The sequence below is a fragment of the Fundulus heteroclitus genome, chromosome 14, assembly GCF_011125445.2.
Source record: "Fundulus heteroclitus isolate FHET01 chromosome 14, MU-UCD_Fhet_4.1, whole genome shotgun sequence".
In the NCBI taxonomy this organism is placed as follows: Eukaryota; Metazoa; Chordata; class Actinopteri; order Cyprinodontiformes; family Fundulidae; genus Fundulus; species Fundulus heteroclitus.
This window is the reverse complement of record NC_046374.1, coordinates 17,984,880-18,056,968: the sequence shown is the minus strand read 5'-3', so window position 1 is coordinate 18,056,968 and position 72,089 is coordinate 17,984,880. Positions and strand designations below refer to the sequence as shown.

Here is a 72,089-nt window from a genome sequence, read left to right as displayed (position 1 = left end):
TCTGTTCCTGATGGCTCCCAAATTGCACAAGTTTTGATCAACGCAGCTTCAGACATCAATGCCTTCACCATTGACACCACGAATATTTCAGTGGATGGAACACGTAAGCTAAAATAAATTCAGACATGAAATAACTATATATTAAATAAAATCCTTCAAAAATATATTTAAAAAGTGTTTCCTTGTTTACCAGTCTGCTGATGACCTGTTTTTTCTTCCTCAACATTTACAGAAGCGTCAAATGGAGTGAGCCACAAGATCAGTCTCATCACAGCATTCTGCACGGTTCTGTTGTCCTGGTTGTTGTCCAGCCAGCACTAACATCTCTGTTGATTTCTAGTGGATATTGTGTATAAAAAGGTTGTTTTAGCTGGAAACCAAAAGGTCCTTTAAAAAGGCATTTTTTTCTAATGAGAAATAATTATCCAAACAACATTTTATAAGAATGTTTCAGTAAGTATTCAATTAAAAACTTTAATATTTGTAAAAGCACAATTTTTACTAATCATTGGTACTAAATTGTTAGTATGTTTTTTATCTGATTGTTGAAAACCTGGATCCAGTCCATGCAGAAAACATCTTTTGTACTTATCACTTCCTTGGAAGGCTATGACATTAAGTAACGTGAAATTTAAAGATTATTATCTCAAAGCCATGGTAATTCAGGCTTATATAAGTTTGATCGTCGTGTTTGTTATCATGTATAATTAATTTAAGTATTAAAGAAGGAATGATCTTAATGGCAGTTTAGCTGGTGGAAATGTCCAGGTAAACACTGAGGATATCTCTACAAATTATTTCCGTGGGATAAATGAAATTTAGAATGTCTGAACAGTGACCCAAGTGATTTATCTAGTGTTTCTTTTTTAAACACATTTATTGTATCGGCTGTTTCTGTGTTTATGATTCTTTTAAGTGTTATTTAAGCTTTTTCAGTGTAACTATGTTAGAAATGTAAATTGAGAAGGACATAAAAATCAAATATTTAATCTAAATTTTGAGATTAAATTAATATTAAATTAAATATGAGAATATTTTAATATTTATTTTCAGGGAATAAGGTGTGTAAAAGTGTATGAAATACAACATACCTGTTTCGAATAAAGAAATTTATCACCCTCCTGTCTGAATATTATTTAGATCATATCTAAATTTTATTTGTGAAACGAGTTTGTTAAAATTGCCAGAGTTGATGTTGCCCTACAATGTATTGTCAATCCTCTTAAAATTGCTAAAATGAAACAGTTTTCATTGCAGTAGCATATTTTCAATGAATGAATGGTTTGATTTTTAAAGAATATCATTAGACTTTTTTTTCCTCTTTAAAAATAAATTCTGCTTTAGGAACCTTTTAGCATGACTTCCTGCTTCCTTGGCATACAAATATGATGCAGCACGTAAGTCAATTTTCCTTTAGCCAATCTTCAAAATGTGAAAAATAGCATGTTATTAACATAGTGTGTAAAAGTAACGCTCTTTATTATTCATGAAACAGACATTTATTTGACTAAACTTGTCTATTATTATAGTCAGAGCAATAATTCTCACAGTCTGTGATTATTTTTTATTGAAAGCAGAATTAGTTCCTGAAGACAGTCAAGACAAGTCAGATAAGAAGGAACACATTGTTTTAAACCATCCAAGCCCAGTTTTCAAACTACTTTTCCACCATGAAGCTTTCTAAATTAAATGTATTAGTTTCACCAAAAGTTTCAGTGTCTTGGTGAATGGTACATTCTACATGGTACATGGGTTCAGGGGGTTCCTATGAACACAGCAATATCTATGTCAACGACCTGCGGCAAAATTCTCCTTGCAAAAAAGAACTCAACATGGCATCTGACGGTTATGCATTTTGGAGTCATTTCCAGCAAGAATTAGGCTATGCATAATATTTTCATAATCTTCATTCAAGGAATGCAGAAACTCATTTATTAGTTTCCTCAGAAAAGAACCTCATAATGTTACCATAACAGGGCTGTGTTCTATTTAGTCTGTGATCATTCCCTGTATTTGCAGTGGGAAACGCGTCATTTTAAGATACGATCCGCAATGATGTTTGAATGACATTACTAGAAAAGCATGCACAATTTTCATAATCTTGATTTAGGCAATGTTCTTTTTTATCCTGTCCTGTCTGTCAGTGTAGCACTAATAATGTAAGTAAATTTTCGTTTAAGATACGAAAACAATATTTTGTTTAGTAGTAAGTGTTGCCTTTTCCTAATTCAGTTTTTTAACAAACAAAACAACATGGATAAGCATAGTTATCTTCAGACCTTTCTGACTGAGATCAAATACTGGATGTTGTTAAAATTCCTTAATTCTAATGAAGATACAACTAAAACACTTACTACTGGACTGATAAATACTTGCAGAATTACAATTTTGGATTTGAGAGACCTTTGGCTTTTGGCGAAATCCCACATGAAGAACTGAAGTGTGATATTTGATCATTAGTTTACTGTCAGAAACCAGTTAGCTCTGTGTTCAGAAAGGTTCAATAAATCTGAGTCTTTTGTTAATAAGGATAATAAGGATGGATAAGCGGCAAAAATATACCTTCTTGGTTGGACAATAGCTCAGTTCTTGTTTTTATATCCAAGTTTCCATGCAAATGTGATTGAGCCTTTGCACCCTTTACAAACTACGGTATATTTGGAAACTAACTGCACCTATATTGTAATGAATAGGGATAACTGAACCCGATATTCAACCAGACACAGGGGAGTGCGTTTAGGAGGTTTAATAAGGAACAAATGAGGGTCAGGTAGAAACAAAACAGAGACAGTCTTCAGGTGGGTCCAAAGGGGAGACCGGCAGAATAAACTGCAAGGAACAGCAGCAGACCGGGGGAAATAATCCAGGGGAGAGACCAAGCTCATGAGACCGTCCAGACTGGGGACTCCAAGACACAGGTCCACACCAGGTCCGAGATACTGGCAACTCAAAAAAAAGCAAAAAGGGATTAAACAGGCTTGGTAACTCACAGATAGGAAAAGGTCGGGTCAACAGGCAAACAGAACCCAAGGTCCAGCAGGCAGCTAAGGTCCAGAATCCAGTTGGGCAAAAAACAGAAGCAGACAAGGGTCAGGCATGAGGATTGAGACATTCTGGCAAAGAAATGACAGGGGAAGCAAGCTTAAATAGACAGGTGAAACCAAGTGACTAATTAACTAGGACAGGTGGAGGTAATCATGGGAAGTGAAATGACTGACAGAGAGAACTGGCTGACAGGATAAGTGGAGGAGAAACCAAAACTAAGTCAATCCAGAACCTAATACCACAAAGACCAAACCTAAGATAGAAACACAAGCTAAGACAGATCTAAAACTATTACATATATCTGAGAATGCCTCTGTGTTTTAGTCTTTTTAATGTCACCGTAACAGACATTTGAATTCACTGGATGATTGGGCTTAAGGTGTGCTCTTTGCCCTTCCGTGTACAGTGCTGTGATCAGTGATTATTTTCTAAGTGCACTTTATGAATATGTTTATTTTAGTTTGCTCTAATACACTCCTCCACCCTTGGAAGACCCAACCACTGTGACTTTGAGACTTACTGCTCGTAGTTGTAATAAATGCTTTGAGACGTTATTGCATCTAATGGCATTATGAGAAGGAACATAAAGAGACCATTAATAGGGCAGGTGCTCCAAGTTTTGAAAAGTCAGGTTTCCTTGCCTATTTTTTGACCAAGCATTGTTGTTTAGACCATATGGGATTTCTTCCCTGGCTACTGATTTCTGTACATCGACCTTCTCGGCCATTTTTGGTCTTAACTAACTGCCTTGCCCTCTGGATCTTTCTGCACTCATCTGCAGCTTGGCCTGGATCACGGATTACCCTCAACCCTCAGCCCTCACTCCTTTCTCTGAGATTAAAGCAGTCAGTGCTGTATGTTGTGACGTCACCACCCACTCAACTCTCACACTCTGGATCCAAACAAAGTCTGTGGAACAATTGATCAGACCCCTTGCACCCACCCATATTCTGAGAAGGTTAGTGGCTTCATTTTTGAGTTCTCTAGCTCTCATTGAGTCCCCCACAGCCGCCAACCTGTCTCTTTCCCTTTCAGTTGTTCCTGGGAATGCTCCTGGCAAGTTTCTCCTTACCAACTGAGAATGTCTTTTAAGAAACCTTTTAAATCAAGCATTGTGTTCTACTGAATTTTTAGGTTCTCTGTCTATGGCAAGTACCCGTCTTCTATAAGACCTCTGAGAGTGTAGCCATCTTCACATTGCCATCTTGTTTTGTTATTCTGTTCAGCATTTTCCCAGTTCATTGCAATTATACATTTCAACAAAATTTGTGTTCAGCATTTAACCCATCCCTTAGGGGGCAGTGCGCAGCTATTGCAGCACCTGGGGAGCAATCTGGGGCTAAAGGTCTTGCTCACGGACCCACAGTGGCCCTGCGGGGATCGAACTGGGTATTTGCAACCTTCTCAGACCACAAGCACACTGCTCTAACTACGAGGCCATAACTCCCCAGCAATCATATAATATATAGCATTTCTATCCTAAAACAGACCTAGATATCATGATTTGGCTCTATATAAATAAAATTGAATTGAATTGAATATTTAAAATAATTAATTTTCCATACAGACCTTGAGGGAGAACTGGAAGCCATTTGTGCCTTTTAACCAGCAGTTATTACTTCACTCTTCCCCCAGTTCACCCTTGCAGCTGATAAAACCAAACATTTTTGTGATCTCTGCCACTAAAATCATGCTGATTTTTGGTAAAAACAACATCATCTACATAAACAGATAAAATGACTTTGCTATTAAAACCAAACCATGAGCATATCTTCTGAAGCAGGGGTTCCAGGGAAAATGCATAGAGCATCTCAGCCAGCACAAACTTTGCCAAACCCATCTATGTAACCTAAAAGCAGCACACAGACCACCTTATCACTCTCTCAATGCCACTGTACATCCCCTGGATCCAGGCTACAGGACCAGCGCTGAACCTAAACCCCTCCATTGTTTTCCAGAGGAAGCTGTGTTCAACAGAGTCATATGTCTTCTTTTGATCTAATGCACCCAAGCCTGTTTTTAGCCCCAATGAACCAGAGACCCCCAAAACATCCCAATTTAAGTATGTTCTCTACCACAAACCTGCTGAGGATGCAGTAGGTCTGGTAGATGATCTGCTCTATAGCTTATTTCAGCCAAGTTGCTAGGACTTTGGTGGGAATCTGTCATGATTTGGGGTTTTGTTTTTGTTTTTGGACTGTTTAATTGATCATCTCCGCTCCATGCTCCACTTCTCCCAGCCACCAACACCTTAATTAGCTCCACCTGCTGCAGCAGTTAATCAGTCCCAACTCTGCTCACCTGTTACCCTTCCTATTTATACCTGCCTCATGCTATCACTCTCTGCCAGAATGTCTCATCTTGTCTCGCTCTGCCTCACTGGGAAGTCATCTGCAGCTTCTGGTCAAATCTGCCTCTACATGCTCTGTCTGGTCAGGTCTGTCCCTGCAAGAATCTTCTGATCAAGTCTACCTCTGCGTACGCCATCCGGTCCAGTCAGTCTCCGCCTGCATCATCAGGTCACCTGCTCATTTCTGCTGTAATCTCCTGGTCAGCCATCTCATTCGTCTCCTGTTCCTGCCTGTTTGTCTCTCCCAACTAACACTATCATGCATTTTACAATAAACCTTTATACTTTACACTGTGTCGGCTTGAATACCGGGTTCTCAGCTGTAAGATTATTACAGGACCCCATAATCAGAGAGACAGGGCACCAGTTCTTTATATCGCACAGGTTTCCGTTTTTGGTAGGAGGGTGATTACTGTCCTGTGGAAGTGAACCAGTGGCCATACTTTCATTGTAGACATCCAGCAAAGCTTCTCCTTGGATGTGCCAGTAAGCTTTATAAAACTCTATAAAGCAAATACAATCTGGACATATAATTACATATAAACACACACTATTTATTTGTAATACTTCAAAATCTATATATGCACAACTATATCTAAAAGTATTGATCAATAGCTCTCTGCTCTGCCATCAAATAATGTTTAAATATATTTCTTTACAAGTGTGTATATAAAAGCTCCATCTTTATCTTTCTATCTAAATACTTAAAACATATATACAGGGAACATAGACGTTCACTACTTTTTGCCACATACAATATGGTGGTGACGTCGATCTGCAAACCTGCACCCACTGAGGTGTCTACGTATATATCCACTGAGCTATATAATACACTGGAGTACTGATTTTGCCGAAAACTGAAGTCGCTGGCCGCCATCTTGCTACTCCCTACTCTCACAGAATCCCATAGGATTTGGTTGCAACAACAAGCAGTTTTCTGGCTGTGTGAAAACGTTTTACAGGTAATTCTACAGTCACTGGATGTACTAACACTATCAACTACTAGGAAATTAGGTGCTGAAATATTTTACATGTTATTCATATATGTGTATATATATATATATATATATATATATATATATATATATATATATATATATAATATATATATATATATATATATATATATATATATATATATATATATTTAAATGAATAAAATGCAACATATGTCAGCACATGACTTTCTCAGTACTTGATAGTTTTAGAACATAACATAAAAGTATATGGCATTTGACATTTTAAAGTGCCTTCGGGCACAAACGGTTGAAGTCGGAGTGAGACTAGATGGATTCTTATGTTTGTGAATGCACAAATACAGTGAGAATTAAAGGTTAGGTTGAATTAAAAATAATAATTTCCCATTGTAAGTTCCAATACACACCATGTACATATATTTATATACGTGTTTGATTCTGACATTATGTTCAGTGTTCCCATTTCCAATAAAACAACTGGACTTACAGGTCTATAGGTTTTGTTTTGGTACATGTCTTTTTTTCTTTCAGTTTTACTTTACGTTTTCTTTTTATGTACCTACATTCCTTCCATTATAGACCCACATCCTCCATCTTTTGTCATTGTGGGACATTAGTGTGAAACTATGCACCCTAAATCAGCACTTGTGACTTGCATCACAAAGCAAACACTGTCCTGCAATGCTTCTGAATAAGAGCGACTCAAAAAAAAAAAAAAGAAACAAAAACATCAAAGTAAAACACACCTTCAACATTCTTCAGACCACAGAATGCAGGCTCACTACTTATGGTGGTGTAGTCCTGAAGTTTCTCACAGTGGGTTTGATCTGAAGCATGACTTTTGCTTGAGTATATGCAGTGAACTGTTAAGATTATGACTTATGATTATGCATTTCCGTTTGCATACTCCTTGCAGTTAGACCAGTTTTTACGCCTGTTTAGATCCTTGCATGTATGTATCTGCGAAAGGCGATTTTCGTTTTTCTACATATTTGAAGTCATGCATACTGATAACTTTTAAAGAACATTAAAAATAAATGTTTTCCTTATAATTGTTTGTGGTTTCTATCAAAGTTTCATTCATATTTGTTTTATAGGTTTCCAGTTGCCTCCAATTAAAGCCTGTTTGCTTTAAAAAAATATATATCATAGGTCTTACACAGGCACTGAGGGTCTTTCTATTGCTGCAAGTTATTTACAAGTGAAACAAAAAGCTACACAACAATTACATGACGAGTTGTGATGTAAACCTTAAAAGCTAAAAAGTCTGATAAACCACACAAAATTGGCAAACAGCTGTGTGTATCATTAGAGGAGATGACACTGATAAGGAATCAAGCTTGCTAAATGGCTAAAGTAGGTCATATTTTCAGGTGGCACCTTATCAATGTAGGTTATGCAAAAGTAAAACTTAGAATATAGCCACTATTTTTCTATTGTGAAATGTGAAATGTGAATGTGTGACCATACATACATATTCTTGAGGACTCACAACAGAAATCGGCATGAACAATATTTGAGTTGCTTAACTTGTTTATCCAAGAGTGGAGCTTTATTCAAAAAAGACAACTCTGTAATCTACATTGATTGTAACAGGAGCCACCAAAGCACTTAAACCAAAGCATTATGATGCAACGTCTGTCGCTTTACTACTTTAACAATGCATCATTGGTGGACTGCACTCAAAATATAGATATTTTTTTATCAAGACCAAACACATATCTTTTTACTACCCCTTCCATATAGTGGTCTATGATGAGTATCTGATGTGATATTCACCATAAATGTTAAAAACCACAGGTATATTGGTGTCAATTTATTGGTGTCACCTAGGACATGGCATTCCCTTGCACTTAAATACAAACTGACAGGCCTCCTCATGTTTCTTGAAAACGTTTCTTCTCTCATTAAAAATGGTTCTTCAGTTCTGAATGGGGGTTTGAAGTCACAACTTGGAAATTATTACCATAACAGTCACACTAATGTGGCCATAATGGTCACTAATCTGACCATTAAGGTCACATTAACAACTAGCCCAACCCTCCAGTCAGTTCATTGTTTGGGTGTTGCCCCTTAATGATCTGGTCAAACCTAAGAAAGTACTGAAGCAGCTTATTCAGCCGGTACATGTCACCTACAGTCTGGGCAGTCTGTCTGTGACCTGAAATTCTTTCCAAGCTTTTCCGAACATTATGTTGTTTTCTTGCCACTGATCCTCAATTTTCTTCCCGCTGTTATTTTTTCCTCAGTTCTTTCTGTACACATCTTGGTTCTTCATTCTTTCCTGACCTGAAAGCCGTGTTCTTTTACTTTAACAAAGCTTTTATGTCAGGGTTTATCCAGGGCTAGTTGTTGGAAAAACACCTAACTTTCATGAGGGACAGAGTAGGTCCACGCATAAATTTATGATACACATGATGTATTCTTTTATTCCACAGATGTAATCCCCATGAGGATAGCAGAGTTCATCCCAAACAGTGGAGGTAAAGTAGTGTCTCAGGCCTCTTCATTTTCTCTATTTTCTTATAGTTGGTTCTCCGTATTTAAGGGGTTCATACACGGTCTTGCGGGTATAATGCTGGTTAAAGGTGGGGAGTATGGAGAACACGGATGTACGGTTAAAGTCCCCAAGATTAGAAAAAGGGCTTTGGGGTGTTGTCTTTGCAGTTTGCTGGTAATGGTGGGGATGACATCACAGGCTGCTTCCTTGCTTGCAGATTGGCGGGCATACACTGTTATAGCCGGAATATGTGAAAATTACTGAGGGAGCTGATAGGGTCCCAACCAGACAGCTGGCAGCTCCACATCTTCATTACTGACAAGAGTGCCACCATTGCTACAACCAGATTACACAGAGAGGAAGATAGTGACAATTCACACAATGTCCCCCAGGAGCCAATGGGTGACTAACCTATGAAACAGAGAGTTCACCCATTCAATTCAATTCAATTCAATTTTATTTATATAGCGCCAAATCATGAAACATGTACTCTCAAGGCACTTTACAAAGTCAAGTTCAATCATATTATACAGATTGGGTCAGATTATACAGATTGGTCAAAAATGTCCTATATAAGGAAACCAGTTGATTGCATCAAAGTCCCGACAAGCAGCATTCACTCCTGGGGAAGCGTAGAGCCACAGGGAGAGTCGTCTGCATTGTCCATGGCTTTGCAGCAATCCCTCATACTGAGCAAGCATGAAGCGACAGTGGGAAGAAAAACCACCCATTAACGGGAAGGAAAAACCTCCGGCAGAACCGGGCTCAGTATGAACGGTCATCTGCCTCGACCGACTGGGGTTACAGAAGACAGAACAGAGACACAACAAGAGAGACAAAAAGCACAGAAGCACACATTGATCTAGTAATCTGTTCTACATTAGATGGTAGTAGCGGGTGAGCCGTCTTCTCTGGATGATGTCACAGTTAACAGAACGCCAGACCAGGTGTACCTACTATGAAGAAAAAGAGAGAGAGCAAAAGTTAAAAGCTGAAATGACGACAGTCATTTCAATGTAATACAATGCAAAACTGGAGAACAGTAGACTGAAGAACAGTAGAAATCAGTAGAGTGAGAAAATTAGACCCTGATGTCCTCCAGCAGCCTAGGCCTGTCACAGCACAACTATAGAGATAGCTCAGGGTATGAGCCACTCTAACTATAAGCTTTGTCAAAAAGGAAAGTTTTAACATTAGTCTTAAAAATAGATAGGGTGTCTGACTCACGGACCAAAACTGGGAGTTGGTTCCACAGGAGAGGAGCCTGATAGCTAAAGGATCTGCCTCCCATTCTACTTTTAGAGACTCTAGGAACCACCAGCAGACCTGCAGTCTGAGAGTGAAGTGCTCTGTTAGGAACATACGGGGTAATCAGAGCTCTGATATATGATGGAGCTTGATTATTAAGGGCTTTATACGTTAGAAGGAGAATTTTAAATTCTATTCTTGATTTAACAGGAAGCCAATGAAGGGAAGCTAAAACAGGAGAAATATGATCCCTCTTGTTGATTTTCATCAGAACTCTTGCCGCAGCATTTTGAATCAGCTGAAGACTTTGAACTGCATTTTGTGGAATTCCTGATAGTAAAGAATTACAATAGTCCAGCCTTGAAGTAACAAATGCATGGACTAGTTTTTCAGCATCACTCCTGGACAGAATGTTTCTAATTTTGGCGATATTCCGGAGGTGAAAAAAGGAAACTCTGGAAACCTGTTTAATATGAGATTTAAATGACATGTCTTGGTCGAAAACAACACCAAGATTTTTAACTTTATTACCAGAGGCCAAGTTAATGCCATCCAGATTAAGGGATTGATTAAGAACTTTATTTTTTGAAGACTCTGGCCCAAAGATTACAACTTCTGTCTTGTCAGAATTTAAATGCAGGAAATTTAAAGTCATCCAGCTTTTGATGTCATCAAGACATGACTGCAGTCGAAGTAACTGATTGGATTCATCAGGATTTATGGATAAATATAGCTGAGTGTCATCAGCATAACAGTGGAAATTAATCCCATGCTGTCTGATAATTTTGCCAATCGGAAGCATATATATAGTAAATAGAATTGGTCCAAGGACTGAACCCTGTGGTACTCCACAAGTGACCCTAGAGTTTGAGGAAAAATTATTATGAACATGAACAAACTGGAATGCACCCATGCAGAGCACCTTGGTCCAAAGGTCTCAACTTTGCCATCACCCCAAAGCAACTACCGGTATCAGAACTTATCGCTGCCACTGAATCAGCCATCAAAAATAACAACATGGCAGAGGCAAAAGCAGAAGAACATAGGATGAAAGTAACAGCAGCACTTTCTAGTGCGAAAAAATATCCATTTCAAACATCCCGCCACAGTTACATCCATCAGCAAAAAGACAATTTTTACTTACAGAAAATGGATGTGCCATGGGTTCCCTAATGTCACCCATTGTGGCCAATATGCACATGGAGGAGGTGGGGAGCAGAGCCCTCTGATTATAAGGGAGCACAACCAACTCACTGTTATAGATATGTGGATTACACCAGGGTCAAAATCCAAACCAAAGAAGTTGAGGCATTTACCAACCACATCAAGTCAGTAGACAACAATATCAAGTTTACCAGAGAGGATGCCAAGAACATTGTCTCTTTCTGAACTGTGCTGTGCCCACATACCCAGATCAATATCTCCATTTTGTTTCACTGGAACACAAACTCTCTGTTATCAGAACTGTGAGTTATCGGGCGGACAGCATTCCGTCTGGCACAGAGGAGAAACACAAAGAACTCAAGCACTTCAGGAAATCACTTCAAGCTCGTGGTTACCCGAACTGTTTGTTAAGTCTTTCAACAAAATTATCAGTAAAAACAACACTGCGTCTAACAAACAGGAGAAAACAAAAAGATGCAACAATATTGTCAGGGCTTTCTGAGAAATTCAGGAGACTTTTTCTTTTTCAAAATACAACATACCAGGATATTTTAAGCCCAATAGCATTGTCAGACAAAAACTGGTTTATCCCACAGACATAACACCCACAGGAAAGTTGACCAGTTTTGTGAATGTAGTCCAATGCAGTGAGGACTGCTCAGACTCCCACATCTGACAAACCAAACAACAACAACTACATAAACGCATGGCACAACACAGGAGGGCCGGCAGCTTTGGCCGAGATTCAGCAGTCCACTTGCACCTCAAGAGCAAAGGGCACACCCAAAATTTGAACAGAGAGAACAGATGGTTTGAACGATGGGGTGTACCCAGGACAGCAATGGGTGGATCATTGAGTTGTCTCTTACTTATAATGCGCCTAGGAGAATTAGCCTCCATGTGCATAAAAACAGCAGCGCTCCAAACACAGGTTGCTCAAGAGCGAGCCACTAGAATTGACAAAGATTCCTGGATAGGTGTCAAATATTTTCAGAAAAATACTGAGAGAAAGTCCAGTTGCTGGTTGAAAGTTTTGACGACTGGCCTTACTGCACATATTGCATTGTATCATGGTACCACGCCGAATGATTCTTTGCATGCTGATGTTCAGATGTCAAACAACTGTGGTTACTGAAGTATTTGATCAATTAAATTCTGTGATTTGGATGGTTGAGGAAATATTCTTAGTTATATAGTTACATTACATGTGATCCTAATTATAAAACATTTTGAGTAGATAATGCTGGCTGATAAAAAGTTATTTATCTGAGAAACCTCACTCAAATGACTGGCGTTGAAGCAATCCTATGTCCTGAAAAGGATGTGGGGGCAGTGGAAAGAAAACATTGCATTTTAACAGGGTGTGTGTTGTTCTTTACAAGGAACTGCCTGATAAAAAAAATAGCTACTATTCTAACATTGCCCATATTTCAAGTCTGGTGAATGATTAAAAATCTTGCAAATGGAACAACCAAGCCTGGATGTGGACCCAAGTTTATCTTGCCAACAGTCAGTGTGAAGTGAATAGTAAGGAAAGTAAAGCAGCCAGCTTATGTCTCAGAAGATTTCAGTAAATTCACTGCCAACATTGAACTTTTCAAATTAATGCCTTTTTTGCACCATTAATTTTTTGCACTACAAACATCATAGAATATTGTTCTGCACATTTTTTTAAAAGAATGTTTTCTCCTAGATTGTTTCATTCTTATCACTGCTGCACTTTATATTGTAATGCTATCATATTTCAATTGCAATCTCATTACATTGTCGTAAGCTGTATGCAACAAAATTTAATTTTGTGTGCACTCTGTACATACAAAATGCCAATAAAGTTTGTCTAAATCTACGTCTAAATATTTCTTTGTGGTTTCTCTGTTGCAAAAAGAAAATTAATTCCTTTTTTAGGGATTTATTCTACATACTGAAACTGACTAAAGGGATTTATACTCCAAGTTTTTAAAAAAAATACATTTATTTACCCTTATGTGTTATGTTATGTTTTCATAGTGATGTATTTTTGATAACTGCTTTAGGCCCACCAAAGATACAAGAAATGTTAGGAGTTAAATAAGTAAGCCTAAAAGTATACTAACTTTAAGTCTGACCAAAGTCTGAGTGTTATATCGTTGTAGTAAATGAGTTCACAAAAGTTTAAACCAAGCCAAAAAAAAAGGACACATGTCAATGCCCCTGATTCGATATGTGAAAAAAATGTGTGACTCAATTTGCATTTGTCAAAAAAGTCTTAATGAAAGATGTGGCATGACAACCCTGCCTTTTTCATTGCTTTACCAAGAAAAACTGTTTCTAGAAAAAACAAACCCTTGCAGCTCATAAGCTCGCAGTTACCAGACCATCATTGAAATTTTCCTTTTGCATGTTGGTTTAAAAGCTTGTCTGGCTTGTTGAAAAATGAAACAAATGCATCAGTCAGTCTTTTTGTACTTTACAATCCGTGTAATATGTTTTCATTGTCTCCAATGCTAAAAAATTTAAAATAGATCCCCAAACACCAAAACTCCACTGTCCAAATACCTTTGTGGAAGTAATAAAAAATATTTTTAACACAGATGCATTAATGTTTTATTCCTGCTGTAGCAGTCAATACTTAAAGTTTAAAGTGTAACAACGCAGATAAGATCAAAGATAGCATGTGGTCTGGTCACTTTAATGGAATGAATAAACAATACATGCCACTCCAAGCTTGTGACTGTTCAAACTGATTTTTTGCTTTTACATGTCATTCAACAAACTCCAGCATCAGATTAAAAAGAAATTCCTTTCCAGCATCATACTTTCAATTTGCAAGTAATATATAAAGGTCCAACAGTGGCATATCAGGAGTTAAAGGAGCAGCAGGGAACTTTTAAAGAAACACTTCAGACAAGTTCATTTTTTTTGTCTTCAATACAGCTTTGAGTAAGTGGATTGCTGAATCTTTTGTTAACATTAAAAAGATGACTGCTTTTATTGTTTAATTCTAATTTATCAATAGCCAAATTACTTTAAGATTGAGAACTGTATATTGCTTGTGCATGATGGAATATTTTTAGATACTGATTAAGAAGTTTTTTACATAAGTACTGTCATTTGTGTGCGCTTTTTACAATTCTGCAGCATAGTTGTGATCAAGACTTTTTTTAAAAAAACACAATAGTCATCACGCTAAAACCCATTCTAATTAGTTTGGTCTACTTCTCAATTTTATGTAGATTAGTGTAATATAACACAATATGTTGACATAATAATTAGTCATATGGTCACATGAAAAAAATATCCTGTTTAACACTGAAATGATGTGTTAAAATGCTGGAAATAATTGTTAAAAAAACACTACTGAGGTACGTAAAATCTTTATTTCACGTTTCTTTTGACCTTAAGATAAATATTATAATAAAGGAAGGAGGACGATGCTGATAATTCAGATCACTCTCATTCTTGCCATTACTTTATCCCACAAGTTAAGAAGAACTTTGGTACACCTTAACCATACAGGTGCTGGTCTTATATTCAGGATATCATGAAAAAGTTAATTATTTTTGGTAATTTCATTCAAAAAGCGAAACTGGTATAATATATTCATTGCACATAGACTTATATTTTTCAAATGTTTGTTCCTTTTAATTTTAATGATTACAACTGACAACTAATGAAAACCCCAAAATTACTATCTCAGAAAATTTGAATATTACTTAAGACCAATACAAAAAAAAAGGATTTCCAGAAATGTTGGCCAACCGAAAAGTATGAAAATTTAAAGTATGAATATTTACAGCACTCAATACTTAGTTGGGGTTCCTTTTTGCTGGATTACTGCAGCGATGCGGCATGGCATGGAGTCGATCAGTCTGTGGCACTGCTCAGGTATTATGATAGCCCAGGATCTCTTCTGCATTGTTAGGTCTGCCGTATCGCATCCTCCTCTTCACAATACCCCAAAGACTTTCTATTGGGTTATGGTGAGGTGAGTTTCCTGACCATCAAGAACAGGAATACCATGGTCCTTAAACTAGGTACTGGTAGCTTTGGCACTGTGAACAGGTGCCAAGTCCTGTTGGAAAATGAAATCTGGCACTGTGAACAGGTGCCAAGTCCTGTTGGAAAATGAAATCTGCATCTCCATAAAGTTGTTCAGCTGCAGGTAGATGGCTGTGTTGACCTTGGACCACAAAATCACAGTGGACCAACACCAGCAGATGACATGTCATCCACTGACTATGGAAACTTTATAATGGACCTCGAGCAGTGTAGATTCTGTGCCTCTCCTCTCTTCCTCCAAACTCTGCGACCTTGATTTTCAAAGGAAATTCAACGTTTACTTTCATCACAGTACATAACTAGATAACAAGAAAACCTATATCTTACATACATCTGTGCATGGTGGTTCTTGAAACACTGACTCCAACTGTAGTCCACACTTTGTGAATCTCCCCCACATTTTTTCATAGGTTTTGTTTCACAATCATCTCCAGGGTGCAGTCATCCCTGTTGCTTGTTCACCTTTTTTTCTACCACAACTTTTCCTTCTCTTTGCCCCTCTATTAATGTGCTTGGATACAAAGCTCTGCGAACAGCAGGCCTCTTTAGCAATGACTTGTTTTACCCCCCTTGTGTGAGGTGTCAATGGTCATCTTTTGGACAACAGTCAAGTCAGCAGTTTTCCCCATAATTGTGTAGCATACAGAAATAGACAGACATAATTTTTTTCATTTGCGGGGGTTTTGGGTTAATTAGCTGATTTGAATGTGGCACCGGGTGTCCTCAATATTGTACCTTTTCACAATATTCTATTTTGTGTATAAAGCTGCATCTCAACATGGTCCTTTAATGCGTCCATAATCAATACACAGGTTTTTTTTTACAAGTACTAAGGGTGACAAGCGAGATAATATCAAGAAGATAAACAGGTCTAAAAGAGATTGGAGACAACAAGCAACCAACACACTCCATATTGATTTTGATCATACCTTTTTAGTTAGTCATGAGTTCCAAACAATAAGAATTTTACTGATTCATCATTTCAACAATAGCTTTTATGAGCAACTGCACGCAAGACCAGTTAAAATACTTGCCTTCCCACAATCCGTCATGCAGCTTGAACTAAAACCAACAAAGACAAATAAATGTTGCATGTGAATGCTCCTTTATTTTCTCACAATCAACATTTTTCAGTTTCTGCACTGATTTTTGTCTTCAGAAAAAAATTATCTAAAAAATGATCTAAAATAATAAAGATTTTGACAACCTAAAACAACAATATTCTTTGTATCATTCTGGGGTGAAGATCGGAATTAATCTGTTTAAGACTTAAAGAAAATATTGAGCCCTGCATGAAAAACAGAGTAATCCCTGTTTATGACCAGTTGTTTGAGTGATAGATATCTGATCTTACAATTTACAACTAGACAAGAACAGCTTTCTCATAAATATATACTTAACTAATTAATTACTTTGTTCGATGAACTACTTTCACTAAGCCTAAATATCTCATCACTAAATTTGAACAAAAGGTATGTGTTATTACCAAGGTGAGAGTTAAAGTTTAATATTCAAAGTAACCATTTAGCACATGAGAATTTTTTGTCTTTTTGTACTGCTGCATTGTCATCGTTTCTGTTGTATGAGCACAAACCTGATCAGGAAATAAAAACAAGGCTTTAACTACATTTATAATGCACAAAGAAGACACAACAAAAGATCATTGTTCACTGTTTGTGAATTATAATCAAAGTATTACCCATAATAAAGGTTAAGGTTGCTACAGTGATCTATCTTCCATTAAAATGTAAATGAGACAATATTTGTTTAATTTTCCAGAATCAAGATTGGAAAAGCATGGGGGTTGGAAAGATAATAACATTGTTACTATTGCTAAGAGGTAAGTTGGATTACTAGAATTTCTGTCAAAGGTGATAAAAAATTCCTTAGTCCAAAGGTAGCTGTTCTAAATGTGTTAGATGTATTTGAGTTCCAAAGTAGATTCATTTGTTCATGCTAACTGATGACAAAATTATAAATTTAACCATGATAAAAAAACGATTAAATCATAAAATATAACTTCACTCCCTGTAACGAAAAACTTTTTCCATGAAAATCAAAGGTGTTGTGACAATGACTACTGCCTCGACGACTGATGTGTCCACGACAGCTTCTTCAGACACAGCGACAGTTGTCACCATCACAGCCACAGCTGCTCCAGCTATAATCACAGCTGCACCCACAACAACTACAGATGCTCCTACCACAACCACAGCTGCTCTAACCACAACTACAGCTGCTGTAACCACAACTACAGGTGCACCCACAACTACTACAGCTGCTCCCACCATAAATACTGCAGCACCCACAACTACTGCTGCTCCCACCACGACTACAGCTGCACCCACAACAACTACAGCTGCTCCCACCACAACTACCGCAGCACCCACGATGACTACAGCTGCACCCACAACAACTACTGCTGCTCCCACTATGACTGCAGCTGCACCCACAACAACTACAGCTGCACCCACAACAACTACTGCTGCTCCCACCACAACTACTGCTGCTCCCACCACAACTACAGCGGCACCCACAACAACTACTGCTGCTCCCACCACAACTACTGCTGCTCCGACAACAACTACAGCTGCTCCAACAACAACTACAGCTGCTCCCATCACAACTACTACAGCTTCACCCACAACAACTACAGCTGCACCCACAACAACTACTGCTGCTCCCACTTCAACTACTGCTTCTCCCACCACGACTACAGCTGCACCCACAACAACTACAGCTGCTCCCACCACAACTACTGCTGCACCCACAACAACCACAGCTGCACCCACCACAACTACTGCTCCTCCCACAACAACCACAGCTGGACCCACCACGACTACAGCTGCACCCACAACAACTACAGCTGCTCCCACAACAACTACAGCTGCTCCCACCTCAACTACTGCTGCTCCCACAACTACTACAGTTTCACCCACAACAACTACAGCTGCACCCACAACAACTACTGCTGCTCCCACATCAACTACTGCTTCTCCCACCACGACTACAGCTGTACCCACAACAACTACAGCTGTTCCCACCACAACTACTGCTGCACCCACAACAACCACAGCTGCACCCACCACGACTACAACTGCACCCACAACAACTACAGCTGCTCCAACAACAACTACAGCTGCTCCCACAACAGCTACAGCTGCTCCCATCACAACTACTACAGCTTCACCCACAACAACTACAGCTGAACCCACAACAACTACTGCTGCTCCCACATCAACTACTGCTTCTCCCACCACGACTACTGCTGCACCCACAACAACCACAGCTGAACCCACCACGACTACAGCTGCACCCACAACAACTACAGCTGCTCCAACAACAACTACTGCTGTTCCCACAACTACTACATTTTCACCCACAACAACTACAGCTGCACCCACAACAACTACTGCTGCTCCCACATCAACTACTGCTTCTCCCACCACGACTATAGCTGCACCCACAACAACTACAGCTGCTCCCACCACAACTACTGCAGCACCCACAACAACCACAGCTGCACCCACAACAACTACAGCTGCTTCCACCACAACTACTGCTGCACCCACAACAACCACAGCTGCACCCACCACGACTACAGCTGCACCCACAACAACTACAGCTGCTCCAACAACAACTACAGCTACTCCCACCTCAACTACTGCTGCTCCCACAACTACTACAGCTTCACCCACAACAACTACAGTTGCACCGACAACAACTACTGCTGCACCCACAACAACTACATCTGCTCCCACCACAACTACTGCTGCACCCACAACAACCACAGCTGCACCGACCACGACTACAGCTGCACCCACAACAACTACAGCTGCTCCAACGACAACTACAGCTGCTCCAACAACAACTACAGCTGCTCCCATCACAACTACTACAGCTTCACCCACAACAACTACTGCTGCTCCCACTTCAACTACTGCTTCTACCACCACGACTACTGCTGCACCCACAACAACCACAGCTGAACCCACCACGACTACAGCTGCACCCACAACAACTACAGCTGCTCCAACAACAACTACTGCTGTTCCCACAACTACTACATTTTCACCCACAACAACTACAGCTGCACCCACAACAACTACTGCTGCTCCCACATCAACTACTGCTTCTCCCACCACGACTATAGCTGCACCCACAACAACTACAGCTGCTCCCACCACAACTACTGCAGCACCCACAACAACCACAGCTGCACCCACAACAACTACAGCTGCTTCCACCACAACTACTGCTGCATCCACAACAACCACAGCTGCACCCACCACGACTACAGCTGCACCCACAACAACTACAGCTGCTCCAACAACAACTACAGCTACTCCCACCTCAACTACTGCTGTTCCCACAACTACTACATTTTCACCCACAACAACTACAGCTGCACCCACAACAACTACTGCTGCTCCCACATCAACTACTGCTTCTCCCACCACGACTATAGCTGCACCCACAACAACTACAGCTGCTCCCACCACAACTACTGCAGCACCCACAACAACCACAGCTGCACCCACAACAACTACAGCTGCTTCCACCACAACTACTGCTGCATCCACAACAACCACAGCTGCACCCACCACGACTACAGCTGCACCCACAACAACTACAGCTGCTCCAACAACAACTACAGCTACTCCCACCTCAACTACTGCTGCTCCCACAACTACTACAGCTTCACCCACAACAACTACAGTTGCACCGACAACAACTACTGCTGCACCCACAACAACTACATCTGCTCCCACCACAACTACTGCTGCACCCACAACAACCACAGCTGCACCGACCACGACTACAGCTGCACCCACAACAACTACAGCTGCTCCAACGACAACTACAGCTGCTCCAACAACAACTACAGCTGCTCCCATCACAACTACTACAGCTTCACCCACAACAACTACAGCTGCACCCACAACAACTACTGCTGCTCCCACTTCAACTACTGCTTCTCCCACCACGACTACAGCTGCACCCACAACAACTACAGCTGCTCCCACCACAACTACTGCTGCACCCACAACAACCACAGCTGCACCCACCACAACTACTGCTCCTCCCACAACAACCACAGCTGGACCAACCACGACTACAGCTGCACCCACAACAACTACAGCTGCTCCCATCACAACAACTACAGCTGCTCCCACCTCAACTACTGCTGCTCCCACAACTACTACAGTTTCACCCACAACAACTACAGCTGCACCCACAACAACTACTGCTGCTCCCACATCAACTACTGCTTCTCCCACCACGACTACAGCTGTACCCACAACAACTACAGCTGTTCCCACCACAACTACTGCTGCACCCACAACAACCACAGCTGCACCCACCACGACTACAACTGCACCCACAACAACTACAGCTGCTCCAACAACAACTACAGCTGCTCCCACAACAGCTACAGCTGCTCCCATCACAACTACTACAGCTTCACCCACAACAACTACAGCTGAACCCACAACAACTACTGCTGCTCCCACATCAACTACTGCTTCTCCCACCACGACTACTGCTGCACCCACAACAACCACAGCTGAACCCACCACGACTACAGCTGCACCCACAACAACTACAGCTGCTCCAACAACAACTACTGCTGTTCCCACAACTACTACATTTTCACCCACAACAACTACAGCTGCACCCACAACAACTACTGCTGCTCCCACATCAACTACTGCTTCTCCCACCACGACTATAGCTGCACCCACAACAACTACAGCTGCTCCCACCACAACTACTGCAGCACCCACAACAACCACAGCTGCACCCACAACAACTACAGCTGCTTCCACCACAACTACTGCTGCACCCACAACAACCACAGCTGCACCCACCACGACTACAGCTGCACCCACAACAACTACAGCTGCTCCAACAACAACTACAGCTACTCCCACCTCAACTACTGCTGCTCCCACAACTACTACAGCTTCACCCACAACAACTACAGCTGCACCGACAACAACTACTGCTGCACCCACAGCAACTACATCTGCTCCAACGACAACTACAGCTGCTCCAACAACAACTACAGCTGCTCCCATCACAACTACTACAGCTTCACCCACAACAACTACAGCTGCACCCACAACAACTACTGCTGCTCCCACTTCAACTACTGCTTCTCCCACCACGACTACAGGTGCACCCACAACAACTACAGCTGCTCCCACCTCAACTACAGCTGCTCCCATCACAACTACTACAGCTTCACCTACAACTACTACAGCTTCACCCACAACAACTACAGCTGCACCCACAACAACTACTGCTGCTCCCACATCAACTACTGCTTCTCCAACCACGACTACAGCTGCACCCACAACAACTACAGCTGCTCCCACCACAATTACTGCTGCACCCACAACAACCACAGCAGCACCCACCACGACTACAGCTGCACCCACAACAACTACAGGTGCTCCAACGACAACTACAGTTGCTCCAACAACAACTACAGCTGCTCTCATCACAACTACTACAGCTTCACCCACAACAACTACAGCTGCACCCACAACAACTACTGCTGCTCCCACATCAACTACTGCTTCTCCCACAACAACTACAGCTGCTCCCACCACAACTACTGCTGCACCCACAACAACTACAGCTGCACCCACCACAACTACTGCTCCTCCCACAACAACCACAGCTGCACCCACCACGACTACAGCTGCACCCACAACAACTACAGCTGCTCCCACCACAACTACTGCTGCACCCACAACAACCACAGCTGCACCCACCACGACTACAGCTGCTCCCACAACAACTACAGCTGCTCCCATCACAACTACTGCTGCTCCCACAACTACTACAGCTTCACCCACAACAACTACAGCTGCTCCAACAACAACTACAGCTGCTCCCACAACAACTACAGCTGCTCCTATCACAACCACTACAGCTTCACCCACAACAACTACAGCTGCACCCACAACAACTACTGCTGCTCCCACATCAACTACTGCTTCTCCCACCACGACTACAGCTGCAACCACAACAACTACAGCTGCTCCCACCACAACTACTGCTGCACCCACAACAACCACAGCTGCACCCCTAACAACTACAGCTGCTCCCACAACAACTACAGCTGCTCCCACCTCAACTACTGCTGCTCCCACAACTACTACAGCTTCACCCACAACAACTACAGCTGCTCCAACAACAACTACAGCTGCTCCCACAACAACTACAGCTGCTCCCACAACAACTACAGCTGCTCCCATCACAACTACTACAGCTTCACCCACAACAACTACAGCTGCACCCACAACAACTACTGCTGCTCCCACATCAACTACTGCTTCTCCAACCACGACTACAGCTGCACCCACAACAACTACAGCTGCTCCCACCACAACTACTGCTGCACCCACAACAACTACAGCTACTCCCACCACAACTACTGCTGCACCCACAACAACAACAGCTGCACCCACCACAACTACTGCTGCTCCCACCACAACTACTGCTGCTCCCACCACAACTACTGCTGCACCCACAACAACTACTGCTGCACCCACAACAACCACAGCTGCACCCACCACGACTACAGCTGCTCCCACCACAACTACTGCTGCACCCACAACAACTACTACTGCACCCACAACAACCACAGCTGCACCCACCACGACTACAACTGCACCCACAACAACTACAGCTGCTCCAACAACAACTACAGCTGCACCCAGCACAACTACTGCTGCTCCCACATCAACTACTGCTTCTCCCACCACGACTACAGCTGCACCCACAACAACTACAGCTGCACCCACAACAACTACAGCTGCTCCCACCACAACTACTGCTGCACCCACAACAACGACAGCTGCACCCACAACTACAGCTGCTTCCACCACAACCACTGCTGCACCCACAACAACCACAGCTGCACCCACCACGACTACAGCTGCTCCCACAACAACTACAGCAGCTCCCACCACAACTACTGCTGCTCCAACAACTACCACAGCTTCACACACAACAACTACAGCTGCTCCCACCACGACTACAGCTGCTCCCACCACAACTACTGCTGCACCCACAACAACTACTGCTGCACACACAACAACCACAGCTGCACCCACCACGACTACAGCTGCTCCCACCACAACTACTGCTGCACCCACAACAACTACTGCTGCACCCACAACAACCACAACTGCACCCACCACGACTACAACTGCACCCACAACAACTACAGCTGCTTCCACCACAACTACTGCTGCACCCACAACAACCACAGCTGCACCCACCACGACTACAGCTGCACCCCTAACAACTACAGCTGCTTCCACAACAACTACAGCTGCTCCCACCTCAACTACTGCTGCTCCCACAACTACTACAGCTTCACCCACAACAACTACAGCTGCACCGACAACAACTACTGCTGCTCCCACATCAACTACTGCTTCTCCCACCACGACTACAGCTGCACCCACAACAACTACATCTGCTCCCACCACAACTACTGCTGCACCCACAACAACCACAGCTGCACCCACCACGACTACAGCTGCACCCACAACAACTACAGGTGCTCCAACGACAACTACAGCTGCTCCAACAACAACTACAGCTGCTCTCATCACAACTACTACAGCTTCACCCACAACAACTACAGCTGCACCCACAACAACTACTGCTGCTCCCACATCAACTACTGCTTCTCCCACCACGACTACAGCTGCACCCACAACAACTACAGCTGCTCCCACCACAACTACTGCTGCACCCACAACAACCACAGCTGCACCCACCACAACTACTGCTCCTCCCACAACAACCACAGCTGCACCCACCACGACTACAGCTGCACCCACAACAACTACAGCTGCTCCCACAACAACTACAGCTGCTCCCACCTCAACTACTGCTGCCCCCCACAACTACTACAGTTTCACCCACAACAACTACAGCTGCACCCACAACAACTACTGCTGCTCCCACACATCAACTACTGCTTCTCCCACCACGACTACAGCTGCACCCACAACAACTACAGCTGCTCCCACCACAACTACTGCTGCACCCACAACAACCACAGCTGCACCCACCACGACTACAGCTGCTCCCACAACAACTACAGCTGCTCCCATCACAACTACTGCTGCTCCCACAACTACTACAGCTTCACCCACAACAACTACAGCTGCTCCAACAACAACTACAGCTGCTCCCACAACAACTACAGCTTCTCCCATCACAACCACTACAGCTTCACCCACAACAACTACAGCTGCACCCACAACAACTACTGCTGCTCCCACATCAACTACTGCTTCTCCAACCACGACTACAGCTGCACCCACAACAACTACAGCTGCTCCCACCACAACTACTGCTGCACCCACAACAACCACAGCTGCACCCACTACAACTACTGCTCCTCCCACAACAACCACAGCTACACCCACCACGACTACAGCTGCACCCACAACAACTACAGCTGCTCCCACAACAACTACAGCTGCTCCCACCTCAACTACTGCTACTCCCACAACTACTACAGTTTCACCCACAACAACTACAGCTGCACCCACATCAACTACTGCTTCTCCAACCACGACTACAGCTGCACCCACAACAACTACAGCTGCTCCCACCACAACTACTGCTGCACCCACAACAACCACAGCTGCACCCACCACAACTACTGCTCTTCCCACAACAACCACAGCTGCACCCACCACAACTACAGCTGCACCCACAACAACTACTGCTGCTCCCACATCAACTACTGCTTCTCCAACCACGACTACAGCTGCACCCACAACAACTACAGCTGCTCCCACCACAACTACTGCTGCACCCACAACAACCACAGCTGCACCCACCACGACTACAGCTGCTCCCACAACAACCACAGCTGCTCCCACAACTACTACAGCTTCACCCACAACAACTACAGCTGCTCCAACAACAACTACAGCTGCTCCCACAACAACTACAGCTGCTCCCATCACAACCACTACAGCTTCACCCACAACAACTACAGCTGCACCCACAACAACTACTGCTGTTCCCACATCAACTACTGCTTCTCCAACCACGACTACAGCTGCACCCACAACAACTACAGCTGCTCCCACAACAACTACAGCTGCTCCCATCACAACCACTACAGCTTCACCCACAACAACTACAGCTGCACCCACCACAACTACTGCTCCTCCCACAACAACCACAGCTACACCCACCACGACTACAGCTGCACCCACAACAACTACAGCTGCTCCCACAACAACTACAGCTGCTCCCACCTCAACTACTGCTGCTCCCACAACTACTACAGTTTCACCCACAACAACTACAGCTGCACCCACATCAACTACTGCTTCTCCAACCACGACTACAGCTGCACCCACAACAACTACAGCTGCTCCCACCACAACTACTGCTGCACCCACAACAACCACAGCTGCACCCACCACAACTACTGCTCTTCCCACAACAACCACAGCTGCACCCACCACGACTACAGCTGCACCCACAACAACTACAGCTGCTCCCACAACAACTACAGCTGCTCCCACCTCAACTACTGCTGCTCCCACAACTACTACAGTTTCACCCACAACAACTACAGCTGCACCCACAACAACTACTGCTGCTCCCACATCAACTACTGCTTCTCCCACCACGACTACAGCCCCACCCACAACAACTACAGCTGCTCCCACCACAACTACTGCTGCACCCACAACAACCACAGCTGCACCCCTAACAACTACAGCTGCTCCCACAACAACTACAGCTGCTCCCACCTCAACTACTGCTGCTCCCACAACTACTACAGCTTCACCCACAACAACTACAGCTGCTCCAACAACAACTACAGCTGCTCCCACAACAACTACAGCTGCTCCCATCACAACTACTGCTGCACCCACAACAACTACAGCTGCACCCACAACAACTACTGCTGCTCCCACCACAACTACAGCTGCTCCCACCACAACTACTGCTGCACCCACAACAACTACTGCTGCACCCACAACAACCACAGCTGCACCCACCACGACTACAGCTGCTCCCACCACAACTACTGCTGCACCCACAACAACTACTACTGCACCCACAACAACCACAGCCGCACCCACCACGACTACAACTGCACCCACAACAACTACAGCTGCTCCAACAACAACTACAGGTGCACCCACCACAACTACTGCTGCTCCCACATCAACTACTGCTTCTCCCACCACGACTACAGCTGCACCCACAACAACTACAGCTGCACCCACAACAACTACAGCTGCTCCCACCACAACTACTGCTGCACCCACAACAACCACAGCTGCACCCACAACAACTACAGCTGCTTCCACCACAACTACTGCTGCACCCACAACAACCACAGCTGCACCCACCACGACTACAGCTGCACCCACAACAACTACAGCTGCTCCCACAACAACTACAGCAGCTCCCACCACAACTACTGCTGCTCCCACAACTACCACAGCTTCACACACAACAACTACAGCTGCTCCCACCACGACTACAGCTGCTCCCACCACAACAACTGCTGGACCCACAACAACTACTGCTGCACCCACAACAACCACAGCTGCACCCACGACGACTACAGCTGCTCCCACCACAACTACTGCTGCACCCACAACAACTACTGCTGCACCCACAACAACCACAACTGCACCCACTACGACTACAACTGCACCCACAACAACTACAGGTGCTCCAACGACAACTACAGCTGCTCCAACAACAACTACAGCTGCTCTCATCACAACTACTACAGCTTCACCCACAACAACTACAGCTGCACCCACATCAACTACTGCTGCTCCCACATCAACTACTGCTTCTCCCACCACGACTACAGCTGCACCCACAACAACTACATCTGCTCCCACCACAACTACTGCTGCACCCACAACAACCACAGCTGCACCCACCACGACTACAGCTGCACCCACAACAACTACAGGTGCTCCAACGACAACTACAGCAGCTCCCACCTCAACTACTGCTGCTCCCACAACTACTACAGCTTCACCCACAACAACTACAGCTGCTCCCACAACAACTACAGCAGCTCCCACCTCAACTACTGCTGCTCCCACAACTACTACAGCTTCACCCACAACAACTACAGCTGCACCGACAACAACTACTGCTGCTCCCACATCAACTACTGCTTCTCCCACCACGACTACAGCTGCACCCACAACAACTACATCTGCTCCCACCACAACTACTGCTGCACCCACAACAACCACAGCTGCACCCACCACGACTACAGCTGCACCCACAACAACTACAGGTGCTCCAACGACAACTACAGCTGCTCCAACAACAACTACAGCTGCTCTCATCACAACTACTACAGCTTCACCCACAACAACTACAGCTGCACCCACAACAACTACTGCTGCTCCCACATCAACTACTGCTTCTCCCACCACGACTACAGCTGCACCCACAACAACTACAGCTGCTCCCACCACAACTACTGCTGCACCCACAACAACCACAGCTGCACCCACCACAACTACTGCTCCTCCTACAACAACCACAGCTGCACCCACCACGACTACAGCTGCACCCACAACAACTACAGCTGCTCCCACAACAACTACAGCTGCTCCCACCTCAACTACTGCTGCTCCCACAACTACTACAGTTTCACCCACAACAACTACAGCTGCACCCACAACAACTACTGCTGCTCCCACATCAACTACTGCTTCTCCCACCACGACTACAGCTGCACCCACAACAACTACAGCTGCTCCCACCACAACTACTGCTGCACCCACAACAACCACAGCTGCACCCACCACGACTACAGCTGCTCCCACAACAACTACAGCTGCTCCCATCACAACTACTGCTGCTCCCACAACTACTACAGCTTCACCCACAACAACTACAGGTGCTCCAACGACAACTACAGCTGCTCCAACAACAACTACAGCTGCTCTCATCACAACTACTACAGCTTCACCCACAACAACTACAGCTGCACCCACATCAACTACTGCTGCTCCCACATCAACTACTGCTTCTCCCACCACGACTACAGCTGCACCCACAACAACTACATCTGCTCCCACCACAACTACTGCTGCACCCACAACAACCACAGCTGCACCCACCACGACTACAGCTGCACCCACAACAACCACAGCTACACCCACCACGACTACAGCTGCACCCACAACAACTACAGCTGCTCCCACAATAACTACAGCTGCTCCCACCTCAACTACTGCTGCTCCCACAACTACTACAGTTTCACCCACAACAACTACAGCTGCACCCACATCAACTACTGCTTCTCCAACCACGACTACAGCTGCACCCACAACAACTACAGCTGCTCCCACCACAACTACTGCTGCACCCACAACAACCACAGCTGCACCCACCACAACTACTGCTCTTCCCACAACAACCACAGCTGCACCCACCACGACTACAGCTGCACCCACAACAACTACAGCTGCTCCCACAACAACTACAGCTGCTCCCACCTCAACTACTGCTGCTCCCACAACTACTACAGTTTCACCCACAACAACTACAGCTGCACCCACAACAACTACTGCTGCTCCCACATCAACTACTGCTTCTCCCACCACGACTACAGCTGCACCCACAACAACTACAGCTGCTCCCACCACAACTACTGCTGCACCCACAACAACCACAGCTGCACCCCTAACAACTACAGCTGCTCCCACAACAACTACAGCTGCTCCCACCTCAACTACTGCTGCTCCCACAACTACTACAGCTTCACCCACAACAACTACAGCTGCTCCAACAACAACTACAGCTGCTCCCACAACAACTACAGCTGCTCCCATCACAACTACTACAGCTTCACCCACAACAACTACAGCTGCACCCACAACAACTACTGCTGCTCCCACATCAACTACTGCTTCTCCAACCACGACTACAGCTGCACCCACAACAACTACAGCTGCTCCCACCACAACTACTGCTGCACCCACAACAACTACAGCTGCTCCCACCACAACTACTGCTGCTCCCACAACTACTACAGTTTCACCCACAACTACAGCTGCTCCCACCACAACTACTGCTGCACCCACAACAACTACTGCTGCACCCACAACAACCACAGCTGCACCCACCATGACTACAGCTGCTCCCACCACAACTACAGCTGCACCCACAACAACTACTACTGCACCCACAACAACCACAGCTGCACCCACCACGACTACAACTGCACCCACAACAACTACAGCTGCTCCAACAACAACTACAGCTGCACCCACCACAACTACTGCTGCTCCCACATCAACTACTGCTTCTTCCACCACGACTACAGCTGCACCCACAACAACTACATCTGCTCCCACCACAACTACTGCTGCACCTACAACAACCACAGCTGCACCCACCACGACTACAGCTGCACCCACAACAACTACAGCTGCTCCAACGACAACTACAGCTGCTCCAACAACAACTACAGCTGCTCCAACAACAACTACAGCTGCTCCCATCACAACTACTACAGCTTCACCCACAACAACTACAGCTGCACCCACAACAACTACTGCTGCTCCCACATCAACTACTGCTTCTCCCACCACGACTACAGCTGCACCCACAACAACTACAGCTGCTCCCACCACAACTACTGCTGCACCCACAACAACCACAGCTGCACCCACCACGACTACAGCTGCACCCACAACAACTACAGCTGCTCCCACAACAACTACAGCTGCTCCCACCTCAACTACTGCTGCTCCCACAACTACTACAGTTTCACCCACAACAACTACAGCTGCACCCACAACAACTACTGCTGCTCCCACATCAACTACTGCTTCTCCCACCACGACTACAGCTGCACCCACAACAACTACAGCTGCTCCCACCACAACTACTGCTGCACCCACAACAACCACAGCTGCACCCACCACGACTACAGCTGCACCCACAACAACTACAGCTGCTCCAACAACAACTACAGCTGCTCCCACAACAACTACAGCTGCTCCCATCACAACTACTACAGCTTCACCCACAACAACTACAGCTGCACCCACAACAACTACTTCTGCTCCCACATCAACTACTGCTTCTCCAACCACGACTACAGCTGCACCCACAACAACTACAGCTGCTCCCACCACAACTACTGCTGCACCCACAACAACTACAGCTGCTACCACCACAACTACTGCTGCACCCACATCAACCACAGCTGCACCCACCACAACTACTGCTGCTCCCACCACAACTACTGCTGCTCCCACAACTACTACAGTTTCACCCACAACTACAGCTGCTCCCACCACAACTACTGCTGCTCCCACAACTACTACAGCTTCACCCACAACAACTACAGCTGCTCCTACCACAACTACTGCTGCTCCCACAACTACTACACCTTCACCCACAACAACTACAGCTATTCCCACCACAACTACTGCTGCTCCCACAACTACTACCGCTTCACCCACAACAACTACACCTGCTCCCACCACAACTACTGTTGCTCCCACAACTACTGCTTCACCCACAACAACTACAGCTGCTCCCACCACAACTACTGCTGCTCCCACAACTACCACAGCTTCACACACAACAACTACAGCTGCTCCCACCACAACTACTGCTGGACCCACAACAACTACTGCTGCACCCACAACAACCACAGCTGCACCCACCACGACTACAGCTGCTCCCACCACAACTACTACTGCACCCACAACAACTACTACTGCACCCACAACAACCACAGCTGCACCCACCACGACTACAACTGCACCCACAACAATTACAGCTGCTCTAACAACAACTACAGCTGCACCCACCACAACTACTTCTGCACCCACAACTACTGCTACTCCCACCACAACTACTGCTGCACCCACCACGACTACAGCTGCACCTACAACTACTACAGCTTCACCCACAACAACTACAGATATTCCCACCACAACTACTGCTGCTCCCACAACTACCGCTTCATCCACAACAACTACAGCTGCTCCCACCACAACTACTGCTGCTCCCACAACTACCACAGCTTCACCCACAACAACTACAGCTGCTCCCACCACAACTACTGCAGAACCCACAACAACCACAGCTGCACCCACCACGACTACAGCTGCTCCCATAACTACTGCTGCTCCCACAACTACTGCTTCAACCACCACAACTACTGCTGCTCCCACAACTAGTGCTTCACCCACAACAACTACAGCTGCTCCCACCACAACTACAGCGGCACCCACAACAACTACTGCTGCTCCCACCACAACTACTGCTTCACCCACAACAACTACAGCTGCTCCCACCACAACTACTGATGCTCCCACCACAACTACTGCTGCTCCCACCACGACTACAGCTGCACCCACAACAACTACTGCTGCCCCCACCACAACTACTGCTGCTACCACAACTACTACAGCTTCACCCACAACAACTACAGCTGCCCCCATCACAACTACTACAGCTTCACCCACAACTACTACAGCTTCACCCACAACAACCACAGCTGCACCCACCACGACTACAGTTGCTTCAACCACTGCAACAGCTGCTCCAACCACAGCAACAGCTGCCCCAACAACTTCCACAGTGGGTCCAAACACTGCAACAGCTGCTCCAACCACAACCACAATTAAACCAACAACAAGAATCACAACTGCAGCGCAACCAGTGACAAGGGTGCTGACTTTTAGGTCTCCTGGAGAGACCTTTACAATTGATTTGCTCAACTCGTCTTCAACAGCATTCATAAACAGAGCTGACCTTTTAAATTCCACGGTAAGCCCTATTCTTTAAGATGTATAACAGCCAAATAATTGCAATACTGTTTTGACAGACACAATATTATATGTATTAAGTAATGCTCAAATACAGTTATCTTTTTTCCACAAAAAAATTACAACTTAATTTTCTTGAGTCAAAAAGAAAATAAGATTTTACAATGCAATGACATTTTTTTCTAAACACCAACTGGGATATAATTTCATAATTTATCAGTAATTCCAGTTTTTCTCTCAGATCCATGAAGTTATTCTTTATGATGCGTCTGTTATGGCTTTTAGGTATTTGGCCCACATGCAGAACTCATTCAAGAGGCAGGACGAACGGTTTAATTTTTATATTTGGCAAAGAATTGTACAGGGTTGGGCACAGGTGGTGTCACGACGTGGGGAAACCGGAAAAGCGTGGAATTGCGGAGCACGCTCAATCTGCGGGTGAGAAGGAGAGGTTATATTATTCGCTCACATGCAAGACGTGAGGAGCTTACCGCCGAGCGTAGACAACCTGAATGGGGGGAGTGATGAGGAGGAGCTGACTCAGAGGGCGACTCCCTGAGACGCGACGTCAGGATTTTAGGGGAGATGGTGACTGAGAGGCAGGGAGGCAGGCAGATGGAGGGTAAGCGGAGTCCACATAGCGTGTCAGGTGGGAGCAGTGGCCGGCGGTCAGCTGGAGGAACCAGGGGAGATCTAATGAGGCAGTCAGGCTTAGGCTTCATGGGGCACTGGGAGCTTTGGAGCGGGATCCCAGCCACTGTTTGAGAGAAGCTTAGCTGGAGACTACATAGGTCAGAGAGAGAGCTTCAGAGCGGGATCAGAACTGGTGATTAGATGAAGGCTTGGCTTGAGGCTTTGCAGGTCCAAGAGAGCGCTCTGGAGCGGGATCCAGAGCGTGAGGCAACCTGGGACACAAGAGAGACAGGTTTAGCGACTGGAGAGAGTACCCTTCGGTTGACAGCGACCAACTGAGGTGTACCACACAAAGTTAACACTCTGGCAACAAAAGGCAGAGCCGGCTTGGCACTTCCTGCTGAGTCCTGATAGCACCAATAAAACAGGAAATAAAGTAGATTGAAAAATCTTTAATTAGAAGGTTGTGATGGTGTCCAAGGTGATCTTAGTCCAAATAAAGGACATTAACCTAGGGAGAGTTAGATATCCTACACCCTTTCTCTACAAATACTCATGTAATTATGCTTAAAGAGCAACTTTTGTTTTGTGTTTTTCCAGAATAAATTTTGAGATCCAATACAATAGTTACGTATGAATGTTCTGAGTAACATAGCTTTAAACTTTAGCAGTAAGAATTAACTGGTATTTTTTGTCTTTCCCAGCTTCATCCTCTCTACTGGGACTTTTCTTCTTCGTTCGTCAATTTAACAGTGACTTCATTCAGGTATTTTGTTCATTTTCTTATAATTTTTGAATAGTTTGTCAAATATCATTGCAATACACATAATATATTACTTCTTTATAGCAATGGCTCTATTATCAACAACATGATTCTTCAGTACACATCAGCATCTGCTCCTAATGGTTCCCAAATTGCACAAGTTTTGGTCAACGCAGCTTCAGACATCACTGCCTTCACCATTGATACTACTAGTATTTCAGTGGATGGAACACGTAAGCTAAAATTAAGATATTTAATAATTATGTATTAATCTGTGTTAACAAAAATCCCTAAAGATATAATTAAAACATCTTATTATTGAACAATTTGCTAACGACCTCTTTTTATTTTCTCAAAAGCCACAGCAACAACTGCTCCAACTACTACATCCACTGCAACTAAAGCTCCAACCACTACGACTGCTAAAACCACAACCGCTACAACCACTGCTCCAACCACTGCTCCTACAACCACAACCGCTACAACCACTGTATCAACCACAACTCCTACAACTCCTACAACCACCACCACTACAACCACTACAACTAAAGCTCCAACCACTACAACTGCTACAGCCACTACAACTAAAGCTCCAACCACTACGACTGCTAACACCACAACTGCCACAACCACTGCTCCAACCACTACTCCTACAACCACAACTGCTACAACCACTGCTCCAACCACAACTCCTACAACCACTGCTACAACCACAACAACTAAAGCTCCAACTACTATGACTGCTACAACCACAACCGCTACAACCACTGCTCCAACCACAACTCCTACAACCACCACCACTACAACCACTACAACTAAAGCTCCAACCACTACAACTGCTACAACCACTACAGCTCCAACCACTACGACTGCTAAGACCACAACCACTACAACCACTGCTTCAACCACTACAACTAGTAAGTAATACGTAACTAATAAGTGCTTGAAACACAAAAAAATAAAGCATTTAAAGTTACGCATCATTGTGTTTTAAACAACCCTAATTCTCTTTGTTGTAGCATGACACTCAAGATGTTTGTGCTTTCATTTAAGCAGAGGTGTAACTTAAAAAGGTTATTTTCTGTAATAAAATGTTTTATATTAAGTTACAGAAACTTTGACAATGATACAATACTAATATCATTAACATTTCCTCATAAATGTTCCTTTTCGGATATCTTCATCATCGATCATTTGTGGATATTTTTGGTCATTGGATTTCTTTTCAGGAAGCAGTACTTACAAACAGAATTCAGAGTTTATTTGATTTTCTAATGAAAATACTACAGATTTTATTTTGGATAATTAAAACAAAAAATCTAACACTGTTCTTATTATCAGATTTCAATGAATAAAACCATAGATTCACTGTCAAAAGAGAGAAAGTAAGGCAGTTTTCCACTGCAATTCCATGACTACAGACATCGCTGTTATGCATTAACTTGCTTCCAAATAAAAGAACGGCACACCCATAGAGCAAGCTTTTAGTTAACTGCAACGCATAAACATAAAAGCAGAGCAAATGATTTCTCAAGAAGTATGGCACACTATTTCCCAAGGTTAAAATCCTCAGAAATGTTCAGGCAGTTACAAGATGGAGATGGAGAAAGATGGAGGGCCTCTGTTTTCTGGGAGGTAGCTTGGAGTACAACCACTGCTCCTCTGTATCAAAAGGAGTACGCTGAAGTGGTTTGGGTATGGAGATGCTTTCACTGCACCTCGTTTGTATTGTTACAGCTATGTCCCACTGGGAGAAGAACCTGGGGCAGAGGTAGACCTTGCTGGTGGGACTATATATTGGTCTCAGACACATGAAAGCCAGTAGAAAAACTCAGAAATATAAAAATATACAAGGATATCCTCTCTGTAAATATTGTGTAATTGCATGTATTAGTCATTTATCAACTACTATTGCCCCCTTAAGGATCAAAGACATGGATTCACTATATTAGTAACACAGTATTAAAACCTGTCACAATGAGGCTTTCCTTTGAAGTTACAACAGCTTCAAGATTTTCTGGATTTTCAGACGTGTAAGATGTTTATATAAAAAAATTAAAAATATCTAAATTAATCATTAAAAGATAGCGAGAGCAGCTGTTGTGGGCCACAAAAAAGTTACAGATCAAACAGCTTAAAAGATGAGAAAATATCAGAAAATATGAGAAATCAAGCAAAAGTTTCCTTCCAAAGAGCTGTCATTTTATTATTTTTGTACAATATGATGAAAAAATAAAAAATATTTGTATTTTTTTTTCTTGACAGTCAAGACAAGCAATTACATTTTAGGTTTAGCTATTTTTTTAAAAATAGTTAATCAAATAATAAATCTAATTTTTCAGGTCAAAGGTTTCTAAAAGAATATCCAATGACCCAAATATGCAGACTAGTTCAAGAACACACTCTCACACAAAGACTTACTATTTTGTTTTATTGACATAAATAGTAAGCTAATTAATTTATTTTGCATTACAATACATGGAAAGTTAATGTCTTGTACCACAAAAGAAAAACAATCAATATATCTCTTGTGAGTTTTTTTATTAAATAAATTACCATAACTAAATAAAGGTTTTCCCAGTGAAATTTTAATCTTTACATCATTTTTAATGTTTTTTCCACTTTGTTTGGCAGGTACCCCTTCAACAACTGAAGCCCCATCTTTAAATACAACAGTTTCTCAAAATTCAACTACAAATGTATCAACACCTACCCCAGTTAAACCAACAACAACAACAACAACAAGAATCCCAACTGTGGAGCAAACAGTGACAAGTGTGCTGACATTTAGGTCTCCTGGAGAGATCTTTACTATTGATTTGCTCAACCCGTCTTCAATGGCATTCATAAACCGAGCTGCACTTTTAAAGTCCATGGTGAGTTATGTTCTTTAAGGTGTATAACAGCCAAATGATTGCAATACTGTTTTCACAGACACAATGGGTCCATTCTTCGTACGTTGCTTAAAACATCCGAGATCAAATGTGAAAAAGATGATGTCATCCGGCTAATAATGATCCGGCTAATTGGGTTCTTCAAACACACCTGTTGTTTATGATTAGTATGGCTGGATTGAGTTATCTGAGATAACTGCGCATTCATGGGTTTGTTAAAAAGGGGAAATGTATCGATAGTAGAAACAATGATCAGCAACGCTGCTATTGGCTATTCAGCCTGGCAAAATAACGCCCACAGTTTTTCTCACACCCAGAACACGAGCTTTTAATGGAAGGTTATGCCGAATTTGAGTCACTCAATAAAACGACAGGGAGCACCTCAAAATCTGCTAAAGCCAGGAGAGAGGGCTGGCAAAAAGTAACAGACAAATTAATGCATAAATACTGTTCATGGTAGATGTTTCTATCACTTTCTACAGTATGTATTTTATGTATATATTTACATGGGGACAAGTAAAAGTGAAATACAAGAATATCCTACAAAATGGTAGCCTTTAATTATTATACTTTATTTTAAAAAGCCACTTATTATGGCAACAGATCTAATATCGGTGTCATTCCTTAGACACTGGAAGTAAAGGACACGTGCAAACTGGGAATTTTAACTAAAAAGTCTTTATTTATAAAAAATGAAGTTTCTCCTTTTCCATGTCATACACAGTTTACACGGTAAAACTGTATTGCTCCATGTCTAGATAATCCATCCAGAGTTTGTTCTAATACAATATACGGCTCGACAGGAAGCAAGCATTTTAAAGTCAAACTAAACTTCACAATAAAATGGCCTGAACACATCTTCTTACTGAATATGATAAAAATAAAAAGCAAACCATCATACAAATAACTTAAATATTTTCTATTTATGGCTCCAAAACCACTTTTTCCTCTTTAAAAGCCACTGTCAAATGATGTGTTTGTCTGTTTAAAACAGCCACCAAGAAAAATCTCTCTACAATTACACTGTCGCACTGCGCTAAAGGATCCTGTCTATTGTGCAATACGCGATTAATTCGAAAAACTCTGCAAATTATTCTTTCACCTTCCGCAACAGGGTGCTGTCGTAAAAACGGACATGGCTACGACAGACTTCCCTATCTCCTCCGCTAATAAAGCCGCGATCTAATCCTGTTTACATGAAATAAGCCTGCTCGCAAGCAGGCTTGAGCTTGCGCACATGTTGTTATGACAGCAAGTCCAAGATGAGCTTCGAAGAACCAAACGATCCAAGATCATGCCAAATCGTCAACAATCAAATCCAGCTAACTGAGTTAGTGACATATGAAGAACGGGCCCAATATTATGTGTATTAAGTAATGCTCAAATGTAGATGTCTTTTATTCCCCCAAAAAGAAATGAAAACTTAATTTTCTTGAGCCAAAAAGGAAGTAAGATTTTAAATTGCAATGACATTTTTTCTGGACACCAAGTGGGCTAAGAATTCAGCGTTTATCAGTAATTCCAGTTTGTCTCTCAGACCCATGAAGGTATTATGTATGATGCTTCAATAAAAAAAAGGAAATAAAGTACCGTGACAAATCTTTAATTAGAAGGTTGTGACGATGTCCAAGGTGATCTTAGTCCAAATAAAGGCCATTAATCCGGGGAGAGTTAGATATCTTGCACCTTTTCTCTACAATTACTTATATAATTATAGAGCTTAAAGAGCAGCGTTTGTTTTGTGTTTTTCCAGAAAAGCTTTGAGATCCTATACACCTAGGTTTCTAGTTCTGCATGTATTGTGTGGATAATTGCCAGAATGTTCTGAGTAACATAGCTTTAAACTTTAGCAGCAAGAGTTAACTAGTATCTTTTGTCTTTCTCAGCTTGAACCTCTCTACAGGCGATTTTTTTCTTCGTTCAACGATTTAACAGTGACTTCATTCAGGTATTTTGTTCATATGATTCATTGTTTTGTCAAATATTATTGCAATACACATAATATATTACTTTTTTATAGCAATGGCTCTATCATCAACAACATGACACTTCGGTACACATCAGCATCTGCTCCTAATGGTTCCCAAATTGCACAAGTTTTGATCAACGCAGCTTCAGACATCACTGCCTTCACCATTGACACTACTAGTATTTCAGTGGATGGAACACGTAAGCTAAAATTAAGATATGTAATAATTATGTATTACATCCTGTTAATGATAATCCTTAAAGATATAATTAAAACATGTCTTATTATTGAACAATTTGCTGACGACCTCTTTTTATTTTCTCAACAGCCACCTCAACTACAGTTTCAACTACTGTGACCACTCCAACCACAACTCCTACAACCACAACTGCTACAACCACTGCTCCAACCACTACAACTGTTCCAACCACAACTCCTACAACCACCACCACTACAACCACTGGTCCAACCACAACTCCTACAACCACCACCACTACAACCACTGCTCCAACCACAACTCCTACAACCACCACCACTACAACCACTGCTCCAACCACAACTCCTACAACCACCAACACTACAACCACTGCTCCAACCACAACTCCTACAACCACCACCACTACAACCACTACAACTAAAGCTCCAACCACTACAACTGCTACAACCACAACTACTACAACCACTGCTTCAACCACTACAACTACAACTGAAGCTCCTCCTCCAGTGTTTGTTGTTGCAGCAACCGTGGTCCAACCATATGTTCCACAGTATAATGACAGAAATAGCAAAGAGTTCAAGGAACTAGAAGTAAAAGTGATAGCAGTGGTGAGTACAATTAGTAGTTTCTTTGTGACTAATTGTTTTTATTTATGTTTGTTTAACCATTTTTCCCCTTTTTCAGTATGATATCATATACCGAGCAAGATTTGGAATTTTCTTTGTTCGAAGTTATATCATTGCATTTAGGTAAGTTAGTTTCTGTTTCTTCTTCTTCTAGCTTCTTCAAGTTTACATGTATTGTATTTATGTTAATCACGATTGTTATCGAAAAGAAACTAAAAATCTGAAGGAGATATTACACATAATTAAATGTTTGCACAACATACATAGAATCTCAATTACTGACAAGAGTTTGTGTTTTGATTTTTTTCAGACCCGCTATAACCAGGTTTCGAATGAACGGTACTCAAGCAGAGGTCGGGGTTGAGTTCAATAGAACCACACCAGTAGAGACAATTCCAAAGCCTGAAACTGTTCAAGAAGTATTAGTGGAGGCTGTGAAAAACCCTAACATCACCTTGAATGTGACCTTTGAGGAGAATTCTATCGAAGTAATACGTAAGTAATAGGTGCTTGAAACACTAAAAAAAATAAGTATTTAAAGTTACGCATGTAACATCATCATTGTGCTTTAGACAACCCTAATTCTCTTTGTTGTAGCATGACACTCAACATCTTTCTGCCTAAATTTAAGTAGGGGTGTAACTTAAAAAGGTTATTTTCTATGATAAAATGTTTTATATTAAGTCACAGAAACTTTGACAATGATACAATACTAATATCATTGACATTTGCTCATAAATGTTCCTTTTCGGATATCTTCATCATCGATCATTTGTGGATATTTTTAGTCATTAGATTTCTTTTCAGGAAGCAGTACTTACAAACAGAATTTTGAATTTATTAGATTTTCTAATGAAAATACTACAGATTTCATTTTGGATAATTAAAGCAAAAAATCTAACACTGTTCTTATTATTAGATTTCAGTGAATGAAACCATAAAAATCACTGTCAAAAGAGAGAAAGACAAGCCATTTTTCCACTGCAATTCCATGACTACAGACATCGCTGTTAAGCATTAACTTGCTTCCAAAAAAAGGGCGGCACACCTATAGAGCAAGCTTTTAGTTAACTGCAACGCATAAACATAAAAGCAGAGCAAAGGATTTCTCAAGAAGTATGGCATGCTATTTCCCAAGGTTAAACTCCTCAGAAATGTTCAGGCAGTTATAAGATGGAGATGGAGAAAGATGGAGGACCTCTGTTGTCTGGGAGGTAGCTTGGAGTACAACCACTGCTCCTCTGTATGAAAAGGAGTACGCTGAAGTGGTTTGGGTATGGAGATGCTTTCACTGCACCTCGTTTGTATTGTTACAGCTATGTCCCACTGGGAGAAGGACCTGGGGCAGAGGTAGACCTTGCTGGTGGGACTATATATTCAATTAAATTAAATTTTATTTATATAGCGCCAATTCATGAAACATGTCATCTCGAGGCACTTTACAAAGTCAAGTTCAATCATATTATACAGATTGGGTCAGATTATACAGATTGGTCAAAAATTTCCTATATAAGGGAAACAAGTTGATTGCATCAAAGTCCCGACCAGCAGCATTCACTCCTGGAGAAGCGTAGAGCCACAGGGAGAGTCGTTTGCATTGTACTTGGCTTTGCAGCAATCCCTCATACTGAGCAAGCATGAAGTGACAGTGGGAAGAAAAACTCCCCATTAACGGGAAGGAAAACCTCCGGCAGAACCGGGCTCAGTATGAACGGTCATCTGCCTCGACCGACTGGGGTTACAGAAGACAGAGCAGAGACACAACAAGAGAGACAAAAAAAGCACAGAAGCACACATTGATCCAGTAATCTGTTCTACATTAGATGGTAATAGCAGGTGATCTGTCTTCCCTGTATGATGTCACAGTTAACAGAACGCCAGACCAGGTGTACCTACTATGAAGAGAAAAGAGAGAGAACAGAAAGTTAAAGCAGAAATGACGACACGCAATGCATAATTGAAGAACAGTAGAACTCTATAGAGTGAGAAAATTAGATCCTGATGTCCTCCAGCAGCCTAAGCCTATAGCAGCAAAATTATAAAGGTAGCTCAGAGTAACATGAGCCACTCTAGTTATAAGTTTTGTCAAAAAGGAAAGTTATAAGATTAGTCTTAAAAGTAGACAGGGTGTCTGCCTCACGGACCAAAAGTGGGAGTTGTTTCCACAGGAGAGGAGCCTGATAGCTAAAGGATCTGCCTCCCATTCTACTTTTAGAGACTCTAGGAACCACCAGCAGACCTGCAGTCTGAGAGCGAAGTGCTCTGTTAGGAACATACGGGGTAATCAGAGCTTTGATATATGATGGAGCTTGATTATTAAGGGCTTCTTACGTTAGAAGAAGAATTTTAAATTTAATACTTGATTTAACAGGAAGCCAATGAAGGGAAGCTAAAATTGGAGAAATATGATCCCACTTGTTGAATTTCATCAGAACTCTTGCTGCAGCATTTTGGATATATTGGTCTCAGACACATGAAAGCCAGTAGAAAAACTCAAAAATATAAAAATATACAAGGAAATCCTCTCTGTAAATATTGTGTAATTGCATGTATTAGTCATTTATCCACTACTATTGCCCCCTTAAGGATCAAAGACATGGATTCACTATTTTAGTAACACAGTATTAAAACCTGTCACAATAAGGCTTCATGCAGATTTCATATCAGTTTGCTGTAAACATATTCACTCTTTCCTTTGAAGTTACAACAGTTTCAACGTGTAAGATGTTTATATAAAAAAATAAAATAAAATATTTAAATTAATCATTAAAAGATAGTAAGAGCAGCTGTTGTGGGCCACATAAAAAGTTACAGATCAAACAGCTTAAAAGATGAGAAAATATCAGAAAATATGAGAAACCAAGCTGAAGGTTCCTTCCAAAGAGCTGTCATTTTATGTATTTTATTATTTTTGTACAATATGATGAAAAAACAAAAATATTTGTATATTTTTCCTTGACAGTCAAGACAAGCAATTCAATTTTAGGTTTAGCTGTTTTTTTAAATAGTTAATCAAATGATAAATCTAATTATTCAGGTCAAAGGTTTCTAAAAGAATATCCAATGACCCGAATATCCAGACTAGTTCAAGAACACACTCTCACACAAACACTTACTATTTTATTTTATTGACATAAATAGTAAGCTAATTAATTTCTTTTGCATTACAATACATGACAAGTTAATGTCTTGTACAGCAAAAGAAAAATAATCAATATATATCTTCTGAGGTTTTTAATTGAATAAATTACTGTAACTAAATAAAGGTTTTCCCAGTGAAATTTTAATCTTTACACCATTTTTAATGTTTTTTCCACTTTTTTGCCAGGTACCCCTTCAACAACAGAAGCCCCATCTTTAAATACAACAGTTTCTCAAAATTCAACAACAAATGTATCAACACCTACCACAGTTAAACCAACAACAACAAGAATCCCAACTGTGGAGCAAACAGTGACAAGGGTGCTGACTTTTAGGTCTCCTGGAGAGATCTTTACTATTGATTTGCTCAACTCGTCCTCAACAGCATTCATAAACCGAGCTGCACTTTTAAAGTCCACGGTGAGTCATGTTCTTTAAGATGTATAACAGCCATATGATTGCAATACTGTTTTCACAGACACAATATTATGTGTATTAAGTAATGCTCAAATGTATGTAGATGTCATTTATTCCATCAAAAAGAAATAAAAACTTAATTTTCCTGAATCAAAAAGGAAGTAAGATTTTAAATTGCAATGACATTTTTTCTGGACACCAAGTGGGCTATAAATTCAGCATTTATCAGTAATTCCAGTTTGTCTCTCAGACCCATGAAGTTATTCTGTACGATGCGTCAATAAAAAAGGAAATAAAGTAGCGTGACAAATCTTTAATTAGAAGGTTGTGACGATGTCCAAGGTGATCTTAGTCCAAATAAAGGCCATTAATCTGGGGAGAGTTAGATATCTTACACCTTTTTCTACAATTACTTATATAATTATAGAGCTTAAAGAGCAGCGTTTGTTTTGTGTTTTTCCAGAAAAGCTTTGAGATCCTATACACCTAGGTTTCTAGTTCTGCATGTATTGTGTGGATAATTGCCAGAATGTTCTGAGTAACATAGCTTTAAACTTTAGCAGCAAGAGTTAACTAGTATTTTTTGTCTTTCTCAGCTTGAACCGCTCTACAGGCCATTTTTTTCTTCGTTCATCGATTTAACAGTGACTTCATTTAGGTATTTTGTTCATTTTCTTATAATTTTTAAATAGTTTGGTCAAATATTATAACAATACACATCATATATTACTTCTTTATAGCAATGGCTCTATCATCAACAACATGACACTTCGGTACACATCAGCATCTGCTCCTAATGGTTCCCAAATTGCACAAGTTTTGGTCAACGCAGCTTCAGACATCCCTGCCTTCACCATTGATACTACTAGTATTTCAGTGGATGGAACACGTAAGCTAAAATTAAGATATGTATTAATTATGTATTACACCCTGTTAATGATAATCCTTAAAGATATAATTAAAACATCTTATTATTGAACAATTTGCTGACAACCTCTTTTTATTTTCTCAACAGCCACCTCAACAACTGCTCCAACTACTACATCCACTACAACTAAAGCTCCAACTACTATTACTGCAACAACCACAACCACTACAACCACTACAACTAAAGCTACAACCACTACAACTGCTTCAACCACTACAACTACAACTGAAGCTCCTCCTCCAGTGTTTGTTGTTGCAGCAACCGTGGTCCAACCATATGTTCCACAGTATAATGATAGAAACAGCAAAGAGTTCAAGGAACTAGAAGTAAAAGTGATAGCAGTGGTGAGTACAATTAGCAGTTATTTTGTAACTAAATGTTTTTATTTATGTTTGTTTAACCATGTTTTTTCCCTTTTTCAGTATGATATCATATACCGAGCAAGATTTGGAATTTTCTTTGTTCGAAGTTATATCATTGCATTTAGGTAAGTTAGTTTCTGTTTCTTCTTCTTCTAGCTTCTTCAAGTTTACATGTATTGTATTTATGTTAATCACGATTATTATCGAAAAGAAACTAAAAATCGGAGGGAGATATTGCACATAATTAAATGTTTGCACAACATACATAGAATCTCAAGTTACTGACAAGAGTTTGTGTTTTGATTTTTTTCAGACCCGCTATAACCAGGTTTCGAATGAACGGTACTCAAGCAGAGGTCGGGGTTGAGTTCAATAGAACCACACCAGTAGAGACAATTCCAAAGCCTGAAACTGTTCAAGAAGTATTAGTGGAGGCTGTGAAAAACCCTAACATCACCTTGAATGTGACCTTTGAGGAGAATTCTATCGAAGTAATACGTAAGTAACAAATGCTTGAAACACTAAAAAAATAGTATAATGGTTTTAAAGTTTCTCACATAATTGTGTTTTAAACAACCCTAATTATTTTTTATTGTAGCATGACACTCAACATCCTTTGGGCTTTACAATAAGCAAAGATGTTGTTTAAAAATATAATTGTCCACAATAAAATGTTTTACTTTAGGTCACAAAAACCTTTGAAACATAAAAGGGGATCCAATACTAATATTATCAACTTTTTTTCAAAAATATTCTTCTTCTGACGTTGTCATCATTGTTTGATCATTTGTGGATATTTTTAGTAATTGGACTCTTTTTTCAGGAATCCACCCTGAATTTAATGTTTATTTGTTCTAAATTAATCAGTCAAGTTAGCAGGGGTAGCTGTTTTGGGCCACATATTAAAAAAGTTATGGATCACACAGCTCAGAAGGTGGGAAAAGATTAGAAAAGATGAGAAACTAGGCCCACATTTCCTTCCAAAGATCTGTAATACATTTTTTAAAAATATGACTTCAATAATTCAAATCATATTTTCCATCACAATCAAAAAAAAATTATATTTTAAAGTCAACTTTGTTTTTCGAAAATAATAGTTAATATCAGTTCAAGGGTTACTTAAAGAATATCCTATGACCAAAAAATGCAAAGACTGATTTATGTAAAATATACACAACAAACTTTACTTGGTAATTTTCACTGTGGTGAATATTAAGTTGCTCACTAATTTTTGCAACACAATAAGTGTTTAATTAATGTTTTGGAATGCAAATGTAAAATGATAACATTAAAAATATCTAAGTCGTTGTGTTACATAGATTAATAATACTAAATAAAAGTTCTTGTAAAATGTATACTTATGTTGGTTTTGATGGTTTTAATTTTTTTCCCCTTTTTTTGGCAGGTATCCCTTCAACAACTAAAGCCCCTGCTTTAAATACAACAGTTTCTCAAAACTCAACGGCAGCTATTAACATTACAACTCCGGCATCCAATGTAATAACAAACGCTACAACCTCAACTTTATCAACACCTACCACAGTTAAACCAACACCAACTGTGGTGCAAACAGTGAAAAGGGTGCTGACTTTTAGATCTCCTGGAGAGACATTTACTATTGATTTGCTCAACTCATCTTCACCAGCATTCAAAGACCGAGCTGCACTTTTAAAGTCCACGGTGAGTCGTGTTCTTTAAGATGTAAAGCATTCTAATGAATGCAATACTGTTTTTTTTTTATAGACCTACTATTATATTCATTAAATATTTCTCAAATGCAGATGTCTTTTTCTTCGACAAAAAAAAACAAAACTTGTTTTCTTAACTCAAAAAGGAAGCAAGATTTGAGAATTTAATTTATTTTTCCAGCCCAGGAGAGCCATAAATTTATCATTTATGAGTAATTCCAGAGTTTGTCAGTCAGACCCATGAAGTTGCTTTGTATGATGCTTCAGTAAAAAATAAAACATATCAGCTTGACAAATACTTATTATTATTAGAAGCTTGAGAGTGGTCAATGAGACTAAGTTCAAAAAATGAAAAAAAAAAAAAAAAAACAACAACCAAAAGACATACTGCCCTCTTAAAGAATGGTGTAAAGTTTCTTTCTTAAATCTTCCACAAACCGAAGTCTTTGCATGTCATTTGTAAGAAGAAGATGCCACTGTATAAATTCATCATGAGTAGCTTCATCCATCTTGGTAAACATATCTTTTTTAAACTTCATCACAGACATGAAAAGATTATATAAATAAAACAGATGGATTTTCCCTTTTACATAAACAATGATAATTGGTTAACCAATGTAAACTATAATATATATATATATATATATATATATATATATATATATATATATATATATATATATATATATATATATATACATTTTAGTTTCAGTGACGTGTTGTCTGAAATTGTTTTAGAAATTTAAAATTACACAACTTTTATCAGTGTTAGGTCATGAACTTAGGCTAAATATAAGACCATAAGAGATGTTTGAGTAAAAAACAAATAACACATGTTCTGTCATTCTGAAATAATGTTTATTTTTATTTATTTTTTACTCTGTGAAATTACATTTTTTTTACTTATTTTACTGTGAATTGCAGCTTGAACCAGTCTACCGAAGATCATTTCCTTCATTCCTCAAATTGATAGTTATTTCCTTCAGGTAATTTCTTTATGGTATACTAAAATCTCACATTACTTGGTGATGTATTCTTAGAATTAAAGTGTTATTTTCCTTCTTTTGTAGGAAAGGATCAGTCATCAACGAAATGGACCTTGAATTTGCTTCTGCATCTGCTACTAATGACACAGAAATTATACAAGTTCTAGTCAAAGAGGCTTCAAGCATTACAAATTTTACCATTGAAGCCAGTTCAGTTACTGTGGGTGACAAAGGTAAGAAAACTGAAATGCAGTTCTAAGATAATTCCAGTTTTTAAACATAATAAGAATGAACAAACAAAATCAGCTTAATAACTATCATGCTTTTTTTTTAATTTACATTTTTTTTGCCATGTACCCCTTCAACAACTGAAGTCCCTGCTTTAAATACAACAGTTTCTCAAAATTCAACCACAACACCTACCACAGTTAAACCAACAACAACAACAACAACAAGAATCCCAACTGTGGAGCAAACAGTGACAAGGGTGCTGACATTTAGGTCTCCTGGAGAGACCTTTACTATTGATTTGCTCAACCCGTTTTCAACAGCATTCATAAACCGAGCCGCACTTTTAAAGTCCACGGTGAGTTATGTTCTTTAAGATGTGTAACAGCCATTGGATTGCGATACTGTTTTGCACCGACAATATATTCTATTTATTAAGTAATGCTCAAATACAGATTATTTTTCCTTCAACAAAAAAGCAACAATAACTTAATTTTCTTCAAGGAAAAAAAAAGAAGGAATAAAAAAGGAGGCAAGATTTTATATTGTGCTGATATTTTTTCTATTTTTCTAGACACCAAGTTGGCTAGAAATTCATTACTTATCAGTCATTCCAGAGTTTGGCACTCAGATGTTGTTTTGTATGATGCTTCTGTAAAAAAGGAAACGGCATAGCTTGACAAATCCTTAATTAAAAGGTTGAGACAGTGTCCAAGGTCACTTTTTGATCAAATAAAGCCCATTAATTTGGGGAGTGTTCGTTATCCCACACCATTACACTACAATTCCTTCTATAGTTGTGAAGCTTAAATGGCAGCTTTTGTTTTGGATTTTTGCAGCCAAACTTTTAGATCCAATACACCTAGGTTTTTGGTTCTGCATGTACTGTGTGGATAATTGCCATATTATTCTGAGTAACATGGCTTTAAACTTTAGTAGCAAGAGTTGACTAATATTTTCTTTTTCTTTCTCAGCTTGAACCGTTTTACAGGCAATCGTTTTCTTCATTCCGCGATTTAACAGTGACTTCATTCAGGTATTTTGTTTCCCGTATTCTAATTTTAAGATGTTTTGTCAAACATTTGAGCAATACACATAATATATTGTTTATTTATAGCAATGGGTCAATCATCAACAACATGATTCTTCGATTTGCATCTACATCTGTTCCTGATGGCTCCCAAATTGCACAAGTTCTGATCAACGCAGCTTCAGACATCAATGCCTTCACCATTGACACCACGAATATTTCAGTGGATGGAACACGTAAGCTAAAATAAATTCAGACATGAAATAACTATATATTAAATAAAATCCTTCAAAAATATATTTAAAAAGTGTTTCCTTGTTTACCAGTCTGCTGATGACCTGTTTTTCTTCAACATTTACAGAAGTGTCAAGTGGAGTGAGCCACGAGATCAGTCTCATCACAGCATTCTGCATGGTTCTCTTGTCCTGGTTGTTGTCCAGCCAGCACTAACATCTCTGTTGATTTCTAGTGGATAATCTGCTAAAAAGATTGTTTTAGCTAGAAACCAAAAAAGGTAATCTTAAAGGGGAATTCTATTTTCTAAAGAGAAATAATTATCCAAACAACATGTTTTAGCAAATCATCAATCAACCACTTCAATATTTGTAAAAGCATATTTACTAATCATTTTATATCTCTGACTGTCATGATTTAGGTTTTTGTTTGTTTGTTCTGGACTTTTCTTGAATCAGCCCTGTCGCCTCTCAACCTATCAGCTCTTTCCACTCCTCAGCCAACACTCTGCTCTTGATCAGCTCCACCTGCTGCACTAATTAGAGTCAACTCTGCTCACCTGTTCACATGGCTGCTTACACCTGCCACAGTCTTACGCTCACTGCCACAAAGTCTTGCCTCATGTGCACTGCTGCCTTGTCAGCCTCAGTTTCTGTGTGCTCAGCCTGCTGGACTCTGAATCTTTGCCCCGGTTAAGCCCTCACTGACATAAGTTCCAGTTTCTGCGTCCAGCTCAGCTTCTGCCCTGTTTTCTGTGAGGTCCAGCTGCTTGCTCTGCTCTTTCTGGTGGGTCGCTGGCTCACACCTTCTGTTCTGGTCAGCTCCTGCCTTCACCATTCTGATCAAGTCTGTCACTGCCTGCAACTCCTGTTCAGTATTGGTTCTGCCGTTCACCCCACTAGCATCCTCTGATGTTCTGCCCATTACTGCCTGCCTGCCTCATCTGCCGTTATTCACGATAAACTTTAAAAAAACAAAACTCTGTGTTCGGCTGAACATCTCATCATGAAACCCTAGATCCGGTCCATGGGGAAAACATGTACTTAGTATCCCAGTTCCCTGGAAAGAGTTTTACCTGTATAATATGAAGTGATTTAAGTTGTATACGTTTTTATCTCAAAGTCATGGCACTTTAGTCTTATACAAAGTTTAGTTATTGTTAATTCTCACGTATAATCAATTCAAGTATTAATGAAGGAATGGCATTAATGGCAATCTAGTTGGTGGCATTGTTCAGACAAACCCTGGAGACATCTCTATAAATTAATTTGGTGGGATAAATAAAGTTAAGATGTCTGAACAGTGACCCATACGATTATCTAGTGTTTCTTTTTTTAAGCACATCTATGGTAATGGCTGTTTCTGTGTTTAATTATTCTTATTCTTCTTATTATTATTTTAAGTGTTATTCAAGCTTTTTCTATGTAGGAAGAAATTCAAAATGAGAAGGGTATTAAAAGCAAACATTTAAAATTGCATTAACATGAGATTGTTGTAATATTTATCTTCAGGGTGTAATTTGTGTAGAAGTGTATGAAATACAATGTAATAAAGAAACTGATATCTAAAAACATTGTTATTATTCTATTCTAAGCAACAAAGGCATGTTGGGTTAGTTAGTCATGTGTGTTTATAGGGAGAGAAAAACCACATTCTTTTTTCTGCATGAATTTTTTTTTTTTATTGTTGTTGCAACATAAGTTTTAAGGAAATCTTCCTCTCCATTTAACCCATCCCTCAGGGAGCAGGGGTTGCCACTATATGTGTGGCACCGGGGGGAGCACTTTAGAGACTCAGAGAGGCCGTCTGTGGGATTCATCCCCAGAACCTCTCACCCTCACCAGGAATCAAGTGCCTTGCTCTGTAACTAGTGCCACCACTCCACATAGGTGGTCAAAACATTTATCCTCAGCTATTCTTAATGTGTAAAACATGTTCAAACATCACACGTCTAAGTCAAAATTTTTAGATCATATTTAAATTCATTTTTTGATAGCTATGTGTTAAAAAGACCACTCGATGGTGCTCTCGAATGTAATGACAATCCTCTTAAAACGGTTTAAAATGGGGTAAAATAAAATAATTTTCATTGCAGTAGCATATTCTTAATTGATTTTTACAGAATACCATCTGCCTTTTTTGTTTGAAATAAATCCTGCAAGAGGAACTTTTTTTGCATGACGTCTTGCTTCCCTGGCATACAAATACATGTAAATCTTCTCTTAGCCAATCTTCAAAATGAATAAATAAAAATCAATAAATAAAAAGTTCCTCCCACAGTGTCAGATTATTTTTTGTTAAAGACTTATAGAAGTCCGAGGAACACACCTTAACACAAGAGGAGACACATTTTTCTAGACCAGTTCAGTCCAGATTTCAGACCAAGTTCCAAGCTCCTGTACGCATAGGCACGGCCAGAGGAGGGGAGGTGATTGGTTGCAGATTTGTTGTGTGCGCAAAAATGAGGCAGTAAAAGGCCCGTATTTATTGATTGCTCACAGCCGGATGACCACACAGTACCTGCACAATTTATATGCTACCAATGACAGAGTATGAAGTTTTTAAAGTCAAATGATCTCACTAACAGCTGTAGGATTGATTAATCTTTGTTTTTAATTTTTTAGACAAATATTAATTTTATCAAAACAAATGAAATTCTAAGAATAAACAAATATGAGAAAAAATACACAAATAAAATCTTTTTTTAAAGGTGCAGATACATGAGAAACTCAAGCAACCCCTTCAAGCACATGTTTTACTCTGTTCTGACTTTACTCCAGCCTGCTATTATGTGCCGGACTGTCTCTGGGGCATCTTCACTCAGACAGCATTTTAGTAAAAAAGTTGCTAATTATTGTATTAGTCAGACTGGGTAGATCCATCGGCATCACATCTTCTGTGATATTGAAGGAAATCACAATGTAAGAACAACAACATCTGTAAAAGTATTAAAATCCCCACTGTATTTGGCTTTTTCAGTATTTAATATCAGTTTGAGTTTGACAGGATTTGTACTAAGAGGTTGTTATTAAACACAATAAAGAAAAAATGTTGCTGCATTTTATTTCTAATCAGAAGAAAACGTATGAGTGATGTTGAACCAATGAACCTGCACACACACACACACACACACACACACACACAAAATATACGCATGAAAAAAATTGTAGGTCTGTTTAGTTTTGAGTTTTAAATTCTTGTTCTATGTGGCTGTTGGTTCTTTGACTAGAGTTCATCAGCCTTATTGTCTGGGGATGACTCTGCTGCAGAAACTTACTTTCCTGCTCCTCGGGCTTCGGAACTTCCTGCCACAGTGAATCAGTGAGAACAGATTATGATGTGGGTGTGTGGGGTCCCTGATTATGCTATTGGCTCTTGTCAGACAGTGTTTGTGTCCTGAACAGAAGAGAGAGAAGTGTCTGAAGGTATTTCCATGGGTCTAAGAGATCCAGTGGTGCTCCCATAGAAGTTGGTGACAAGGAAGTATTTTCTTTAACAGAGATTCTATATTCTTTGCCCAGGGTTAAACTGAATATTATGTTCATGAACCTGTCCACCACCTTCACTGCTGAGCCATTGTTGTGCATTGTTATGTTATTCTTTCTGAATGCACCAATGATTTATTTTGTCCTGTCGATATGCAGCAGAAGGTTGTTTTGTCTGCAATAGTTCTTTAGCCACTCTACATTCTTTCTGTAGGCCTCGTCATTGTCATTCCGGATGGGGTTGGAGGTAGACTTGGCAGCACAGTCATGGGTCATAAGGCTGAAAAGCAGTGGACTCAGGATGCATCCTGAGTCCACTGCTAAGGGGAGCCTGTGCTCAGAGACTGATGACTGAAGAGGTTTTGTTCCCCACATGTACAAACTCTTTTCAGAAAGAATCCAGTTGCGCAATTTGGTACTTAAACCAAGAGAAGCAAGTTTGCTTGCCAAATTCTGGGGGATTATGGTATTAAAGGAAGAGCTAAAAAAGTATTCTCCAAGTGCTGAAGGCTCAAATGAAGTACAGGTGGAATGGCAACAGCCTTTTATACATGTAGGCCTAATCACACTTGTTTCCAGCGGTTCTCAAACTTTTTTAGCCACGTACGCCATTCTGTGTCCCAACCAGGTAAATGCGAACCAGGTTGATGCACCCCAATCTTAAAAAAAAATGCAACAAACTTTTTTATAGCCATGTTAAAGGCGGCATGTTTAATCATGCTCCAATGACTAGAAGACATATAACAAAAGAGAAAAAGAAAGAAAGTTGCAGTTATAATTACAGCCATCATAACAAAGATTTTGGAAATAAAATGAGAACATGATTTTAATAAAATTGCAATAAAGTTACACACAACATCCACAACAGGGTCCTGACGATTTTTCAGGTGCATCGGTGGCTCAGCCTGGAGCCGGAGAAAGAAAGAGAAACTAAGATCGGTCAAACCTCCACAAAAAAACTAAAAAGTCTCTGAAGCAGAGACCACCCAGGTGGAGTCACGGACAGAACTCTGATAACCTGCCTGTGTGTGTTCTCACTTTGTTTATTTCATGTACCAGATTCTAAATCTGAGAGAGAAAACACTGTGTTAGAACGACACAGAGTAACAATAACAGAGCGCTGGCCTCGATAAAGCTGTTACTTCCTTATTGTTTCACAATGGTTACATTCAGCAGGTAAACACGCCCATGGCAACACACCTCAGCTCCACTCAACCCTCCCCCTGGCCCTCCCGCACCGGTTGCCGGTTTCCCTGCTCCTGTCTGAACACGCACTAAAACTGTATCTTTAAAATGAACTGCACCTGTCTAAATCACATAGTCAAGTAAACATAGTGAACATAGTTATGAAACTGTGTCTACCACCAATTTTTCCACCAGCAGCATCGGGTGTGGCCATGACATGCGCAGGGCTGGCAGCGGTTCAGTCACAGCACTATGCGCAGCACTGTTTGTGTAGGTGCTGCGCGATCGATAGAGAGATCAGGTCACTCAATTTAATCTTGTAAAACTTCCTTGTCCCAAATTCAATTTTCCCGCTACAGACGTAAACGATGAGAAATGAGGAGCGAGAAAGAGACAATTTCTTATTTCCACTCGTTTTCTTCTACTGGATTCCTTGCGATTCTCTCCTCTGTTGCCTCTGATTCCATTTCGCTCCCTCTTGGTTCCTCTCCTCCTTCATCACTAACTTTGACCCTAGATGTCTCACCTGAGTTTTCCTGATTTCAGCCATATTTGCGAGAATGATTGAAGTAGAGGCCAGAAGCTAGGTGTGCATATACAGCACAATGCGTAGAAGAAGATAACTTCCTCTTTATTTCATCTTAAAATGAAGCGTAAAAGAAGACTTCTTTTAAATAAATAAAATGTTCATATGAATACATTTTTATTTATTTATCAAATTTACAGATTTGGATTTTAATTTTTACAAAGGAAATGTTTATCTACACGTCTTTATGGTGTGGGGGAAAAAACACCGTCAGACCGCCATTACATTTTTGCCCCACACCTTGACAATCCCTGGTGTAGGGCAAAGGCCAAATGAGTGGTTATGTATGGCTTTAAACTTTTGGCTTCCAAGTGACTTCATGCTGATCTCCAATTGGTTACTTTTTGTATCCTCAGGACACTGCTCCAATGGCAAATCAGTGCTTTTTGTTTCATTGTACATTACTTCAGCATAACAAAAGTCACACAACTGGGAGCTTAGAGGTGCAGGAGCAAATGACACTTACACCGACGTGATGCAAATGGACGAGTCAGACAACATCAACAACAAAAAAGACAGGAGACAATGGTGGCTGAGAAAGAAAATGCAGTCTTTTATTTAAGAAATGAAGGAATTTAGAGCAGAGTGACTAAATTTAAAAATTCAGCAGTAGGCAAGTGACTATGGACAGCAGCCTGTGCCATGCCAAATACCATTGGCTGGTTGGATGTGAAGTTAGATATGCTTTGTTTTTGCTTTGTTCTTGCTTTCCCTGCTTGCTTTTTAAAATTTTTGGCACTGAAGTTTAGTGGCCAACACTCCGACCCCGCTCTCCAGCTTAAAGCCGGAACTCTGCGCCCTGGTTCCCTTAAGTTAAGGTTAGTGATCTAGTGCTTGCACAGTGATGCACAGCTTCCTGCAGATCACTAACCTTTGTCTCTGCCTCCAGGGGATTCCAGACCTAGCACGGTCAGAAGCACTTCGAGATGCCATGCTCAAGTCCTACAAATAAAGTCTCATATAAATGTCACTGATCTTGTCCTGGTTGAATCTTGGGTCCAGCCTTTGTTCAGATTCAGATTCAGACATACTTTAATGATCCCAGGGGGAAATTACTTTTGTTGCATGCTCCAGAATACACACATTGTTATATATATATTTACAAGATTCATTACACAAATACACTGATTTCAAGCAAATTTCACTTACTTGTAGTTCCCTTTTGGCAGTGCAGCAGTTCTGATCACACATCTGAGGTATTTATCTTTTGCATGTGAGAAATTTGTGTAACAGGCATCGAGGCAGTAATTCAAAACTTAATCAATGAAGCAATGTAAAATCTGAACAGCACAACAGCAGACAGGTTGTGTTTCCATAATATCCATTGGAAGTAGAGCCACGGGTGTGCCATTTGGATAATAGCAGTTGGGTTGACCGTCTAGTTGAGGTCTTCTGTGATTTGAAATAGGAAAGCCTCTGTACTTTTTCCCCTTGATGACTGAGGAAGTGTGTTCAGTCTTGTGGTGTCTGATGTCAATAATGACATCTTTGGTTTTCTTGACATTCAGGGTCAGATTGTTTTCTTAGCACCAGTTCTACAGTGTATCAACCACATCTTGGTAGTTGATTTCATTAACTTTAGAGATTTAGATAAGAAAACATTATCTATAAAAACATGTAATAATGGAGGAAGCTGGTGAGAACTTCTTTAACCACAGTGAAAAAAATAATCTACTGACATTAGCCATGTTTCTGAAAAAAAACAACACAAAAATTAAACTTACAGTTAAATTTAAATCTGATTTGAGGTCGGGCTGTGAGAAAAACATTGTTAGATTTCTTTTTGCACAGTACATTGATCAATCATATTTCAAATGAATGTCAACATTCAGTTGTTCTACATTCCTTTCTCTGTCATTTTCCTGGACATTACAAACTAGCATCTTCTAATCACTGCTTTTTCTCACCAAAAGGATTCCTGGTTCGCTGTTGATGACGTTGCTCATAACCTGACAGAATAAATCTCCTTAATACACGCATTGAAGTGTTACACACTTATGCACTCAAGAAATGTGACTCAACTGATGTTAACCTAAGCAAGTTTGTTTTTATGACCTTTCTTCCTGCATATTTGTGGTGGCTTGGCCAGTTTTGCTTCTATTTATATCTTTGATTGTAGAAATCTCTCAAAGACAATTTCTATATTGTTACATATTTAAAATAATCTTCCTGGTAATGATTTGACATGTTTGGAATAACACATTTGCCATGCATTTATGTAAATTTTTCCTTTTACGTCTAACTGTCTTTGTTTTAGTTGTAGAGAAAGGAAAAACAAGAGAAATGTTTTGTTAGTACAATGCATATCTTGAATCATGCATTGAAGCATATGTATACATATGATAGCTTAAATATTGTAAGCTATAACATGTTTGCTAATGACATTTAATTAATTTACTATTTAAGTTTAGTAAAGATGCTTTTGTTGCTTGTTCACGTCTTATTTTATTTTTCATCATTTATCATTTATCATTAAGGGGTTTCTGTAACTCTTCCCATATAGTGAAAACTTCTAAAATTCAGGGCTTTTTGCTGTACAAAATATTCAATAAACAACTATTTCAATACATGCAGTGTCCTGTTTTGTTATTAGTTAAAACTTTTCTAATTATTTTTTGTCAAGCTGAAAAGGCTAAAAGGTCAGTGGAATAGCTCAAAATAAAATTTTGTGTTAAGCAAATGTGAATATTTTAAACTTCAGAAATCCATTCCAGTCTAGAACAGAAACTTGTGTTGTTATCAGAGTAAATTGTATGACCATACATCCATACATACACTCAAATGTATTTCATGATTGTCAAATGCTGACTTGCATGATTTTTTTTTTAAGCTGAAATGTATCAAATTGAATAAGTTTGTGTTAGGAAAAATAAATTTGGTTTGAACATCTAAACATATAGCCTTAAGGCTAAATTTGGATTTTATCAAATATCCAACTTGAGAGAAAGATATGATGTTGCTGCCACACATTTGTATTCATGCGCTTGTGAATGCTATTTTATAAAGTTACACCTTGAAACTTACACCTAGAACTGTAGCCTCTCTAGCTGAGAGTTACAGAAAGTCCAGTCTTTACAAAAAAATAAAGAAATCCTCTGGAGCAAATTAATGAGAGAATTAGTTAGAATTTTATATAATCATGTAATATAAGGACTTATGTAATTTATAAAACCTTGTATTAAACAGTGTCACACCCCTTTTCATAAACAAGAAAAGATAATGACGTGTGGTTTGTTCACCTGAATGGAATGATTAGAGAAAAGGAATGTGAACCAAGGAAGAAATTACGGCGTCTCAGGGAGTTGCTTTCATTCCTTAAACACCACCCATAGTTCAAAATGAATTTCATTACCTGCGTCATACTTCCAATAGATTGGTGATATATAAGGTTCAGCAGCAGAGTGGTTAACCAAGAGTTTGAGGAGAATCAGTGGAGGTTAAGAGGAACTTTTGAAATCAGAGACTTCTTTTGGTGAGTACATCTCTAAGTTTATGATAAAAGCATAAGCAGTAGTATTGGTCATTTATTTTTAACATGTTAATATTTACATGACTGATTGCCGGTCATGTTACTTTTTAACACCCATAAGACAAATAACTTAAAAGTAAATTAAGGATTTTGTTGTATTATTTGAAAATAATTTGCATGTAATATGTAATTTTGGGTTCTGACTGTCATTGTTCAGTTTAATTAATATGTCTGCACCACCTTCCCCAAATAAATGAATACAGCAATAAAAAACAAAAAGCATACAAAAAACTAGCCTGCTGTATTTTGCTGGTAAAATATTTCTGTTACCATTAAAATTTCCTAAGAACTCATGGTTTAAAAATAATAATAGAATAATAATCAATAACAAAAATTACAGAAATTAAGCAAATGTAGATTGGAAACAAAAGATATAAAACAATTTTTATGCATATTTTACATGTTCTACACTAATATTGGCAAGCTTGTTTAAAGTGTTTAAGAATAAATGGAAGATAAACACGAAACAAGTAAATGTAAAGAGTGACAAAATTATAATTACTTTATTTTGGGTTACAATATTTGGGAACAATTTAACAATGCTTAATTAGCAGGAATATTTAAACTCTGGGAACTCATATTTGCCTACAAATACACTCGTTGTAAACTATACTGGCACAAGTAAAACATAAACCCTGAAATTACTCACACCTGTTTGGAGCTTAATTGACATTTACTTTTTATATGGAGGTTATTTTCATTAAGTAAAGATGGCCAGGTGAATTGCTTATTTTTATTTTCTTGATTAAAAAAAGAACACTTATCCTGTTACAAATCTGAGAACAACTAAAACTGTTTCAGATAAAAGAAAAAAAAAAAAAACACAGGAAAATTTGTAAAAAAAAAAAAATCTAAGAATTACTGTATTTTTTGCTGGGATTTGAGATTTAGGTTTTTAATTTATTTCAGATCACTGGTGTAGCTTTTACTGAATTTTATCTTTGTGTATTTTGAGAGTAACTAAGCCCAATGATATGATGGTGAAATTTGTTTCTGTCTGGATTTAAACAGTACAAAAATTTGTTATTTTATCGGCAATATGCTTTACTATTTATATTTAGTTGTTGTGAATTGTTTTCTGTCGGGAGTTCTAACATGTTCCCTTTAAAAAGGCAAATTCAGATCTAAACAAATTATTTTATTTTATTTGGAGGAAAATATTTGACATGGTTTCAAAAATGTTAAAATAAGATCAGAGTTTAGGTATGTTATGATAAAAATGCAAATTGATTGTTCATTTGGTGCAAAACATTATTTTTTTTATAAAGTTTGAGTTAAATATTTCAGGGTAAAGAGTGAAAATGGGGACTGGACGCACCTTAGTGATACTAATGCTGATAAAAGGTAAGCTACACAGTATAAAAAAAGATTGAATGTACATGTATAGTTGAGATATTAATTAATGATTTACTAAAACTAAAAACCAAACATTGTAACTGCAGTGGCAACCGTAGTACCTTCAACTTCAACTGCAGCTACTCCGACATCAACTACTGTTGTGCCTACCACAACTACATATGCTACCACCACTACCAGAGCTGCTCCGACAAAAACAACCACAGATGCTACCACCATAACCACAGCTGGTCCCACAACAACCCCAGCTGCTCCCACTACAATCACAGCTGCTCCCACAATAACCACAGCTGCTTCGACCTCAACTACTGCTGCACCCACCACAACTACAGCTGCTCCAACCACAACTACAGCTGCTCCCACAATAACCACAGCTGCACCCACTACAACTACTGCTGCACCCACCACAACCACAGCTGCTCCAACCACTACCACAGCTGATCCCACAACAACCACAGCTGCTCCCACCGTAACCACAGCTGCTCCCACCACAACCACAGCTGCTTCGACCTCAACTACTGCTGCACCCACCACAACTACAGCTGCTCCAACCACAACTACAGCTGCTCCAACAACAACTACAGCTGCACCCACAACTACTACAGCTGCTCCTACTACAAGTGCAGTTTTTCTCACCACAACTACAGCTGCTCCTACAACAATTACTGCTGCTCCGACCACAACTACAGCTGCCCCGACCACGACTACAGCTGCTCCCACTACAACCACAGTGGCTCCCACCACTACAACAGCTGCTCCCACTGCAACAACTGCTGCTCCAACCACAACCACAGCTGCTTCAACTACTACCACAGCTGCTCCCACTACAACAACAGCTGCTCCCACTACAACAACAGCTGCTCCCACTACAACCACAGCTGCTTCAACTACTACCACAGCTGCTCCCACTACAACAACAGCTGCTCCCACTACATCAACTGCTGCTCCCACTACAACAACAGCTGCTCCAACCACTACCACAACTGCTACTCCCACTACAACAACAGCTGCTCCCACTACAACAACAGCTGCTACCACTACAACAACTGCTGTTCCCACTACAACAACAGCTGCTCCCACTACAACAACTGTTGCTCCCACTACAACCACAGTGGCTCCCACCACTACAACAGCTGCTCCCACTGCAACAACTGCTGCTCCAACCACAACCACAGCTGCTTCAACTACTACCACAGCTGCTCCCACTACAACAACAGCTGCTCCCACTACAACAACTGCTGCTCCCACTACATCAACTGCTGCTCCCACTACAACAACAGCTGCTCCAACCACTACCACAACTGCTACTCCCACTACAACAACAGCTGCTACCACTACAACAACTGCTGTTCCCACTACAACAACAGCTGCTCCCACTACAACAACTGTTGCTCCCACTACAACCACAGCTGCTCCCACTTCCACAACTGCTGCTCCCACTACAACAACTGCTGCTCCCACAACAACAACTGCTGCTCCTACTACAACAACTGCTGCTCCCACTACAACAACTGCTGCTCCCACTACAACAACTGCTGCTCCCACTACAACAACAGCTGCTCCCACTACAACCACAGCTGCTCCAACCACAACGGCTCCATTTACTACCACAGCTGCTCCCACTACAACAACATCTGCTCCCACTACAACAACAGCTGCTCCCACTACAACCACAGCTGCTCCAACCACTACCACAACTGCTACTCCCACTACAACAACAGCTGCTCCAACCACTACCACAGCTGCTCCCACTACAACCACAGCTGCTCCCACTACAAATACAGCTGCTCCCACTACAACCACAGCTGCTCCAACCACTACCACAGCTGCTCCAACCACTACCACAGCTGCTCCCACTACAACCACAGCTTCTCCAACCACAACCACAGCGGCTCCATTTACTACCACAGCTGCTCCCACTACAACAACTGCTGCTCCCACTACAACAACAGCAGCTCCCACTACAACAACTGCTGCTCCCACTACAACAACAGCTGCTCCCACTACAACCACAGCTGCTCCCACTACAACAACAGCTGCTCCCACTACAACAACAGCTGCTCCCACTACAACCACAGCTGCTCCAACCACAACGGCTCCATTTACTACCACAGCTGCTCCCACTACAACAACATCTGCTCCCACTACAACAACAGCTGCTCCCACTACAACCACAGCTGCTCCAACCACTACCACAACTGCTACTCCCACTACAACAACAGCTGCTCCAACCACTACCACAGCTGCTCCCACTACAACCACAGCTGCTCCCACTACAAATACAGCTGCTCCCACTACAACCACAGCTTCTCCAACCACAACCACAGCGGCTCCATTTACTACCACAGCTGCTCCCACTACAACAACTGCTGCTCCCACTACAACAACAGCAGCTCCCACTACAACAACTGCTGCTCCCACTACAACAACAGCTGCTCCCACTACAACCACAGCTGCTCCCACTACAACCACAGCTGCTCCAACCACTACCACAGCTGCTCCCACTACAACAACAGCTGCTCCAACTACTACCACAGCTGCTCCCACTACAACAACTGCTGCTCCCACTACAACAACTGCTGCTCCCACTACAACAACAGCTGCTCCAACCACTACCACAACTGCTACTCCCACTACAACAACAGCTGCTCCCACTACAACAACAGCTGCTGCAACTACAACAACTGCTGTTCCCACTACAACAACAGCTGCTCCCACTACAACAACTGCTGCTCCAACCACAACCATAGCTGTTCGAACCACTACCACAGCTGCTTCCAGTACAACAACTGCTGCTCCCACTACAACCACAGCTGCTTCCAGTACAACAACTGCTGCTCCCACTACAACCACAGCTGCTCCAACAACTACCACAGCTGCTCCCACTACAACCACAGCTGCTCCAACCACAACCACAGCTGCTCCCACTACAACAACTGCTGCTCCCACTACAACCACAGCTCCTCCCACTACAACCACAGCTGCTCCAACCACAACCACAGCTACTCCCACCACAACCACAGCTGCTCCCACTACAACCACAGCTGCTCCAACCACTTCCACAACTGCTGCTCCCACTACAACAACAGCTGCTCCCACAACAACAACTGCTGCTCCCACTACAACAACTGCTGCTCCCACTACAACAACTGCTGCTGCCACAACAACAACAGCTGATCCCACTACAACAACTGCTGCTCCAACCACAACCACAGCTGGTCCCACTACAACAACTGCTGCTCCCACTACAACCACAGCGGCTCCCACTACAACAACTGCTGCTCCCACTACAACCACAGCTGCTCCCACTACAACAACTGCTGCTCCCACTACAACAACTGCTGCTCCTACTACAACCACAGCTGCTCCCACTACAACAACTGCTGCTCCCACTACAACCACAGCAACACCCACTACAACCACAGCTGCTCCAACCACAACCACAGCTGCTCCAACCACTACCACAACTGCTACTCCCACTACAACAACAGCTGCTCCCACTACATCCACAGCTGCTCCAACCACTACCTCGGCTGCTCCCTCTACAACAACTGCTGCTCCCACTACAACCACAGCTGCTCCCACTACAACAACAGCTGCTCCCACTACAACCACAGCTGCTCCAACCACTACCACAGCTGCTCCCACTACAACCACAGCTGCTCCCACTACAACCACAGCTGCTCCAACCACAACCACAGCGGCTCCATTTACTACCACAGCTGCTCCCACTACAACAACTGCTGCTCCCACTACAACAACAGCTGCTCCCACTACAACAACTGCTGCTCCCACTACAACCACAGCAACACCCACTACAACCACTGCTGCTCCCACTACAACAACTGCTGCTCCCACTACAACAACTGCTGCTCCCACTACAACCACAGATGCTCCCACTACAACAACTGCTGCTCCCACTACAACCACAGCTGCTCCCACTACAACAACTGCTGCTCCCGATACAACAACTGCTGCTCCCACTACAACCACAGCTGCTCCCACTACAACAACGGCTGCTCCCACTACAACCACAGCGGCTCCCACTACAACAACTGCTGCTCCCACTACAACCACAGCTGCTCCCACTACAACAACTGCTGCTCCCACTACAACAACTGCTGCTCCAACCACAACCACAGCTGTTCCAACCACTACCACAGCTGCTCCCACTACAACAACAGCTGCTCCCGATACAACAACTGCTGCTCCCACTACAACCACAGCAGCTCCAACTACAACAACTGCTGCTCCCACTACAACCACAGCTGCTCCCACTACAACAACTGCTGCTCCCGATACAACAACTGCTGCTCCCACTACAACCACAGCTGCTCCCACTACAACAACGGCTGCTCCCACTACAACCACAGCGGCTCCCACTACAACAACTGCTGCTCCCACTACAACCACAGCTGCTCCCACTACAACAACTGCTGCTCCCACTACAACAACTGCTTCTCCAACCACAACCACAGCTGTTCCAACCACTACCACAGCTGCTCCCACTACAACAACTGCTGCTCCCACTACAACAACTGCTGCTCCCACTACAACCTCAGCTGCTCCAACCACAACCACAGCGGCTCCCACCACTACCACAGCTACTCCCACTACAACAACAGCTGCTCCCACTACAACAACTGCTGCTCCCACTACAACAACAGGTGTTCCCACTACAACCACAGCTGCTCCAACCACTACCACAGCTGCTCCCACTACAACAACTGCTGCTGCCACTACAACAACTGCTGCTCCCACAACAACAACAGCTGATCCCACTACAACAACTGCTGCTCCAACCACAACCACAGCTGTTTCAACCACTACCACAGCTGCTCCCACTACAACAACTGCTGCTCCCACTACAACCACATCTGCTCCTACTACAACAACTGCTGCTCCCACTACAACAACTGCTGCTCCCACTACAACCACAGATGCTCCCACTACAACAACTGCTGCTCCCACTACAACCACAGCTGCTACCACTACAACAACTGCTGCTCCCACTACAACCACAGCTGCTCCCACTACAACAACTGCTGCTCCCACTACAACAACTGCTGTTCCCACTACAACCACAGCTGCTCCCACTACAACAACTGCTGCTCCCACTACAACCACAGCTGCTCCCACTACAACAACTGCTGCTCCCACTACAACCACAGCTGCTCCCACTACAACAACTGCTGCTCCCACTACAACAACTGCTAATCCTACTACAACCACAGCTGCTCCAACCACTACCACAAAGGCTACTCCCACTACAACAACAGCTGCTCCCACTACAACAACAGCTGCTCCAACCACTACCACAGCTGCTCCCACTACAACAACTGCTGCTCCAACCACTACCACAGCTGCTCCCACTACAACAACAGCTGCTCCAACCACAACCACAGCCACTCCAACTACTACCACAGTTGCTCCCACTACAACAACTGCTGCTCCCGCTACAACAACAGCTGTTCCCACTACAACAACTGCTGCTCCAACCACAACCACAGCTGTTCCAACCACTACCACAGCTGCTCCCAGTACAACAAGTGCTGCTCCCACTACAACCACAGCTGCTCCCACTACAACCACAGCTGATCAAACCACTACCACAGCTGCTCCCACTACAACAACTGCTGCTCCCACTACAACCACAGCTGCTCCCACTACAACCACAGCTGCTCCCACTACAACCACAGCTGCTCCAACCACTACCACAGCTTCTCCCTCCACAACCACAGCTGCTCCCACTACAACAACTGTTGCTCCCACCACTACCACAGCTACTCCCACTACAACAACTGCTGCTCCCACTACAACAACTGCTGCTCCCACTACAACAACTGCTGCTCCTACTACAACCACAGCTGCTCCAACCACAACCACAGCGGCTCCCACCACTACCACAGCTACTCCCACTACAACAACTGCTGCTCCCACTACAACAACTGCTGCTCCAACCACAACCACAGCTGTTCCAACCACTACCACAGCTTCTCCCACTACAACAACTGCTGCTCCCACTACAACCACAGCTGCTCCAACCACTACCACAGCTTCTCCCACTACAACCCCAGCTGCTCCAACCCCTACCACAGCTGCTCCCACTACAACCCCAGCTGCTCCAACCACTACCACAGCTGCTCCCACTACAACCACAGCTGCTCCAACCACAACCACAGCGGCTCCCACTACAACAACAGATGCTCCCACTACAACAACAGCTGCTCCCACTACAACAACAGCTGCTCCCACTACAACAACTGCTGCTCCCACTACAACAACTGCTGCTCCAACCACAACCACAGCTGTTCCAACCACTACCACAGCTGCTCCCACTACAACAACTGCTGCTCCTACTACAACCACAGCTGCTCCAACCACAACCACAGCGGCTCCCACCACTACCACAGCTACTCCCACTACAACAACTGCTGCTCCCACTACAACAACTGCTGCTCCCACTACAACAACTGCTGCTCCAACCACAACCACAGATGTTCCAACCACTACCACAGCTGCTCCGACTACAACTGCTGCTCCCACTACAACCACAGCTGCTCCAACCACTACCACAGCTGCTCCCACTACAACCACAGCTGCTCCAACCACTACCACAGCTGCTCCCACTACAACCACAGCTGCTCCAACCACAACCACAGCGGCTCCCACTACAACAACAGCTGCTCCCACTACAACAACAGCTGCTCCCACTACAACAACTGCTGGCCCCACTACAACAACAGCTTCTCCCACTACAACAACTGCTGCTCCCACTACAACCACAGCTGCTCCAACCACAACCACAGCTGCTCCAACCACTACCACAGCTGCTCCCACTACAACTGCTGCTCCCACTACAACCACAGCTGCTCCCACTACAACCACAGCTGCTCCAACCACTACCACAGCTGCTCCCACTACAACAACTCTTGCTCCCACCACTACCACAGCTGCTCCCACTACAACAACTGTTGCTCCCACCACTACCACAGCTATTCCCACTACAACACCTGCTGCTCCCACTACAACAACTTCTGCTCCCTCTACCACCACAGCTGCTCCAACCACAATTACAGCAGTGCAGACCACATTCACAGCTGCTCCAACTATGACTACACCTACAACTATGGAGTCAAGAATAACAAGGAAACTGACGTTTAGGTCTCCTAGAGAAAACTTCACAACTGATTTGCTTAACTCATCTTCAACTGCATTCAAAGACCGAGCTGCACTTTTAAAGTCCACGGTGAGTCATTTTCATTTGAAGCATTTAGAATTCGAGCAAGCCTTTTACGGTCCAATGTAAGTCTCTTTTCAGTCTGTTTAGAAATATTTGAATCAATGCTTTTGACAACAAAATTTTTTTTATTTAACTCCTTTTTTGGGTAGAAAAGTGAAAAACACAAATATTTTTCTTCAGAAAATTAAAACCAAATGAAAAGAACAATGTTTTATACTCAAGGAGGTCAATAAGGATTGTGAAAGTCCAATGCCATGCATACATTAGAGATTTCTTTGCTGGATCATGTGTAATCCAAATAATTTAAGTATACTTTCAGCATTTTAGCAGCTACTGCAGGTGCCTGGCACTGTCCAATTATTTTGAATTGGGGATGTTTGCATAAAGAAAATAACAAATTATGTCTTAATCCCTGATTATAAAAGAATTACCCACCTACTAATTCATAGAAATGATACACAGATATAGATGAATTAAATTACTTTTTGTCCAGTTTTCCTTCTGCGGGTGTGTTTTCTTGTCAGCATTTCTCAAATTTCATAGAAATGTTACACAGACTAAATAAAAACTGTTTTACCTTTATTTTCTGAAAAAATGGGAGAAGGGGGAGGAGATTAAAAAAGAAAAGGGATAAGGACTGACAATCTTTTGTTATGACAATAAGCCTCGAAGGTGGTTAAAAAATGAAAACAAAACAATTTTTTTCCAAAATTAAGCAATTTTGAGAAAATTGCTTGAATGGATTTTAATTACATAAATATTTGTAATTAGCTTTAAAATAGCCAGACTTAAGATGAACCATTTATGGAAAACTCATTCTTGTCTGTCTGCAGCTTGAACCACGCTACCAGGAGGCGTTTCCCGTGTTACGTGGTCTTAGGGTGACTTCCTTCAGGTATGATTTGCAGATATTTTTGGAATATTTTCAAATATAAATGTGGAAATATTAATTGATGTTTTATTACTTTTGCAGCAATGGGTCAATCATCAACAACATTGACCTTGAATTTCCATCAGCATCAGATCCTAACAGTACCCAAATTGAAAACGTTTTGATCAATGCATCTTCAAGCATTGATGCTTTCAGCATTGACACGGGTTCAATTGTTGTGGGTGAGATAGGTAAGCTAAATAACATTGACATAGTAGAAATTAAAATGTACATATAAATGATCCACATTGTGCAATATCACTGAGGATTACTTACAACAATTTTGTGTTCTCTGACCTCAACCACAGATGCTCCCACCACAACAACAGCTGTTCCCACCACAACCACAGCAGCTCCCACTACAACAACAGCTGCTCCAACCACAACCACAGCTGCTCCCACAACAACAACAGCTGCTCTTACAACAACCACAGCTGCTCCCACCACAACCACAGCTGCTCCAACCACTACCACGGCTGCTCCGACCACTACCACAGCTGCTCCCACCACAACCACAGCTGCTCCCACAACAACCACAGCTGCTCCCACAACAACCAAAGCTGCTCCAACGACAACCACAGCTTCTCCCACAACTACCACAGCTGCTCCCACAACAAATACAGCTGCTCCCACAACAACCACGGCTGCTCCCACAACAACCACAGCTGCTCCCACAACAACCACAGCTGCTCCCACTACAACCACAGCTTCTCCCACAACAACCACTGCTGCTCCCACAACAACCACAGCTGCTCCCACAACAAATACAGCTGCTCCCACAACAACCACGGCTGCTCTGACCACTACCACAGCTGCTCCCACCACAACCACATCTTCTCCCACTACAACTGCTGCTCCCACCACAACAACAGCTGCTCCCACAACAACCACAGCTGCTCCAACCACAACCACAGCTTCTCCCAAAACAACCACAGCTGCTCCAACCACAACGACTACAGCTGCTCCAACCACAACCACGGCTGCTCCCACAACAACCACAGCTGCTCCCACAACAACCACAGCTGCTCCCACTACAACCACAGCTTCTCCCACAACAACCACAGCTGCTCCCACAACAACCACAGCTTCTCCCACAACAACTACAGCTGCTCCCACAACAACCACGGCTGCTCTGACCACTACCACAGCTGCTCCCACCACAACCACATCTTCTCCCACTACAACTGCTGCTCCCACCACAACAACAGCTGCTCCCACAACAACCACAGCTGCTCCAACCACAACCACAGCTTCTCCCACAACAACCACAGCTGCTCCAACCACAACAACTACAGCTGCTCCAACAACAACCACAGCGTCTCCCACAACAACTACAGCTGCTCCCACAACAACTACAGCTGCTCCGACCACTACCACGGCTGCTCTGACCACTACCACAGCTGCTCCCACCGCAACAACAGCTCCTCCCACAACAACTACAGCTGCTCCCACAACAACTACAGCTGCTCCCACCACAACCACAGCTGCTCCCACAACAACCACAGCTGCTCCCACCACAACAACAGCTGCTTCCACAACAACCACAGCTGCTCCCACAACAACCACAGCTGCTCCCACCACAACAACAGCTGCTTCCACAACAACCACAGCTGCTCCCACAACAACCACAGCTGCTCCAACCACAACCACGGCTGCTCCCACAACAACCACGGCTGCTCCCACAACAACCACAGCTGCTCCCACAACAACCACAGCTGCTCCCACTACAACCACAGCTTCCCCCACAACAACCACAGCTGCTCCCACTACAACCACAGCAGCTCCCACAACAACCACAGCTGCTCCCACAACAACCACAGCTGCTCCCACTACAACCACAGCTTCCCCCACAACAACCACAGCTGCTCCCACTACAACCACAGCAGCTCCCACCACAACCACAGCTGCTCCCACAACAACCACAGCTGCTCCCACCACTACCACGGCTGCTCCCACCACTACCACAGCTGCTCCCACCACAACCACGGCTGCTCCCACCACTACCACGGCTGCTCCCACCACTACCACGGCTGCTCCCACCACAACCACAGCTGCTCCCACAACAACCACAGCTGCTCCCACTACAACCACAGCTTCCCCCACAACAACCACAGCTGCTCCCACTACAACCACAGCAGCTCCCACCACAACCACGGCTGCTCCCACAACAACCACGGCTGCTCCCACCACTACCACGGCTGCTCCCACCACAACCACGGCTGCTCCCACCACAACCACGGCTGCTCCCACCACAACCACAGCTGCTCCCACAACAACCACAGCTGCTCCCACAACAACCACAGCTGCTCCAACCACAACAACCACGGCTGCTCCCACCACAACCACATCTTCTCCCACAACAACAGCTGCTCCCACAACAACCACAGTTGCTCCAACCACAACCACGGCTGCTCCCACAACAACCACAGCTTCTCCCACAACAACTACAGCTGCTCCAACCACAACAACCACAGCTGCTCCTACCACTACCACGGCTGCTCTGACCACAACCACGGCTGCTCCCACCACAACCACATCTTCTCCCACTACAACTGCTGCTCCCACCACAACCACATCTTCTCCCACAACCACAGCTGCTCCCACAACAACCACAGCTGCTCCCACAACAACCACGGCTGCTCCCACAACAACCACATCTTCTCCCACAACAACAGCTGCTCCCACAACAACCACAGCTGCTCCCACAACAACCACAGCTGCTCCCACAACAACCACAGCTTCTCCCACAACAACCACAGCTGCTCCAACCACAACAACTACAGCTGCTCCAACCACAACAACCACGGCTGCTCCCACAACAACCACATCTTCTCCCACAACAACAGCTGCTCCCACAACAACCACAGCTGCTCCAACCACAACCACGGCTGCTCCCACAACAACCACAGCTTCTCCCACAACAACAGCTGCTCCCACAACAACCACGGCTGCTCCCACAACAACCACAGCTGCTCCCACAACAACCACAGCTGCTCCCACTACAACCACAGCTTCCCCCACAACAACCACAGCTGCTCCCACTACAACCACAGCAGCTCCCACCACAACCACAGCTGCTCCCACAACAACCACAGCTGCTCCCACCACTACCACGGCTGCTCCCACCACTACCACAGCTGCTCCCACCACAACCACGGCTGCTCCCACCACTACCACGGCTGCTCCCACCACTACCACGGCTGCTCCCACCACAACCACAGCTGCTCCCACAACAACCACAGCTGCTCCCACTACAACCACAGCTTCCCCCACAACAACCACAGCTGCTCCCACTACAACCACAGCAGCTCCCACCACAACCACGGCTGCTCCCACAACAACCACGGCTGCTCCCACCACTACCACGGCTGCTCCCACCACAACCACGGCTGCTCCCACCACAACCACGGCTGCTCCCACCACAACCACAGCTGCTCCCACAACAACCACAGCTGCTCCAACCACAACAACCACGGCTGCTCCCACCACAACCACATCTTCTCCCACAACAACAGCTGCTCCCACAACAACCACAGTTGCTCCAACCACAACCACGGCTGCTCCCACAACAACCACAGCTTCTCCCACAACAACTACAGCTGCTCCAACCACAACAACCACAGCTGCTCCTACCACTACCACGGCTGCTCTGACCACAACCACGGCTGCTCCCACCACAACCACATCTTCTCCCACTACAAACTGCTGCTCCCACCACAACCACATCTTCTCCCACAACCACAGCTGCTCCCACAACAACCACAGCTGCTCCCACAACAACCACGGCTGCTCCCACAACAACCACATCTTCTCCCACAACAACAGCTGCTCCCACAACAACCACAGCTGCTCCCACAACAACCACAGCTGCTCCCACAACAACCACAGCTTCTCCCACAACAACTACAGCTGCTCCAACCACAACAACTACAGCTGCTCCAACCACAACAACCACGGCTGCTCCCACAACAACCACATCTTCTCCCACAACAACAGCTGCTCCCACAACAACCACAGCTGCTCCAACCACAACCACGGCTGCTCCCACAACAACCACAGCTTCTCCCACAACAACAGCTGCTCCCACAACAACCACGGCTGCTCCCACAACAACCACAGCTGCTCCCACAACAACCACAGCTGCTCCCACTACAACCACAGCTTCCCCCACATCAACCACAGCTGCTCCCACAACAACCACAGCTGCTCCCACTACAACCACAGCTTCCCCCACAACAACCACAGCTGCTCCCACTAAAACCACAGCAGCTCCCACCACAACCACAGCTGCTCCCACAACAACCACAGCTGCTCCCACTACAACCACAGCTTCCCCCACAACAACCACAGCTGCTCCCACTACAACCACAGCAGCTCCCACCACAACCACGGCTGCTCCCACAACAACCACGGCTGCTCCCACCACTACCACGGCTGCTCCCACCACAACCACGGCTGCTCCCACCACAACCACGGCTGCTCCCACCACAACCACAGCTGCTCCCACAACAACCACAGCTGCTCCCACAACAACCACAGCTGCTCCCACAACAACCACAGCTGCTCCAACCACAACAACCACGGCTGCTCCCACCACAACCACATCTTCTCCCACAACAACAGCTGCTCCCACAACAACCACAGTTGCTCCAACCACAACCACGGCTGCTCCCACAACAACCACAGCTTCTCCCACAACAACTACAGCTGCTACAACCACAACAACCACAGCTGCTCCTACCACTACCACGGCTGCTCTGACCACAACCACGGCTGCTCCCACCACAACCACATCTTCTCCCACTACAACTGCTGCTCCCACCACAACCACATCTTCTCCCACAACCACAGCTGCTCCCACAACAACCACAGCTGCTCCCACAACAACCACGGCTGCTCCCACAACAACCACATCTTCTCCCACAACAACAGCTGCTCCCACAACAACCACAGCTGCTCCCACAACAACCACAGCTTCTCCCACAACAACTACAGCTGCTCCAACCACAACAACTACAGCTGCTCCAACCACAACAACCACGGCTGCTCCCACAACAACCACATCTTCTCCCACAACAACAGCTGCTCCCACAACAACCACAGCTGCTCCAACCACAACCACGGCTGCTCCCACAACAACCACAGCTTCTCCCACAACAACAGCTGCTCCCACAACAACCACGGCTGCTCCCACAACAACCACAGCTGCTCCCACAACAACCACAGCTGCTCCCACAACAACCACAGCTTCTCCCACAACAACTACAGCTGCTCCAACCACAACAACTACAGCTGCTCCAACCACAACAACCACGGCTGCTCCCACAACAACCACATCTTCTCCCACAACAACAGCTGCTCCCACAACAACCACAGCTGCTCCAACCACAACCACGGCTGCTCCCACAACAACCACAGCTTCTCCCACAACAACAGCTGCTCCCACAACAACCACGGCTGCTCCCACAACAACCACAGCTGCTCCCACA

At 42.9% G+C, this 72,089-nt stretch overlaps 5 protein-coding genes and 2 long non-coding RNA genes across 7 annotated transcripts in view; all 7 read left to right on the top strand.

Annotated features, from left to right (window-relative positions):
* The window catches only part of LOC105925033 (integumentary mucin C.1), an 11,453-nt gene extending 10,353 nt beyond the window's left edge, over positions 1-1,100 (top strand). The window contains exons 14-15 of the mRNA XM_036146451.1: positions 1-103; positions 233-1,100. The exon at positions 1-103 is cut by the window's left edge and continues 46 nt beyond it. Coding sequence (XP_036002344.1) covers positions 1-103; positions 233-321 — 192 coding nt within the window. The 3' untranslated portion in view covers positions 322-1,100. The remainder of the gene's footprint in view (positions 104-232) is intronic.
* A 13,053-nt stretch (positions 1,101-14,153) lies between these two features.
* On the top strand, positions 14,154-17,473 carry LOC118565705. The gene is made up of 3 exons (XR_004932537.1): positions 14,154-14,203; positions 17,102-17,162; positions 17,385-17,473. It is a non-coding gene; the product is annotated as an uncharacterized LOC118565705 (long non-coding RNA).
* Positions 17,474-23,359: 5,886 nt separating this feature from the next.
* On the top strand, positions 23,360-26,722 carry LOC118565932 (mucin-5AC-like; the record flags this gene model as incomplete). The annotated part of the gene is made up of 2 exons (XM_036147028.1): positions 23,360-23,950; positions 26,201-26,722. Coding segments are annotated over 2 exons (1,113 nt in total), but the record flags the coding sequence as incomplete, so codon positions are not given.
* Positions 26,723-30,373: 3,651 nt separating this feature from the next.
* Positions 30,374-34,073, top strand: LOC110368359 (mucin-5AC; the record flags this gene model as incomplete). Its single annotated transcript, XM_036147027.1, has 4 exons — positions 30,374-32,170; positions 33,507-33,568; positions 33,650-33,798; positions 33,925-34,073. Coding segments are annotated over 4 exons (2,157 nt in total), but the record flags the coding sequence as incomplete, so codon positions are not given.
* Positions 34,074-34,079: 6 nt separating this feature from the next.
* LOC118565703 lies at positions 34,080-38,407 on the top strand. The gene is made up of 3 exons (XR_004932535.1): positions 34,080-34,482; positions 36,200-36,441; positions 38,346-38,407. It is a non-coding gene; the product is annotated as an uncharacterized LOC118565703 (long non-coding RNA).
* A 623-nt stretch (positions 38,408-39,030) lies between these two features.
* Positions 39,031-49,824, top strand: LOC105923868 (mucin-5AC). The gene is made up of 16 exons (XM_036146449.1): positions 39,031-39,253; positions 39,330-39,394; positions 39,582-39,766; positions 42,600-42,832; positions 43,426-43,487; positions 43,570-43,718; positions 43,845-44,101; positions 44,180-44,244; positions 44,433-44,617; positions 45,525-45,799; positions 46,732-46,793; positions 46,878-47,026; positions 47,168-47,379; positions 47,996-48,057; positions 48,139-48,287; positions 48,413-49,824. The coding sequence occupies exons 3-16, from the start codon at positions 39,604-39,606 to the stop codon at positions 48,499-48,501; spliced, it is 2,112 nt and encodes a 703-aa protein (XP_036002342.1). The 5' UTR covers positions 39,031-39,253; positions 39,330-39,394; positions 39,582-39,603; the 3' UTR covers positions 48,502-49,824.
* A 13,052-nt stretch (positions 49,825-62,876) lies between these two features.
* LOC118565931 (C-type lectin domain-containing protein 141-like) lies at positions 62,877-68,263 on the top strand (the record flags this gene model as incomplete). The annotated part of the gene is made up of 2 exons (XM_036147026.1): positions 62,877-62,939; positions 68,204-68,263. Coding segments are annotated over 2 exons (123 nt in total), but the record flags the coding sequence as incomplete, so codon positions are not given.
* Between the last annotated feature and the right edge of the window lie 3,826 nt (positions 68,264-72,089).

Coding starts and splice junctions, on each gene's coding strand:
- LOC105923868 (XM_036146449.1), top strand. CDS start 39,604: ATGAACGGTACTCAAGCAGAGGTCGGGGTTGAGTTCAATAGAACCACA. Junction 43,488..43,569: donor TTAACAGTGACTTCATTTAG/GTATTTTGTTCA, acceptor ACTTCTTTATAG/CAATGGCTCTATCATCAACA. Junction 48,058..48,138: donor TTAACAGTGACTTCATTCAG/GTATTTTGTTTC, acceptor GTTTATTTATAG/CAATGGGTCAATCATCAACA.